This window comes from Panicum hallii, chromosome 8 (genome assembly GCF_002211085.1).
Source record: "Panicum hallii strain FIL2 chromosome 8, PHallii_v3.1, whole genome shotgun sequence".
Taxonomy (NCBI): domain Eukaryota; kingdom Viridiplantae; phylum Streptophyta; class Magnoliopsida; order Poales; family Poaceae; genus Panicum; species Panicum hallii.
Window position 1 is genome coordinate 4668927 of NC_038049.1, and position 70562 is coordinate 4739488.

The 70562-nt window shown below is 46.6% G+C and overlaps 4 protein-coding genes, 1 long non-coding RNA gene and 1 pseudogene across 10 annotated transcripts; 3 read left to right on the forward strand and 3 right to left on the reverse strand.

The window, feature by feature from the left end:
• Positions 1-1049: 1049 nt before the first annotated feature.
• Positions 1050-7028, reverse strand: LOC112902688 (TOM1-like protein 3). Its single transcript, XM_025971857.1, has 10 exons — positions 6748-7028; positions 6484-6636; positions 5535-5613; positions 5150-5248; positions 4951-5064; positions 4575-4744; positions 3621-3702; positions 2688-2773; positions 2371-2607; positions 1050-2155 (listed from the first exon to the last, which is right to left on the reverse strand). The coding sequence occupies exons 2-10, from the start codon at positions 6588-6590 to the stop codon at positions 1375-1377; spliced, it is 1755 nt and encodes a 584-aa protein (XP_025827642.1). The 5' UTR covers positions 6591-6636; positions 6748-7028; the 3' UTR covers positions 1050-1374.
• Positions 7029-29307: 22279 nt separating this feature from the next.
• LOC112902205 lies at positions 29308-33421 on the forward strand. Of its 3 annotated transcripts, XR_003230516.1 has the most exons (8): positions 29311-30013; positions 31181-31227; positions 31378-31443; positions 31551-31650; positions 31758-31986; positions 32119-32201; positions 32566-32826; positions 33160-33421. It is a non-coding gene; the product is annotated as an uncharacterized LOC112902205 (long non-coding RNA). The 3 variants fall into 3 exon arrangements; XR_003230517.1 differs by having other exon boundaries at positions 29308-30013; positions 31551-31986; positions 32147-32201; XR_003230515.1 differs by having other exon boundaries at positions 29310-30013; positions 31551-31986.
• A 1057-nt stretch (positions 33422-34478) lies between these two features.
• LOC112902203 (G-type lectin S-receptor-like serine/threonine-protein kinase SD2-5) lies at positions 34479-39128 on the reverse strand. Of its 4 annotated transcripts, none has more exons than XM_025971144.1 (5): positions 38876-39128; positions 37382-38770; positions 37208-37272; positions 35682-37124; positions 34479-35603 (listed from the first exon to the last, which is right to left on the reverse strand). In XM_025971144.1, exons 4-5 carry the CDS (start codon positions 36940-36942, stop codon positions 34564-34566), a joined length of 2301 nt encoding a protein of 766 aa, XP_025826929.1. In that variant the 5' UTR covers positions 36943-37124; positions 37208-37272; positions 37382-38770; positions 38876-39128; the 3' UTR covers positions 34479-34563. The 4 variants fall into 4 exon arrangements, with proteins under 4 accessions (XP_025826929.1, XP_025826926.1, XP_025826927.1 ...); XM_025971145.1 differs by having other exon boundaries at positions 34514-34737; positions 34846-37124; XM_025971141.1 differs by having other exon boundaries at positions 34479-37124.
• Positions 39129-39273: 145 nt separating this feature from the next.
• On the forward strand, positions 39274-44239 carry LOC112902204 (putative disease resistance protein RGA1). The gene is made up of 6 exons (XM_025971146.1): positions 39274-39413; positions 39506-40062; positions 40159-40240; positions 40710-41021; positions 41163-43250; positions 43580-44239. Exons 5-6 carry the CDS (start codon positions 41549-41551, stop codon positions 44089-44091), a joined length of 2214 nt encoding a protein of 737 aa, XP_025826931.1. The 5' UTR covers positions 39274-39413; positions 39506-40062; positions 40159-40240; positions 40710-41021; positions 41163-41548; the 3' UTR covers positions 44092-44239.
• On the forward strand, positions 44178-45840 carry LOC112903539 (annotated as a pseudogene).
• A 21228-nt stretch (positions 45841-67068) lies between these two features.
• On the reverse strand, positions 67069-70395 carry LOC112903214 (atherin-like). The gene is made up of 2 exons (XM_025972447.1): positions 69154-70395; positions 67069-67613 (listed from the first exon to the last, which is right to left on the reverse strand). The coding sequence occupies exons 1-2, from the start codon at positions 70053-70055 to the stop codon at positions 67547-67549; spliced, it is 969 nt and encodes a 322-aa protein (XP_025828232.1). The 5' UTR covers positions 70056-70395; the 3' UTR covers positions 67069-67546.
• Between the last annotated feature and the right edge of the window lie 167 nt (positions 70396-70562).

The window sequence follows — 70562 nt, forward strand, 5'->3', positions numbered from 1 at the left end:
CGTGACGGAGCTGGTCGGAAGCGAGCCTGCCACGCGGGCCCCGCCTACGTAACTACCCGCCCCTCGTCCGGTCGTCCCCTCCTCTGGCAGCCTGCCGCGCCGCCGCACGCACGTGCGCCCCGACGCGTGGCTCCTCGGCCGCGCCCCACGTGCCAGTCCCAAGGCTCCAACTCAGCTGATTTCTATACCATTAAATACATTGTCACGTAAAAAAAACTGAAATGTCAAGAGCCTTAATAAGGAGAGAAGGAAAAAAATATGAAAAAATCATATCTTATGAAAAAAACTATGTCTACGCGAGAACCAAAGACAAAACAAAAGAGAATAGGAGAAAAAAGAGAGAGAAAAGATATGATTGAATCGCAATTTATTTTGAAAAAATGATGCATTAGGAGTATAATTTATATGTAATATCCATGTGACATGGCAAGTATAGAAACTATTATTAGCGCTTTCGGTTGGGACTGCCCTCAAAGACCATCATAGTAAGAGCAATCTCAACCCGTAATATCTATAGGCAGTGTCTAGGTTGTCATATGATTAAGACATCATCTTTAAAAACTACACTTTATAGTCCATGATGTTTTAGTATGAATTCCGATTAAACTCATTCTATTTTTTCGCCTATTATATTTGTTCTTCGTTTACAATAAAGACACCATCTCACTCCCAATGCATAACCTATCGTGTCTTAACGTATTGGTTTACATGTTAATACTGAATTTTGCATAAAACTCAGTTTCTTCCTCTCTCTCCACTCTTTTATTTATTATGGTGCCACGTAAGCTGAACGTTCTATGCGGTGCTATAATTAATTCTATTGGAAACCATATTAAAGAGCAGTACACATTCCATCTGCACTTCTGCATAGACCCGGAGACAAACGAGCAAAGAAACAAAGCGGAAATTTAGCCACAGGGCCTCAATTCACTTGCCCAACTCGTTGAAAATTTAGCCGCAGAGAGCAGACTTGTGCACAGGTTTTCTGCTCCACTGAGAGGAGAAACAAGCGGAAATTTGACAAAAGGCGCCTAATTTACCTGACACTGGAAATGAAGTCTTTGACATCAAATTGCAAACTCAAACTATGAATATCACTGTCGAATCTGAGTGGCATATATATACACAGCTAAGTGAGAAAAAAAAAATGGAGGTGAAGCCAACAACAAGTGAAGTTTAAGAGCAGCTAACTACGAAACCGACACACCCTGGATTATGGCCAAGTATAGTATCTGAAATCCTCGACTCTAAATTCTCGAAAACGCAAAGGAATCTATCCAGTCTTCAAATGCTCTTATTTCACGGTATCGTCTGCCAAGCTGTGAGACCAGCAGCCGGGCAACTTGGTGTGCATGCACGTATCACCTGAGCTGCTCAGCGAGTCCTGCGGCTGTTGGCTGGTTTCGACGGCGATGACGGCTTGGTCCTCGCAAAGTCGACAAGGTCCTTGAAAAGGGAGTCCTCGGGTTTGGCCTGGCGGGCCGCCACCGCTGGACGTGACACACTGCTCTTCTCGTTTTGGCTGAGGGAGAGGTTCTCTGTCTCCATCACCAGTCCGTCGTAGCCGCCTCCATTGCTCCCGCCAGAATACACGTTCTGCTCAAAGTACTGCTGCCTCTGGCCATACCTTGCCGGAGGCGGGGGCAGGGATCCGGCAGCAGCCTGCGGTTCCCATGGAGCCTTCGGAATATCTTCCCTTGAATCTTCATAACCTTTGGGAGCTGGCGACGAGAAACCAGGAAGAGCAGTTGGGTTTATGAAGTCATCGTCAGGTAGGCTCTCCTGCTGCTTCGCGGATGAACGGGTTAGCTCCTCACTTTTAGTATGAGAAGGTGCAGAGAAGCTGGGTGCAGTTGGGTTTATAAAGTCATCAGACACACTGTCTGTCTTGCTACCGTAGCTTGGTGGTGGATATGCTTCCGTCTTGGAATGAGATGACGTAGATATATTTGCAGGGGCGGTTGGGTTGATGAAATCATCTGAAACTTTTTCTGACTTGTAGGAGTCCCCACTTAGGTAGTCAATATTGCTCGCCTCTCTGTAAACAGGCCTCTTAGATGCTGGCGGGGGAGGAAGAAGTGGGCTTGGGTATGGCCTTTCATTTCTCGGAGCAGAAGGCGGATTGCTCTGTGTCGCTGTGCCATCCCTTGCAGACCTAAGAAGCATTTACTGTACATCAGCTAATGAATGAATAAAAATTCCTCTCTGATATGCTTTAGTAACAGAACATTAACTGACGCCAAAAAAAAAAAAAACTTGAGGGCAGTCATCAATCCATAATATTGTAATTGCAGCAATCCTCCAAAATTGGAGTAACAGTAGCATGTATGCAAACAACATGTGTTAAATTGAGATGCTAAAATAGCTTGCCTGCGGGAAAGCACAGAGAACTCGTCTTCTGGCTCATCGTCCTCGTGTACATTTAAAAGTGGAGAAAATGAAACCCCAGTGGACCTAGGAGGAGCAGTCCGTTGGTTTATATTTGCAGAAGCAGGGGTAGTTGCTCCTGTGCCAGGAGGAACCCCCTTTGCTATGTCATCATGGCGCTGAACAACACGCTGTAATTCATCATTTAGTCCTAGAGCCTGAAATAAAAGGCTCTCATCACTGCAGACAGAACACAAGACATTGTGTCATCACAGTTGTGAAGTACAAGGGGCGGAAATAACAGCAGACAAAAATCTCACCCAGTACTGTTAACAAGATCCATGACACGAGATTGATATGATCGGCACTGCCCAACAAGGTCAACAATGACCTCCTCCCTCACACCCTACAGTATAAAGCACAATCCGATCAATCCACAGCAAAGAGCAATGGCATACTACTTAATGAAGCAAAGAGACAGGACTGTTTTGCAGAACAGATCAATGAATCAGGCCGTATAATAACTGGGCCAGAATTGTGTGAAAAGAATCCAAAAAAAAAGTTGAAAAGAATGATCATACAGAATTCAACTATCTTATGTGGAAAAAAGTTCAAATGCATACATATCTGTAAGATTCTCATTTTGTCATCAAATATTGAAAGCATCTCACAAGGTTCATTTGCTCCCATAACTAGGTCAAGTTCTAGAAAAGATTGCGCTGAAATCTCTACTAGTTATTCTTGCGTCATGGTTTATTGGTATTTGGTACCACAATGGAAATGTAAATAAGTAGCATACTCTTAGGAAATAAGCAACCAATTGGGGGTGCTAAGTACATTAAACTTAAAATTTTGAACAAGCATGAATGACCTCAAATGATCAAAAGCGGTGTTCTAGGCAAACATACAATTAAATTTAGAAATCAGGTAAAAGTTACTGCCATCCAGTATAAACTCGATTAGTAATGGTACAGTAACAATATTGACCTTTACAAAATGAATGGAGTAATACATGCTATCAACATGTCAAGCAAATAGATGTCACATCATAATTTCCATAGTATGGCACTAAGATCTCAGAAAAATCAAAAATGGTTTATGGCCATTTTTCCACAAACAAAGACAGGCGTAAGCATAGGAGAGCTGATATCACTAAATCATAATTTGTACTGAATTACAATAAAAAAATTGGGTTTGTGATCCTCAGAAATTGTACGACAACAATCTAAGATTCAAATCTTTAAGAGAGTCACCTCAGGATGTCTGTGGTCCAGAGCATTTAACATCTCATCTAGCACATCCACAATTCCACGAGCACTTTGAATCTCACTTAGACTGTACAAAACAATGGACAAGAAAAATAAAGTTAGACGTAACCAAAATTGCCCTGTGAAGATGCTGAAATGAACACAACTACGAACAATGGAATGTTCTCCGGAAACATAGAGTTGTTTGACATGGCTATAAAAATTCAGCTCTTATGAATTAATGAGTAAAATGCACCCATGATAAACTTTTCCCAAATTCTCACATAGGTCCATAAACTATCAAAGTAGTTCACATTAGGTCCAATTATGGACATAATTGGACATAATTCTAACATAGGAACCACTTAAAATGTTTAAGGACCCTGGGTGCACTTAAGTTATTAATAATCTGACTAAGAAGATTCAGAAAGGCAATAACCAAATGTGTCCTTTTTGTGTTGCCAGCAACAACATGTAACAACGGGGAGACAGCAAAATAATACAAATAATAATCAGGGTATTTTTCATATTGCTACTTGCTAGTATGGTTTGATGTTGATTAAGACCAATAAAGGGGAGCATAGAACAATGGACAGTAGATGCATTTGTTCCAAACTTCTGATACAGGCCTTATGATTCTTTATCATCGATCCATCTACCTAGAAATGATTGTTTGTTCAAAATGTCTAGTCCTATAAAATGGTTCTACTGAGGTATATTTTATGGATGCCATGAGTTTGCTTTTGTGTTATCTACTTATCTGATATAATCTTGTATCTATGGGAAGAATGAAAATTGTGACAAGTATTTAGATAGTATTGTTCAGACATTATAAAGCATTGTCTGCAACAGCAAGGAGAAAACACTCTGACATTAAACATAAACAAGAACTCAACAATACAAAAGGACCAAATTAGAAAGGTCAGAGATCAGAAATTAAATTTGCAAGCAAATAAATACCTAAGGGCAGGTACAGAAGGGGCAGACTGAAGAGAAGCTTCTATGGCAGCATCTTCATAGCTTTGACTTGGAGGTGGATATACATGTGGATGTCTCAATGGCTGAGTTTGAGGAGGTGTAAACAGTGGGACCGAATTTTCTTCACGAGGTGGAAAATCAATACCTGCAGCCTGCAAACAATGGCAGCAAGCTACCCTAATTACGGTTTGGCTAATTCATAACACTCTGCAGTCTAAGAATTCAAAGAAATGATGGAATAGAGCATTCTAAAGATTTTGAAAATGGGAAACAGTGTAACTAGAATTCTGAGACTTCATGATTGCATGCAGATAAATAAGAACAGGAAAAATAGTTCAGAAACATATGCTGACAGTACCCTGAGTTCTTGGTAAGCTGCATGATACTGGGGATATCTTCCAGAAGGACCTCCAAAAGCCACTTGCCATGTGTCAATCAAACTCAATATCTTCTCCCGGACATTTAAATCTGGCTGCAAACATTAAATAAAAATCAAATATAGAAGCACATGCAAATAGACTAATAGAACTCAACCATTAAATGAGTATTATTATCACCTTTTTCTTTACTATCTTAACCATTTCACTTAATATGTCGCGTTCAACAATCAGTTGGTGAACAACATCCCCACAATTTTTGCTTAGTGTCTCCAGCACCTGAAGAAGAAGCCTGAATATCAGCTCAAGAAAATAAACATGAACATCAGCAAAACAATGTATGATGTTCATACTTTTTTCAAAACTTAAAGATGCAGGTGCTAATGTAAAACCTAATTTCTAAACTGAAACAATGTGGGAACAGATTAAAAACTTTTCTTCATGATTTAGTAACTGGTTGTTACTAACCTTGTACTAGCCACGCATTGCTAAACGAATCCAGAAGGTGTAATAATTCTGATCTACATATCAAATAGTAAACAGGAAGAAGTCTAGAAGAACTTACATAAAGTGTCAGAATTTGCACTTTTGAATTCTTGCTTCCAAGACGTTTCTTTAGGAGCTTGAGTGTATCTTTTGCTTGTCTGCAGTTCAACAGATTTCTATCAGCATGTTATTATTAAGTATATAAACCGATAAAATAAAAGTGTCATATAAGAAAATGCAATTCCTATTAGTAACTGTGCAACATCAGCATTCAACGATCCAACAAAACTAATTTTCGATAAGCATCACTCGACCATGAAGTAAGTCGCATTTCATACCTTAAATACTATTAATATACATATTCATAAGTTGCCACAAAAACATTCCTCAAGGGAACAACCAAATTGAGAGCCTAGGTAATTCCAGAAAGAAATACATAAACTTCCAAGTTCATCTGCCATGACCAAACATGAGGTCACATCAAACCTGCACCTCAACAAATGCCACTGAAATAAGTGGCCATCCATGAGATTATGACTCAACTAACCAACCACAACAAACTATTCATCATTAATAGAATATCCCATCCTCCATGCTAACAACCACAAATCAAAGATTCCTAATCAAGTGCAATGAAAACATACAAGAAATCAAAACAAGGAAAGTACTCATTCGCAGCAACCAGTACCAAGAACAAATTGCAAGTGGAACAGATTCAAAGGACCATAGAAGCAATCAAAGCAGCAGAGCGTCGCTGCTCGGCAACTGTGTCCACATAATTGTTCTAAGACAATGGAAGTTCAACATGATGGAACAGATATAGCAACAAAATCAGAACTAAATCACCAGAAACAAATCAATGGGATAGAAAATGCCATCAGAACCCTGCTCAATCTCCCAGGGCGAATACCGTGGCAATTAGCAACACTTAAATAAACAGATTTGACAGCAAGGCCGATCCAGACATATATCAAAGAACTAACAAATCATAGGCAAGGTGGAAAGAGAGAAAGAGAGTTTGGTCAGACCCAGGATCCATGTTGATGATGTCGCAGAGCTCGATGTTGACCGCCCAGTCCGGGCCGATGAGCATGTCGTTGGTTGCCCTCTCCGCGCACGCCACGGCCGCCGACATCTCTCCCGGCGGCACAAACCCACTACCACCTCCAAAACCCTAAGTCCTGCGGCAAGAAACCCCCGAATTAGTCCCCAAGATCCCACCTTTCCACGATCCCGCGACGGAACACGCCCGGAGAACCCATCTTTGACCCCGCAAGAGCCCGAATCCTTACCAAATCTGAGCGAATCGCCGCTAGATTCGCCCGCCAGAACCGCCAAAGCGGCCTCCTTTCTCGATCCGGGAGCGCCGGGCAGCTGCCGATCGCGCACGACCCGGGCGGACGGTGCGGGCGGTGGGAGGTTTCGAGGCGGATTTGAGCTGAGAAGCTGGTGGGATTGGTTGGAGGATTTTGAGGGGGCGAAGAAAGGTAGCTGTAGCTGCAGGTCCAGACGAGTAGAGAGTAGACCCGGCCGGCGGCAGGAACGGGGGAGAAAGGAAGGAAAACGCGGGCGACTTTTTTTTTTTTGCTTTGGTCACACAGTGTGAATAAGAGGACCCGCAGCAATTTATTATATTTATTTTTATGTCGGGTTGGGGAATTTTTGGCAACTTTGGAGATCGTCTAGATTACGGTTGTTCGTATTTTTGGAATTTCATTAGGCTTTTGGCAACTCTAGTAGTTCTATTTACTTGTTTATTTGGTTGGTTTCGAGTTCTGAAAAGGTTTCGCCAGCATCTAATAATGGTAATGTTTTGTATTTTAGTACCTCGCTATTTGGATCGAGCTTTGATTTGGCTATTTTTGTTATTGTGTAATGTTGTTACCATCTAATGAAACCAAACGTTGGTTCTTCAGTGGTTGACTCGGAACGATGCTGCACGACAGGGTGAGGTCATTTTCAAGTGAAACATAGGATGGTGATATGGTTGCTTAGCTTGCAAGCAACTTGCATCCTTTTTGTTGGCTAGGTTGTTTTCCGCATAACTTAATGCCTAAATTGCACGAGATGGCTATAGGACATTAGTTAGAATGATTTTACCAAAAATGTTGAAAGAGAGTACTTGAACCGATAGAAACCTATGCATCAAAGAATTAAGCATAGCGAATTTACCTCTTTTATTTTGCAATGTCCAATATATTCTGGACACTGATGACCTCTAAGCTAAGTGTAAATTTGAGGACAACAATTTTTAGTATAATATAAGAATGATTATACCTGAATGGTTATCTCAGCAAATTGGTTCGTTTGTTTTTTTAGCAGAATTGGTACTTTTAAACTACTATAGAGTGTAGAATAAAATATATGGACTGTTCTTGAACTCATCTCGAAATGTTATCTAGATCTCCGAACTCTCAAAATACATTTTCGAGTCCCGAACTTATTTTTATTTTGATGTGCCATCCGAATCCCAAACTTCAAGCCGTACTACTACGAGATACATGTACGAAATTACAAACTGAAAAAGAAACACTCGAAACAGGAGTCAGCTATAGAACTACTAATAATGTCTAGAAAGGCGCCCGGATCAGAAGCTCTGAACAAACGCATCCAATGAAAACATCCCTTTCAGTTCTAGCAGGGGCTTTGATAAAAGTAGCTAGGCCATGCTATGCTATATATGCCGACTAATCATGCCAAGGTAATAGGAGGGAAAAAAGAAAGGAAGATGATGATAGCTAGAGTCTGCAGGAACGAGCCACGGATCCATCTGGCTGGTTCCGTTGGACGAGCTCGTCGGTTGGACCAGACCAGAGACGTCTCTGCCACCCACTGACGGTCATCCGGAGCAGAAAGCTATGCGTCTGACGACGATCAGCTGCGTGCGCATCTCACGGCCGCTCCAAGCCGGATTTGCTGTTGGCTACCCACTGTCCAGTAGTAAATCTGATGCTACTTGCAAGGTGCACTCGCCACCTCTGTTAGGAGGCGAGGAATTATCTATCGGCGATTTTGGAGAAAAATGCTGTCACCCTTTACAGAGTATTCTTTCAGACACATTCTTTACAAAGATTTTTCCAATCTGGCCGTGCCTGTGTGTAAAGAAATAGAGACGATGCTCTCTAGTCTCTACGGAAATAAACAAATTAAAAGCGGTTATTAAAAATTACAAGAACAGAAAATGATCAAGTCTTCCGGAGCTGGGCCGATTCGACCAGTGTGGGCCCGCCACTCGATCGTCTCCCGTACAACGGCTCTTTTCGGATGGGTCGAATTTTTGGCCCAGTGGCCCATCTTCATTCAAACAAACTTGTTACGAGTTACGACCATGCACTTCACGAGTTATCAACGGCTCTTTTCGGATTCGTCTCGCGAACTAGTTCTGAGGTTCTGCAATTAGTTTTATAATTAGACTTTATTTAATACTTCTAAATGATAAGATTCTCTTTGATGTGACGGGTCTAAACTTTAGACCCTAAGAAACGAACACACTCTAAATGATTGGTGATTTCTTTATCTTATCCGACACTGTCATGTTGTGCAGGTTCAGTATGAAAAGAATTTGAAAATAAAGTATGAAAAGGATCAGCAACTCATGATTTTTACCTCATCACCAGGACGAGTAGTACTAGCAGGAGCAACTTGCGTGCAATACGCTTTGAGATGTTTTGTCAGTGCTTTTCTCGGCGGCTGTAAGTCTGTCAAAGGCGCCTGGCCTGCAGCTGTCTCACCGCTTGGCAGCAGGCACCTGCTTTGGTTGGGGTGGAACGGCGGTCCGATCTCAGGATGTAGGGCTTACACGTCTTTTTTTTAACAAGAAAAATCCCGGCGAATATCTACAACAAATGGTCACAAGAACTTGAGTTCTTAGCCTTAAACCTCAAATGAGGATCTAAAAATACAATAAGAAAAACTCTAAAACAAAGAAAGAAATCATGAAGACTAAGCTTCAATCCTTCTATTCATTCACGTTTCATCCTTGCAAAACCTCTACGCAACACCAAACCACCACATCTCTCGTTTTCTTTGAAACTCGATGTCCGAACCGTTTGATGCTGCCACTGAGGTACCTAAGTCAGATCGAAGAATCTCCAAGACGACGCTCCAACAAGAAAACGACATTAAAGACGCTGTCGCCGCCTCATCGAGCAAGCCCAAATTAGATTTTTACCCGAAGATCCATCAATATTTGTAGATGCCACCACAATAACGCCTCATGATGCCCTACGAATCTGGATCGACGGCCTCCGGCGTGGCAGGAAAGAGGGTGGAGGGGAGCTTGGACGGCGGCGGCGGTAGGGTTCTAATCGTGTAACGATGTGCACATATGACCAGAGCAGCATCCACCGCTCACAGGGTCAAGAGAGGGGAATGGTCAAGTTGTTGGCTTGCTGCGATGCTATACTTCATTCTCTCTTTTACTGAAGAGACCTTTTTGACGGGGAGAAAGATGGATCGATATGGGCCGGATTCACTCACGGACGGGCTATATGAGCTCGAAATATTTCATATTAACCTGCCGTTAATTAATATGGAGGCGACGATTATTTATTTCCAGAAATCAGTGGCTGATCCTCTGCATGAGGCATATTTGCCTGGTTATTCAAAGTCAATCAGAGCCACACCACAACTAACTAAAAAAAATGCGGGGCGAGGATTCCATGAAATAGATGAAAATAGAGATTTGAAAATATCTATATTGTCACAATGAACGATGAATGATATACTCTATATAAATAAATAAATATATATGCATAAAATATTGTTACAATAAATGATGCGACATCCCTAGCATTAAGAATCCTCATGCTCCTGCAGGCGCTTCCCCCATCCCATATAAACCGAACATATATGTGCAGGCCGCGAGGTTAGCAGCAAAGATGTTTTGTGGGAGACTGGCCATTGCCATGTTGTTGGTGCTTGCAGTAAGTCCCCCCCCCCCCCCCCCCCACCTAGTGAGCAGTTTCTTTAGGCCACGGGTTGATTGTAGGTGGTCACGGAAGGACAATGTCCTCAACCACTGTCAAGATTTCGTTAAGGAGGAGGGGCCTCCCACGGATCTTATGCCCGTAGATGGCCCCTGTTGTGAGACGGTGAGAGAGGATCCCTGGAATTTCCGATTGTTTTCAAGATTTTATCGACTTTTAAGGCTAAACGAAAATGAAAATAATTATCGAAAAAACAAAAATAAAAATAGTAAAATAATATGAAAGTGAAAACAAAAAATGATTTGAGCATCCTCCGATTGTTTCCGAGAACTATTGTATGATTAGAGTTGTTTGACATATTTATTCTTTTCAAAATATTATTTTGATAGGTTTCGATCATTATCGATGTGTTCTCGATCGTATATTTTCGTTTATGAAATTACCGTAATACCGATGCCGTTTTCGTTTATGATAATATCTAATCGCTTTCGATGAAAAAAATATAAAAGTGAAAGTGATGGAGTCTTTCACGGATCGTTTCCGACCGTTTTCATCCCTAATAATATACTTGCAAGTGTTTATTTCTAAGACTTATAGTCAGTTTCCTGCCAGATTGTGGTGTAAGGGGATGACCGACTACCTCTATTGGAGTGCATGGCCGTACAACAGAGTTTAAGAGACGATCATTAATACGTGAGCTAGTCAATAAAATCAGTCAAATAAAGCATGGTCCTTGTGACATGTATCTGTCATATTAAAGAAAGTGCTTGATCAAGTTTCCAGAGCAATTCGTCTTGTACATGCATGTACTATGAATCTTGCAATTCCAATTTTGGCTTCTAGCACATGCTCGATGTAGAGGCCATATTTTTTTACTTCAATCTATACTAATGAAGCTAGCTTTCATTTACTTAAAAATTCGTGACTAATGTACAGAGAGATAAAACATAGAAACAAAGTAAGTTAGGTAGCAAGTTTCACATGGTGACAGCTATCATATAATACTCCTTTCCACAGTTCCAAACTGTAATTCATTTTAACTTTGTCCTAAGTCAAACTTCTCTAGTTTTGACTAACTTTATAAAAAAGTTCCAATTAAATACATATCTTGATGCTTGATATGCATTTATTTGATATCATAGATATTAATATATTTCTACATAATCATGATCAAAATTTAATAAGTTCCAATTAGGACAAAGCTAAAATGACATATGAACATGAGAACCTTATTCTTACTACAACACAAATATGCTAAAATATATACTAAAATGTGGTTAATTAGAAAACATGGCGGTTCGATGGGTTGGCACATACACACGTGCACACTTTACACTTAACCACTATGAATGCACTCATGCATTACCTTATAAACATATGCATGCACATCTTATGAGCACCGTGTTTCTAGCTACGGGTCGTTTCTATGCTAGATATATAGGGAAGCATGTGTATCGGAGTTGTCGACGGATCAGGCAGTTTGAGTCTTGTTCTTTAACCGAGTTTGATCTGTGCCTCTAGACAGATTTGCGACACGATGTTTTCTTGGAAATTGGCCATTTTGATCTTGCTTTTATGTTCAACAACCTCCCCCCACCTTGTGACTGGTAATAGAAAGCCGAAATGTACCTTGGAACAGAAGGAAAAGGTTCTTTTACATTGTATAGCTTTTACCGAGCGTGGAACTCCCCCTATTGCTGTACACCGAGATAGTGTCTGTTGCGAGGCGGTAAGAGCGGTTCCGAATAGGGAAATGCGCTGCATCGTGGAGCTGCTTACAGACGAAGAGAAGAAGAAGAAGCACGATGTGCATAGGATCTTGGCCCTTAAACTGATCAGCGAACAACGTTCTCCTCTCGCTCCTAAGCAGAATAAGGTAAAAACCATTAATTTTTGTTCTATTTCAACTACATACATAAATATATATACTCCCTCCATCATTGGAGGGTTCAAAATTTGTACCAAATGTAAGGCATCCTAGGGTGTTTTGGAAATTAATTATTTTCAGTCTGCCATAAAATCAGCAAAATGATAACCAAACAAGATATTAAATAGGGATACATACGTCATTTCCTCATCTTCTTAATTTGTCATAAAAATACTAGAATGCTCTGCATTACAGGACGGAGGGAGTATGTTGATAAGCTAAAAAGATTAATCCGATTTCCTTCCGGATCATGGTGTGAAGGGACGGTTGTCATCTCTAATGGAGCGTATTGTCATTATAAAAAGGATTTTGGATGAAGATGCATATGCTAGTTAATAAAACAGATCCTAGTGCCAACTTTTTGTGATATGTATCTATCATGTTAAAGAATAAAAGTGTTTGGTCAATGTCTCAAGCACAATTCATCTTTAGTATATTCATCATTGTTTCAAAGATGCAACAATAAAGTCTATGATAAAAAACACATTTTATAGAATATAGAAACATATACGTTTTAAATTTGAATCTATCGATAATTTGTTCATATAATATTAGATTATTGCTCTTATAAACCTGCTTGCCCATGCAGTCGCATGGATCGATGGATTAATTTCAATCTGATTAATTTATATACATACTAGCTAGATTGGCGTGCCATGCGTGCCTGTACCAAGGATGTTAACCCGAATTAATAGTGAAAACATGCCGTCTTCTTCTACTATGCTTAAAACAACATGGCATCAATGAATATAATAAAATAAAAACAAAATGAACCTAAATTCAAATTGATCACAACCAATATTAAATTCAAACAAAATTTTCTTCATCGTATTGATCTTTCAAGCATTGTGCTATATTTTTTGCTTTAGGAATTCACCGAATTAAAAAAATGCAACCTAAATGTCGGTGTTTTACCGACTGCCCACCGAAGGGTATACCCAAGGTGGTAAATTTAGGTGAGGAGACGCCGAGATCAGGAACTCGAAGGTGCAAAGAATACAAGATTTAGACAGATTCGGGCCGCGGTGTGCGTAATACCCTACGTCCTGTATGGTGGTTTGTATTCCCTTGGATGTTGATGTTGTATTTTGAAAGGGTCCCTGCCCCCCTATATATCCGAGAGGCCAGGGTTACATGGATGCTAGTCAATACTAGCTAAGGAATCGTACCCGGGTATAACTCGAGTAGTTTCCTTCTGTACCGACTAGCTTTATCTCGTACTCAAACGAGTAGAAAACAACATAAATAAGAGATAAGACAGGTTTTATCTCTTAATCCTGTTTAAACTACGTTATATACACAGCCCCGTAGCCCCGGGCTTGACAAGCCCCCAAGCTCTTCGTAGCTGAGTATTGCAGGCTTCTCGAATACTTTCGAAGCAGTCTTCGGCTTTTCTTGGAGCTCCGTCTTGAAATTTTTTCTTCGAGTACTTTCTTGGCTGCATCGAAGCTATGAGGTGCTCATGCCCCGAATTACTTCTTTGTATGGTGTACGATTGAAAAATCGTACTCTATATGGAGTAGCCCCCGAGCCTTAGGTTGAATCGGAGAATCAGGATGAGGGTCGCATTAGTCTTGAATCTTCATTACTTACTTTTCAAATAAATTCGAAAAAATAAGTAGTCGATGCCACATATCCCGTAGCCCCCGACCCTTGAATCCAAATCTCCCAGTTTTGGAAATAAGGATTCAAAAGTCGTGGCATGCAGTGAAAAAATATCCCCATGATAAATAACTGGTGCGATGGTACAAATGAACCCCTTTTTTCGGGACAATTAACTCTGAAAAAATGATTAATCGAATATTTTATCTAAACAATCCACCAAATGACCCCTCATCTTCCTAATATTCCCTGAAACGACTCTTCAACTTCAAAACAATAAAACTGTATCCAGCCGCTGGTTATTGAACCCCGCGGTAACGCCAAGTAAAAACTGCTCTTCCAATCTGCAATCCGCCAAGAACTTCCCAAATCCCCCGAATAGAGCCGTACTCTGCCTTCACCCTCTTGGAGAGCCCCAATCCAACCAAATCTCCCCGCCCCTTTCCCCGCAGCCCCCGAGCAACTCGTGCCGAGCGGATCTAGAAATGGCGCCCGAGAGATCTGAGAAGTATAGGAAGACGAAGGAGGCGCAGCCGCCGTCTGGGGAGTGGACCCACAGTAAGTGCTCCCTCAACGACCTCAATAAACTTGTTTCCGAGGGATTGCTCCAAGACAAGAATCTTGTCAACTGGCACCCCTCTTTTTGCGAACCTTTCCCCATGGAAAATGTAGACGAAATCGTCACATTTTACCATTTTGCCGAACGGGGTCTGGCCCTCCCCTCTTGCTCTTTTTTCCGTGGCCTTCTTTATTTCTACGGGCTTGAGCTCCATCATCTCAACCCGAATTCCATTTGCCATATCGCAATCTTCATCCATTTCTGTGAAGCCTTCCTCGGAATCGAACCCCATTGGGATCTTTTCCGATTTCTTTTCCGGGTGAAACCACAACCCACAACTAAAAATCTATCCGTTGTAGGGGGCGCCGGCATCCAACTTAGACAGCAAGCCGGCGATAGGTATCTTTCCTATAAATTCTCCTCCAGCATTCCTAGATGAAAGAACCACTGGTTCTACATCGAAAACCATACCCCCCAGCTTCCTGAAAAATCCGGCAAACCCCAGTCGTGAGGCCAGAGTGGAACACCGAGCTCCCAGAGTAGACCTGGACCAAGTCGATGAGTTGCTAGCCATCATAGCAGCTCACAAAGAAATAGGGGTGACTGGGGCATCCGTAATGTTCTCTTTCTTCAAGCGCTGGATCCAGCCACTCCAACAACTCCACACTTTAGGCTTTGAGTACATAGGCGCTGAAGATTCCTGTCAGATGTGCACAAAAGAACTGACTGATGACGCCGCACTCACCCGGGTCAAGCGAGTGCTGCTGGACGTGGATGCAGTTCCCTACGTCCTGCAGCTGTTTTCGGAACAAAATCCTCCAAAACCGGTAAGTATTCGACTACTTTTCGTTGAAAACAAGTTCTGCTGTTTTGCCACTGCTAACTGAAAATCTTCTGCAGGGACACACAGAGTTGTACCGGAGCTACCCTCCACAACCCGACATCCCTCGACCGGACCACCTTCTCCCCAGCGCCGCAGCCGAAGCGAAGAGGGCTCGAGTAGCCGAGGCTCTGCCCGGCAGCGAGTCCACTGAAGGCGGGAGCCCCCTGGCGGAAAAGGAAGCCGAAGGAGAGACGAGAAGGAACAACTTCCCCGGACCATCTGTGGAGTTGACCGAAACTCTACCTTTGGTCCCGCAGGGTCATCGGGTGGTGCGCAAACGGAAAGCGCATGTAGTCGAGTCTTCCAGGTATGAATTTACTGCCTTGTTGAATTGTCAAACATCGATATTGTTGCACGCTAACATTGTCCATTTGCAGTCCACCTGCTTCTCCTCCCGAGCCCGAGCGCGAAGAGGTGGGAACGGACCCATCAGCTTCTGCGACAGGAGCGGTTACCATTGCCGTGGCGGGCACCGCGCCACCAGCTGGTGTGACCCCACCGCCAGCAACGAGTATCGTGGTTGAGACGCCACGGGCTCTGAGAGTGAAGAAAGCTATCATGAAGAAGTCTTCGCTGTAAGTATACATCTTTTTTTTGCACAATAAGCATCCTGTTCTTCTCGACTTGTGTAATAACATAACTGATTCTTGCTTTATTAGGTCTCAAGCGACATGAAGCGCAAGCCAAAGCCTGCCGCAGCAACCCCAGCCCCCGAGCCACCAGCCTCAGAGGAGCCCACGCCCAAGGAACCAGCCCCCAAGGCGGACAGAACGCTACCCGACCTGCCACCCCCCGAGCCCCAACAAGCCGAAGCCAGGGCTGGTGGTGAGGAACAAGTCGAGGCCACTGAAGCCGCTCCTGTAGATGGAACAAGTAAGTGTCTAACCGCCCATGGCTAGCTGCTTAGACCATAAATATTATGTAATGAATTCATCTTACTTGCAGGTGCCCAACAACCATCCACTGAAGAAGCCGCAGGGATCTCAAGGAGCCCTGAAGATCTGCTAGTGACCGGATGCGGATACCAGAACGTCATCACCACAGATCTGGTGGATGATCCGATGCTGACGGACGACACCATAAGATACTTCAAGAAGATCTCCAAAGAGTTGTATAATTTTACCATGGTAAGACATGATTACTCTTCTGCCCGTATACGTTGTCGAGGTGCTTATCTTAATCTCCCCCTTATGCAGGATGTGATCAAGCACTCACAGAAAAAGACTGAGAAATTGAAAGCAGTCATGAGTGGCCACCAGGAGCTTGCTGCCAAGGACAAACGCATATCCGAAGAGTTGACGAAGAACATTTATCTCCAGAGAGAACTTGACAAGCTGAAGCAGGAGTGGACTCGAGAGACGTGGCTCCGCAAAAACGACCTCTGCAACCTTGAGAAGGCCAACTCCGAGCTCCAGGAGTAGCTCAAAGAACAAAAGAAGGCGCACCAAGGCAAGCCCTCTCTTCTCTCGAGTACTTTCACTTAACAACTTATCTTGGATTCTGAAAATATCTTCACCGCAGAGCTTAGAAAAATCTTAATATATAAAGAAGAGCTGCTTACTGACGTGAAGATTATGCCGTGTCGGCGTATAGATGACGTCGAGAAGCTGCAGAAAGTAATCACCGACACTAAATAACAGTTCGTCGATTGCCTTCAGCAGATCAAGACGCTGGGCGAGGAGAAGGAGCAGCGGCAAAAGGAGCTGGAGGACCTCAGAGGAGCCGCCAAGAAGCTTGTGGACATTGTGGACCCACAAGAAGACGGCGAAGCAGGCGGGCGGCCCTTGCTGGAGCGACTTCTCGGAGCGCCGCAGAAGGTCGTCAAGTTCCTCACTAAAGCTCCGGTCGCGTGTGTCAGCGACGCTCTCTCCTTTGTTAAATCCTTTTGGCCGGAGGCTCGACTAGAAGCATTTGCGCAGGGTGTGGCTGCGGAGTGTTCTGAAGAACAATTCAACAAGTACCTCCAAGAAGCCCAACCTGTAGCAGAACAAATAGTAAAAAGTGTACTGCAGGATTGAGATGTAAAAATAAGTACTCATTTCCTTGTATATAATTGTCTTTGATATCTCTACTTGTGTGTGCCATGACTGAATTGTCATCCAAGTTCGAAGGCTAAGTAGTAAACACTACTCCGGGTGCAGCGACCCTGGAGGTAGTCAAGGTAGCTAGGAACCCATCCAACCAATTAGACATAACCCGATCGAGCGGGTCTAACTAGTTAGGGAAGAACGCGAGCATCATCGCGAGACTGCCGTGCTTATGGCAAGAGGTCAAAACTGTCCTGAGTGCAACAACTCTGGTCATAGTCGAAATAGCTCCTCGTGTGAGCCCGTCCAATAAGTTAGGTGTAACCCGAACGAGCAGGTCTAACCTGTTAGAAAAGAACGCGAGCATCGTCGCGTGACTGCCGTGCTTATGGCAAGAAATTGAAACTACCCCGAGTGCAACGACTCTGAGCGTAGTCGAAATAGCTCCTCGTGTGAGCCCATCCAACAAGTTATTTATAAACCAATCGAGCGGATCGATCTTGTTGGAAAAAATGCAATCATCATCGCAAACGACCATCAAAGGTCATGGCGAAAGTCGATTCTTATAAAGCATGAATGTGGCTGTAGCCTCCATCAAAACTTATAACAAGAAGTTGATAAAACCTAAACGTGGCCGTAGCATCCGTCAAAACTTATGACAAGGAGTCGATTCATGTAAAATATGAATGTGGCCGTAGCCTCTGTCTATTAACAGAAAAACTTTACATTCCAAAATTTGTGATACATAGCCTCCAAATTAATTTGGAAGAAAAGGCCGCCTAGGCATCCGAAGAACAGCTATCCCCGCACACTTCCTCATGGGTAGAACTTACGCAGGTTCTGAATGTTTCAAGAATTCAGGACATCTTGGCCCTTGGGGTATTGTAGTTGATACGACCCCGGTCTTGTAACCTGCTTGACGACGAACGGACCTTCCCACCTTGAATTAAGCTTGTGTAAGCCGGACTCGTCTTGGATGTGGAGTAGGACCAGGTCGCCTATACTGAACGACCGTTCCCTCACGTTGCGATCGTGATATCGCCGAATCCCCTGCAAGTATCATGCTGACTGAACAAGAGCGGTGCAGCGAGCCTTTTCGACAGAGTCGAGCTCTAACTGCCTTGCTTCGTCCGGCTCGCCTTTATTGTACATTTCAACCCTTGGGGATTTTCACATGATGTCGGCCGGTAAGATAGCTTCGGAGCCGTAGACAAGGAAGAACGGTGTTTGTCCTCTGGCTTTGGACGGCTGAGTCCTGAGCCCCAGACGACATGTGGCAACTCATGTATCCACTTTCCTCCTTTCTTACTATTTTCATCATAGAGTCTTTTCTTGAGGCCATCAATTATCATGCCGTTCGCCCTCTCGACTTGACCATTGGCCCTTGGGTGTGCGATAGAGATATATTTGACCTCGATGCACGCATTTTTACAGAACTCCCAGAACTGGTTGGCCGTGAAGTTTGATCCCAGATCCATGATGATGGTATTCGGGAAGCCGAAGCGATGCAAGATATCGGAGATGAAATCAACAACTCGATCTGCTGTGAGCTTGGCTATCGGCTTGTACTCGATCCACTTGGTAAACTTGTCGATAGCCACCAATACATGGGTGAAACCGCCTGGCGCCGTTGTGAAGGGCCCAATCATATCAAGGTTCCAGCAAGCAAATGGTCAGGATGGCGGTATGGTGATGAGACTGTGAGCTGGGACGTGAGATTGCTTGCCAAAGAATTGGCAGTTTTGGCATCTCCGCACAAGGTCCTCAGCATCGGACACTACGGTAGGCCACCAGAAATTAGCTCTGTATGCTTTCCCCACCAGCGTTCATGAAGCTGCATGGTTGCCGCAAACGCCCTCATGTATCTCCCGCAGTATGTCGTAGCCATCTTCTTTCATGACGCACTTCATGAGGACACCTGATAGTGCGCCACGCCGGTAGAGCTTATTGTCGACTAGGACGAACCCCTTACTTCTACGCATGACACGAGCTGCCTCTGCGCTTCTTGCGTCCATCCCTACTGGTAGTCTTTGATCCCAGATGAAATCGATATAAGCCTCTCTCCAGTCCTCTCCAAGCATCATAACCTCCCGATCAGGCTGTTGAAGGCCCACATCGGTAGTTACCTGAGGTGAGGACTTGATGGATGGCTGCTTTAACTCCTGAATGAATACTCCCACTGGAACCTGTGCACGAGTAGACCCTAACTTGGATAGTATATCTGCGCCAATATTATACTCCCGTACCACATGATGAACCTCCAGACCAGAAAACTTGTTTTCCAGCTTGCACACTTCTTGTACATAAGCGTCCATCGTCTCCTTGTTGCAGTCCCACTCTTTGTTGACTTGCTGAACGAATAGAAGTGAATCACCATATACAAGAAGTCGCTTGATGCCTAGTGATATCGCCAAACGTAGCCCGTGAAGGAGTGTTTCATACTCAGCTTCATTGTTGGATACCTCCCAAAGGATCTGGAGGATATACTTCAATTGTTCACCTCTTAGAGAAATAAATAGAACTCCGGCACCGCCGCCATCGAGCTTAAGAGACCCATCAAAGTACATGGTCCAATGCTCTGGTTTGTCGACTGGAGTTGGAATTTGATTCTCCCTCCACTCAGCCATAAAATCGACTAGAGCTTGAGACTTGATTGCAGTGCGTGGCTTGAAGTCGATAGACAAAGCACCCAGTTCCACTACCCACTTTGATATACACCCCGTGGCATCTTGATTATGGAGAATATCCGCCAACGGAAAATCCGTAATCACAGTGATCTTGTAGTCGTCGAAGTAATGCGCAACTTTCTTGATGTAATCAGAATTGCATATAAAAGTTTCTGAACTGCCGGGTATCATACCTTAGATTCGGAGAGTACCTCGCTGATGAAATACACAGGCCTCTGCACCCCAAATGCATGGCCTCTTCCATCCACTGGAACTTGTCCCGTCAATGGTGCTGTAAGGACTGGAGGAGACTGAAGGTGATGCTTCAGGTCTTGCAAGGCTTGCTCGGCCTCCTCCATCCACTGGAACTTGTCTTGGTGCTTATGGAGCTTGAAGAAGGCTAGTCCTCTCTCCCCGAGCCGGGAGATGAACCTGTTTAGGGCTGCCATAGAGCCTGTCAGCTTCTACACATCTTTGATTGTGGCCGGAGCCCCCATATCAGTGATGGCCGAAATCTTCATAGGGTTGGCTTCAATTCCCTAGTTGCTGATGATGAACCAGAGCAATTTCCTTGATGGTACTCCGAAAACGCATTTAGTTGGGTTGAGCTTCCACCGAAACCTGCGTAGGCTGCTGAATGCCTCTTCCAAATCTGCAATCAAGTTGTCAGGATTCCTAGTCTTGATGACCAAGTCATCCACGTAGGGTTCAATGTTCCGATGCAGCTGATTAGCAAAGCACATTTGAATCGCGCGCTAATAGGTTGCTCCTGCATTTTTCAACCCGAAAGACATAGTTTTGTAAGCGTACGTCCTGAACGGGGTGATGAACGCGGTTTTGATTTGATCCTCCTCCTTGAGCGCAATCTGGTGATATCCTGAATAATAATCAAGGAAGCAGAGGAGTACACAACCTGCCATCGAGTCGATGACTTGATCAATGCGCGGTAGCCCGAAGTGATCCTTTGGGCAATGCTTGGTGAGATCGGTGTAATCAACGCACATTCTCCATTCATTATTTTTTTTCTTACAAGCACAGGATTAGCTACCCACTCTGGATGAATCACTTCTTTAATGAAGCCAGCCGCGAGAAGTTTAGCTATTTCCCGTTTAATTGCTTCACGCTTGTCGTGAGCAAATCTTCGAAGGCGTTGCTTTTTGGGCACAGCCTGTGGGTGTACATTCAGACTATGCCCGATTAGTTCTCTGGGCACCTCTGGCATATCCGCTGGTTTCCACGTGAATATGTCTCGGTTAGCCTGAAGAAAACTGACGAGCGCGAGTTCCTATTTCTCATCTAAACCCGCGCCGATGACAACGGTCTTAGATGAGTCACCCTCCTGGAGCTGGATCGACTTGAGGGCCACGTCACCAGTCGACTGGATGCTCGACTTGCTGGCCTTTCTTGAAGGGATCTCCAGCCCGGCTTGGGAGAGCTACTGCGTGACTGCGAGTAGTTCCCCTGAAGCATCTGGCACACGCGTAGTCGAAGCATCTTGGATCGCCTCCTGGTTGCAATCATATGACTTCTTCAAGTCGCCTCGGAGAGTGAGTACCCCACTTTGTCTTGGCATCTTAAGAAGCAGATAAACATAATGCGGCACTGCCATGAATTTGGCGAGTGCCGGACGGCCCAGTATGGCATGATAAGAAGATTCGAAGTTAGCAACTTCGAATTTAATGAACTCGGTGCGGTAGTTCTCCCTCATGCCGAAGGTGACTGGAAGAACCACCGTGCCAAGTGGGTGCGCCGCATTACCTGGACAATGCCATAAAAAGAAGACTTGCTTGGAACCAGCATGACCGTGAAGTCCAGACCCATCTTTCTCAAAGTGCTGGCGAAGATGAGGTTGAGACCACTCCCACCGTCGATGAGCACCTTGGTGAGCCTGACTTCTGCCACCACCGGGTCCAGGACCAGGGGGAACTTACTGGACTCCGAAAAGCTTGTCCACTGATCGTCACGGGAGAACGAGATGGGCACCTCTGACCAGCGGAGTGGTCATGGTGCCGACGGCTCGACGGACATGATCTCCCGGAGAAGCAGTTTTTGTTCCCGCCTGAAATCGAAGTCTCCATCTCCCCCGAAGATGATGTTAACGGTCTTTGAAGTGTCCTGGAACTTAAAATTGCTGAATGTCCTCCGGAGGTGGTAGCAATCGATTGCCGCGTGATTGGCACCTGGATGCCATGGGCATTTCTTCTGCAGGAGCTTCTCGAACTCATCCTGCGTTGTCGACTTCTTGCCTCACGAGGGATGATTCACAGCCGCGATGAGATCATCTGGCTTGTGCTTTTGGGATGGACCCGAATAGTCCCGCTGGCTCTTGTTGTTGTGGTTGTCGGTTGGACGTCTCAAGTTGCTATCATTGCGCCTCGAGAACCGCTCCCGCATCTTCTCTTTCTGCTCGGACCAGTCATGAATCATGTCACGAAGCCCCGCAACAGTTTTCGGCCTGTTCCGCCCGAAGTCTCTGTAGATGCCTAGGTCGGTGATACCTGGGTCGCAATGGTGGTGCGGACATCGAAGAAATGGCATGTATAAGACTGTAGGAGCTTGTTACGTTCCTGTTTACATTGAGCAAGATCGTGACAAGTACCTGCATGAGCCATCGCCCCCTGGAAGTTGTCGATGAAGACCTTCTTGAGCCGCTCCCAGGAGTCGATCGAGTTGTTGCTGAGGCTTTCCAACCACATGAGCGGCGCAGGGTCCAAAGCCATCGGGAAGTAGATGACTGTGGTGATGTTGGAGCCCCCTGCGATTTCAATGGCGGTGGAGTAGCAACGTAGCCATTGCTGAGGAGCTTGCTTGCCATCGTACTTGGTGATGCCGATCGGTTTGAAGCCCTCAGGGTACTTGTTAATGCTGAACCGTGCGGAGAAAACTGGAAAACGGTCGCTGCAATCAGTACCTTCTGTCTCGACTTCTTCGTGCACTTTGCGCCTGGAATCGATCACGGACTGCGCATCGCGGCCTTCATTGATTCGCTGGTGCAGGTCTTCTGAAGGAGGCCAATGATTGGCCTGTCGTGGGTTACCTCCTGGAGGTGGCTGCTGCCTCCCGCCAGGGGCCTGACTCCCGCGAGCGTTGTCGTTGTTGCTGCGCTGAGGTCAAGGACGGCCGCCTGCTGTTCGGCTGTGAGCCTGGCTTCGGCTTTCGCCCATGCTCTCCTCCCTAAGGGTAGACGCCGGATTTTGCTGATCAAGCTGAATCCAGGCCCTCTGCGCGTAACGAAGTGCTTGACGCACGTTCGAATCATTACTGCGCTCGAGTATGGCCGTAACCCTGGCGATGTTGGCCACCGGAGTCCTGAAGCCCCGCTCTCTTACGGCAGCGAATTCAGCGTCAAGCTCGCGATGCATAGATTGCATGCGCTCATTGACCCTCCTTCGGCTAGTTGCGCGAGCTTTGTTCCGGGTCCTCCGTGCCTCACGATCGGCGTCATTCTTATTGCCGGTATTGGCTGTGGCCTCATCTTCAGATACCGCATCAAATTCGACGATGGGCAAGTCGTTATCGTCCTCGCCTTCTTCCGCCATCAGCACCTGGTGTGAGATGAGCTCGTCAGAGCTCGCATCGACTAGCTCGGTTGACTCCTCCGCCACGGTGGCTAACGGCCTGCCCTCCTGAAAAGGCAAAGGCTCGAGGTGTGCCACAAGTCGTTCTTCAGCCTCGAGTAGATCAGAAAGTTTCATACCTTTCCAACGTACGAAACGTCTCTCCGGAGTGGAGGTGATCATCAGACCGTTGGCACCAAAAAACCCGAAGCCCCCCCCTCCCCCGACGTGCGGTGGCTTCGGGCTTTCCAAGTTGGAGTAGAGAGTCCAAGTTCTTCTCCAATGTGGAGAGGGACTCGGAGATATTGGCCTCCTGAAGGTCAGTGGCCAAATCGCGTAGACCGAGTCATGATCGGCTACGCGAGTCCTTAGATTGGAACGAGTCCAACCCAAGGAAGGTTGTTGCAGCGTAGGATGAAGTCGCGCCGGAAGCAGACTCCTCCTCGATCCTCGTAGCGGTCCCATGAATTGACAAATCATCGAGATCATCAACGAACTTGTCAAGGTCGCTATGAGGACCCGCCGGGGGGTTTTCGACTTCATGTCGACGAGGAATTGATGGAAACTGCCCGCACCATCTGCGACGCAGACCACGAGCCAAAAACAAACGTTGTACCCTGAGAAGGTACTGACCTGGTGAACTGGAAATATGTCATCAAGTTCGTTGGTGGATCTTCGATGCGCTCCCCTACCTGGCGCGCCAGCTGTCGGTGTTTTACCGGCTGCCCACCGAAGGGTATACCCGAGATGGTAAATTTAGGTGAGGAGATGCCGAGATCAGGAGCTCGAAGGTGCAAAGAACACAAGATTTAGACAGGTTCGGGCCGCGAGGTGCGTAATACCCTACGTCCTGTATGGTGGTTTGTATTCCCTTGGGTGTTGATGTTATGTTTTGAATGGGTTCCTGCCCCCCCCCTTATATATCCGGGAGGTCAGAGTTACATGGATCCTAGTCAATACTAGCTAAAGAATCGTACCCGGGTATAACTCGAATAGTTTCCTTTTGTACCGATTAGCTTTATCTCTTATTCAAACGAGTAGAAAACAACATAAATAAGAGATAAGATAGGCTTTATCTCTTAATCCTGTTTAAACTACGTTATGTACACAGCCCCGTAGCCCTGGGTCCGACACTAAAGTCAAATTGGTCACAATAATCTTAAATTCAAACAAAGATTTCTTTATTGTATTGATCATTCAAGTGTTGTGCAATTTTTTTCTGTTTTGGGAATTCGCTAATTTTTACTCATTCAGTGTATTTAGTTTATCGACGTAACTAACAGATTGATGTTCTATGCTACAATGGTTCATGGTTTCGATAAAAATAAATGACGAAATTGGTAATAAATAATTTGATTGTATTTTATGATTTTATAATTATTTGATTGAACAAAGTCGAAAAGTAGTTAGGATGACTTTATCTATTGTTTTCATATGTATTGAAAAATCAGATACATTACCCTAGGCCCTGCCGCAACACCACATGGGGCTACCTGAATTGTAACGTGGGCCCACATAAACAGTTCCGTGCACCACATGAACAGTAGCAGGATCCTTGAGACACATCAAAATCTTTAAGCTTTAGTATATGTAGTAGATTTTCAATCTATTGCAAAAATAATTATGTTCACTAGGTGTATTGTGAAGCAGTTGCAGGGTTAAGAGGATCACTTGACATGAATTAACATTTCAATGAAGTTGCAGGTTACTGAGGAGAAAAATGCAGAGGACAGGCAGCACCGACGTCGGTGGTTGTGAAGAAATGACCATATAAAAATTAAATCTTTTAAACACTAATGGATGTATTATTTTCATTATGGAAAATTGGCACCAGCTCACTACATGTTACATTTCACTCATTTCCATATGCTTCCTGGATGGAGACATTGATACCGTCAAAGACGGTTATTTAGACTTATTATGCATGTGTTTGATCCGTCAGCACATGAATTTTTTTACGCCTCTTTCATTTGTAGTCACAGACCATACAGTTGCAGTAACTATCGAACCACTTGCCGGTGCAGTAGGCATCGGTTATACGCTTGTTTGAATACTGAAGGTGGCAGCTCTCGTTACAACTCGAGCGTTTGCAGGCAGCCATCTTAATGCGGTGATATTCGCAGTGCTCTGTAAAAGAACACATAACTTCATCAGGAAATTAAAAAAATGTTGTTAGAAATTATTTTTTATGATTTCCGATGCAATGCAACCCCACTGACGTGAAAAATGAAATACAGACTACCGGAATATATAAAATTGCAGACTAGATAGAGTAATTAAATCGGAGTTCACAAATGTTGCGAGATTTTGTATTCCTCGCAACAAAAAAAAGGCAAATGAAAGGCTTGAAGTAGAAGTCGGAAACAAACAAGCACAATTTTATATCTAATATGTAGGGGATTCATCCTTTTTTCTATTTTAGAAAGAGAAGAGAGGGAGGGAGACAGAACGTACCTGCATGAGTACAGCTTCCAAGCAGTGCGAGCACTGCGAGAAAACAGAGTGTAGCGCTCCCGTCCATCTTTTTTCTTGCGTTCTTGTTGGTTTAGCCTCATGTGTTGATTGAGGTCACACATTTATCATGCAGGACACTGGATGCAGTTTCTCCGTGTCTGTCTGTCTGTCTGTCTGTCTATCTATCTATCTATCTATCTATCTAAAGGTGATTGACCCTATCTATCTAGCTAGCTTGAAAGCCTTGAATTATTGGCATAAGTAGTGATATCTACCTATATCTTTAAACCAAGTTTAGGTTGTTATGGGATGAGAGATAGCTGAGACTAGAGATTTTTTTTATAATCAAGATAGCCTAAAATTGCATTCCAAAAAGTTTAGGTTTTATTTGGAATTTAAAATCTTAAAAAATTGTATATATAATGTTGAAAGACATGTGCTTGGGACATGTGGGAGCTCGAGTGCAATCTGAATATTTTCTAGCATCAGGCCATTTCCAAGCATGCTTCTCCAGTTTGTGGTGCGCAATTTCGCTCACTTGTCCACTGCTCTTGCTGCTCCAATTATGCAAGAGCTCCAAGTCGTCTCCGGTAGTCCACGGGGCGTCAACTCCAGAAACGTGTTGTAGCTCTTCAGGCATCGTCCCATCTTGTCTTGTCTGTTCTCTCTCCCTCTCTCTCTCTCTCTCTCTGCGCGAATAGTACATGAAAGAGACAATGGAAGATCACAACTTTAGAGGAGGAACTACACGGTAGCTGCGATTGTTTTTCTTGCAGGAAGGTGTGTATGCAGAGATGATGTTTCCTTTACTTTTCTGATCGGAGCGGCATCCAATGGATCTATCATGATAGGTGTGCAGTAGTGATTGGCGGTGTTCATTGTCCACCACCACCGGCTAGAAAATGATTTGTCCCTACAGTAACTGCGACCATAGGTCTTTTCACGCATTTTTTTTAATAAAGGATAAACCGGCCTCTGTATCCATCTGATGGATATATATAGCTTGGATACATAGCTAATAGTTACAAGAGTTTTTAAGTCTAACCTCAAATGAGGATCTCAAATTATAAGAAAGAACACTCTAAAATAAAGAAAAGAAAACTAGAAGGCTAAACTTCAATTTTCTTCTTTGCTCCCGTTTCATCCTTGCAAAGTTTTTATGCAGCAAAAGACCATCACATCTATCGTCTTCTTACAAACTTGATATCTGAATCGCCCGATGCCGCTAAAGTAACAAAATCAGACCTAAGAACCTCCAAAGCAACGCTTCAAGAAGAGAACGACATTGAAGATGCTATCGCCGCCTCATCCGGCAAGCTGGAATTGAGTTTTCACCCAGAGATCCACCGATAGTTGCAAGCTTCACCATGACAACACCCCAGAGGGAAACGACGCCCAAAAATGCTGTCATTGTCGACACTGACACACTGCTGGGAAGAGCTTTCGCCTGGAACACCTGCTCAGCAGCACCATCATCCACTATCGGGGTTGATGGAAATGGTGGCCATGCTAGATCGTAGAGTGGGCCATTGGCCGTGGCGGCATGTACACCTCCAACGTATGTCTGAGAACCAGCACTACAGCCCATGGTGGCAGATCGGCAGAAGCGACCAAAACCAGCGGCCACGGCTTTGGAGAAGGCACGCCACCATACCACCAGAGGGGGAGATCTGAGGGAGGGGAAGCCGGATCTGGTGGAGGAACCTTAGTCCGCAGCCACCATGCGCCGGACCATCATGAATCATTTTCATATCGTGTTTTCGTGATTTTTACCCGTCATGATTAGGATTTGATAAACCTGATAGTGCTCCTTTTCCGTGGAGGTGGCTGGCCACCATGAAAAAGATACGTGACGATTGACCCCGCATGAAAACTCAATTTTCGTGGCGTTAGATTCATGAGGGTTATTGCGTGACTGGCAGCCGCCACGGAACAATTTTGTGGCGGGATTCATAGTTTTTGTGACGGTTTTTCACTCTCACGAAAATTTCGTTTTCTGGTAGTGGGCCTCCTAATGTGGTCTTAATTTTCTAGAGACATATGCTGTTTCGCTGCCTCGAAGAAGACTTTCTGGGCACCGATGGACTCTGTTCTTAGTACGTGGATGCACATGCTAATATGGCCGTCTGTCTTACTAATTCTATAATTCAGGTGGTTAACGACTTGACGTTCTCCTTGCTGTCTCAAGCAATCCAAATGGTGGCGTTTCTGTTCCTGGTCGGCGGCGGCCGGCCAGTGCGAAGAGCCGGAGAGCGACATCGGCGAGTGGATGGCTGCCAAGAGCGAGGGTCGTGTCAATCGAGCTGACCCGCTGATGCCTGTGCCTCTGGAAGTCCATGACCATGCCTGTCCGTCGCCATCCAGTATTCCAGATGATGGGGAAGCACTGAGCTGTAGCTACCAAAACACAAAACAGGGTCCTTCTGCCATCTAGCTAGCTAAGCTGCACCTCCTACCTCCTGCAACTCTGCATCCTGAATCACCAAATAAAACTCTGTGCAGTTCAACCCCTGGGTGTTCATCTCCCTCGCGGCTGCCATCATCCTGCTCGTCGCTACCCGGCCTACTGCAGACTGTCTACACCATCATTCCGTTCTACAACAATAGCTAATACTCTGAGGTCGGTCAACTGACGTGCGTGTACAATTTGTAACTGATTCTTGCACTTAAAACTAGCTAGGTGAGTGTCCATTTATCACAATAGGAAGTGAAAATTGAATTTGCATGAGATATTATTGGTGGTTGTGGGTGAAATGAGTCTGCAACTGTCTCGATAGTGTGTCATATTTTTCCCTGAAAGAAGTTTTTTGTTGCTTGGTTTAGTATGTGAACTATTGTACAGCTAGTCCACCAAGGCAACCCGTGCACCTGCACGAGACCTATTGGCTGTTTTGAGAGCAGATATGAAGAAATAGGCTGTGTGTACACGTATAATCTTGATTGAGTTTATGGAAAAAATGGGTAAAACCAAATAGCATCTTTTGTGGCTTATGGTTAGAAATTAAATGCAAATTTGTGAATACAGGAAACATACCTTGTCCACCAACAACTATATATATGTAGGTAATTCTTTTCAGTATTAGGTAGATGTATAAAAATGATAAAGTAGCGGCAGGACTTTTAAATATCACAGCTACATACATAAATAGAATGGTTTGCAATGAGATGAACGTCGGTTTTTATACCAATAATGATATAATTTCAGTTTAAGATAATGTCGCGCTGCCTTAGTGGTTCAGCGAACTATGCTGCTTATTACAACCTCCCTCGAAACGCAATGCGTCCTCCCCTCCCATGTGTTGCTCCTTCGTGCACCCCTGTTTCTCTGTCGGAGCTGCTTTGCTTCTTGCATTGCTTGACGGCACCTGCAGTCGGCAATGGCGTCCACCGCCGGCTCGACGCAATGCCCAAAACGGCATGCGCACGGAAACTGATGCTACAGTATCTAGGCAGATTGCAGAGAGAGAGAGAGAGAGAGAGAATGCACCGATGCAACTGCATTCTGGCCTATACTTGTTTCTGACATGGGCCTGATATTTAAGTAGCCCAGTCAACTTATTTCTGACACAATCTGGCCCAGCTTAACATTTGCTTCCTCGTCAGGTCTCAGGCTCTCAGGCACCCCGGCGCGTACAATGGCGGCCTCCTGATCCCGGCGTCGGTGTCCACACGCGAAAGGAGCGCCGATGCACCCGACGAGTATGGCGTGCCGAAAAGTCGAGAGGTCTCTTCTCTCTTCCGCAGATGTTCCTTCGCATCTGGTATTGTACTCTCTGCACCTGCTGGCAGCAATCCTCCGTGGCGCCACACCACCTGTTCGACGGAATGCCCACAAATGACAAGCGAGGATTGCGTCGGCACGCTTTTCTCCCAGTCCATGCTGCTCGGAGGATTGCTCTGATCCAGCACAACTGTCATACTACCGTTGTTGCTGCTCCGGCGGCCTTCCAGAGAGGTAACATGTGATCGAAGTTATTCTTACAGGCCTTCAACTATCATCATTACAGTAGTTTCACAAGAAAGAGATATCACCATATTTATCTGTTTCCGAGTATACGAAGTATAACCTATGGAAACCTCGTTTGAGTTTGTAGTTTTCTGGTCTTTTATCATACTATTTGGTTCCTGAGTTGACAACTATTGTTGCAACTTTTGTGCTGCCGCCCAATTAGTTTTTCCTTTCTACAACTCAGGGTGTGTTCGTTTCCTACCCTCTAAATTTTAGACCCATCACATCAAACAGAATCTTGTCATTTAGAAGTATTAAATAAAGTCTAATTACAAAACTTTTTGCACAGATGGATGCTAATTCGCGAGACAAATTTAATGAGCCTAATTAATCCATAATTTGCCACAGTGATGCTACAGTAGTCATCCGCTAATCATGGACTAATATACCTCATTAGATTCGTCTCGTGAATTAGCCCTAGGGTTCTGCAATTAGTTTTGTAATTAGATTTTATTTAATACTTCTAAATGACAAGATTCTCTTTGATGTGATCCCTCTAAACTTTAGACCCTAGGAAACGAACACACCCTCGGTACAATGATTTGTTTCGCCATTTCATGAACATTCGGCAACATGCTTTTTGAAGTACGAACAGGATGCAAAGTTGGTTTAGCGTTTGAGCTGTTGAAGATTGCAGGTGACTAGCTAGGTTTACTGATAGAGTGAGTTTGCTGCCATAACAGGTGTGCAAAATGATCTAATTTATCCGGCATGTAGATTATGATTTTCAACATCGGTTTTCAGAAACAAATCGTCTGGTAAACAAAAGCCAGCTAAAATGGAGATTGATCGTTAAGTAAATGCAAGCTTATCGTTGGAACAAATTAAATAAGTAAATTGTCGTCATCATCCACTACCCTTTTTTCCTATTGCAACCAGAAAAAAAGGAGTGCTCTAGTCGTGGAGGCAACCATCAGGCCTGGGAGGTATATTAGAGCATGTACAAACAGAAGATAGTTCCTTCTGATGGCTTGTTTTTCAATTTTGTTTAGTTAGGAAGTTTCGCCGTGCCTTCATTTGCCATTATTTTAAACTGGAGTCTGTAGGATTTGATGCATGTCTCTTTCTTACTAACATTATTGTAGGCAACGTAGCTTTCCATTGCAATTGTAGATTTCTATTCCAGTTCCACAAATTTATCGAACACCCTATGTGCGGAGGTAATTGTTCCATGCCAGATTGTTTGCTTAACTCCAGGACCGTGATGAGGATTGAACTCCTTTTTCCTCATATTTCCAGAGACATCATGTACTCACTCTTTCCATTTCGTGTCTATTTAAGTCATTCCGGTTGTTGATCTGCTGGGCCAGCACTACTTAGCTAGCATGGAATGCACTAACACAGGTAGCTCGTTCAGTGTTCACGCATTTGGATCGGTCAGTGAGAACTTTCTGCCCGCTTTGCATTGCCATTCAGTTCTCTAATTGCAAATTGCACGCCACGAATTTATTCGGCTAATTAAGTTTTCAATTGTCTTTGACAGGGAAATCCCACTTGTTCTATGGTAGTTGCTGATGTCAACAATTTGTGGCATTTCTATTTGCAGCTCCTTGACTTTTGTTGTTTGCCAGGGAAGTTTCCTGGTACATTGGTTTGTGCCATTTCTTTCTTTATTGGTTTGTGCCATTTCTTTCTTTATTCTACTCAATAAGCATAGTTGCTGACTGGATGGCACTTGCTAATTTAATAGAGAAACAATAGCTGTGATGCGGGCATTAAGAGATAAGCATTGGTACGGAGCTACCAAAAGCAGCAGTGATCGCGCTGCCATCTAGCTAAGCTGCAGCGCATTCCTTAGTTAGATCTGCGGCTGTGCATCCTGCGCTGCCCCCTAAACCTCACTGATTTGGACGAGAGCCAGAACCACATTAGGTGATGGAGTAGGTGGAGGAAGCAGCTGATCCTAGCTGCAACTCGAGGTAATTGCTCAGTTGCTCGGCCTGATCCAAGTGCAACTCAATGTCTACTAGTTAGTTATGCATATCCCTCCCTTCCTCTCTGATCTTCTGGTTAACTTTGAGTTCTGTTCTGACTTTGCACCTCACATACAGATAAACTGATCAAGCCCTTCCTTAGCAGGCAATCGTTCACAAGTTCCAGACTGCCGTTGTTGCTGCTCTACACTTCTGAAGAGGTAATTGGTATGCTAGTTAGTCATCCATTCTTTTAATAAACCGCCATCCATTTAGTAGATCTGTTTTGCTGAATCCTCTCAGATGCATGCTCCATGTGATTCATAATACAAGGGGGCAACACAGCAAACCTAAGACAAACTTTTCATTTTGTTTTTCCCTTACCGCATATGATGAATGCTCCCCCAAAAAAGTATAATCAGCATTTATCTGTTCATTTTGAATATACAAAAAACAGGTATCGAAATCAGGAGTTAAGTTTACTGTCCACTATCGTTAAATTATTAAGAATAATTATTGTAACATTAGTGTTGGCTTATAAAACTCAAAAAAGAAACATTTGTTCATTTGCAATTTCATTCACAGGGATTCAGCATGATAGTCTTTCAAATATGAGTGGAATGGAGGCTGCTTTAGCATCTGGACTGTTGAAGGTTGCAGGAGACAAGCTAGTTTCACTAATAAAGAGTGAGTTTGCTTCCATAACTGGTGTGAAAAAAGATCTGTCTGACCTCCAGGACATACATGGAGAGATTACAAGCTGGCTGTCTCTAGTTCATATAAATGATAAAGGAGATTCAGAGCCCAGGAGGGATACACGGACAAGGCAGCAGCATTCACACCTTGGTACGTTCCATTTTTTTTTGTTACAAATTTTGCTAAATGTTCTAGGTCCATGTTTCCTTTTATTTATGTGTGCGTGTGCCGATGTTTACGTAGAGTTCTAGTGGAAGGAGATGATGGTTTACGACTTGCTATTTAACACAGTTCTTTTGCATGCTTATATTCTCACACCGAGAAAGTTCATCTTCATGCACTTAGGAAATATAACATTTCGAACAAGTTCTCGTGCAGTAATGGCAGTTTGTCTTAATCCCAGTGTCATCTGCCAATCAACTGAAAAAACCCCAGTAATATCAGAGCAGCCGACTGACCACTCTTTCTCATGCTTGTACACAGGTTCCAATTTTGACAAGTAAAGATGGATTGGTGCTGCTGGTTGTCCACATTTTCTTGATTATTCAGAACTTAATTGCTTTGCTTGGCAGCGATGTGGTACTCTCGTGCCATGTACTGCTCGTCTGAACTTTTGTGTTTGTACCACTCGTACTCGTGTGGTTCCAGTGTGCCCAGTGACCACTGAGGAAGCATACGTGTGCATTTGCCTGCTGTATTCTTGCTCTTGCTGTTCATGGAAGCAGTGTTCAAATTGTTTTAGATGCATTTCATGTTTTGATCAAATTGTTGGAGCATGAAACTCATTAGTTCTCAAGCTCATTGAGATCCTCCGCTTCAGCATGCTTGCATTCAAAAGGCCATGATATGTCGTAAAGGCATTGAACACCATGTAGAGTTGGTGTTCGCATGAGTGTCTTTTGATGTCACATGATATTTCCTTTAGAAGAAAAGGACCAAGAAATATATAGGAACACTGAAGTCACTTCAGTCGGCCAAGATGCAGTTTTTATCTTGCATTGATTTAGGTTTGCAAGGATTGTGCCTGCATGAGCTTCTTTCTGTGTGCGACAATGTTGATTTGCAATAGATATGGTAACAGGATTGAACAGATCACGCACTCGAAGCAATGGCTCTGCCAGTCTGCCTTTGTGGCCAGTTTGGTCCCGTCCCGTACTAGATGACGTCACGGTTCACGTTAACTACCAGATAAGGGGCTCAGTGAATTGTGGCGCGTAGCAGGCTGAACTTGGGGTTTTCAGAGAAAAATGTGTTGTTCTTTGATCCAGTCTAGTTAGAACCGTCTCCCTTGTCTGAAGGCAGATTCACTGGGCCCTTCTTGATTTCCGTGAATTTGGTCACGGACCTGGGATATTGTTCGTCAATGTTTGGATGAGTATAGGAACAGTTTATTACTGAACAGATCGTTCGTACCAAGCCACTAACCGGATTCACTACTGGAGTTGCATAGAGTAGGCTATGAGCGAGCAGAGCACTCGGCAAGAAAGCTCCAGGCAGCAAGAGGTCTTTTCTCCAGTTCGCTGAAGGCCCACTGGGATGCAAGTTATATATATTTTAGGTTATTAGATCAACCTAAAAAATTAATAAAATAAATTAGAATGGCATTCTGCGTAAATAATTTAGGAGAAGAAATGAACTAGAGTGACGTGATATCGTAATTAATTAGCTGATAAAAAATACTATTGGTACCCACCCACCGCACCGCCCTTGCGGGGATCACGAAGGTCCATCTCTGATGAACTGGTAAGCCTGTGGAGGCCTAGTGCTGTGACCTTAACACTCTGAAGCTCAAGTCAGACATGAAAACACCTTGTTGCAAACGTGAAAATAGGGGATATCAGTTAAGATTTGGCTCGTCATTCCGACGTAGCCAACACAGTTATTGTATCACCTAGGCCCTGATAAATGTGACTCAGATGGAACATAAGAAGAACCTGATCCCACGGTATTGTTTGATGCAAAACTAAGGACCAAAGTGCAGTCAGGTATAGCCTCCATGCTCATCACACCTTCCAACACCTTGGCGATTGTTGACATCAGGGGTCGTCTGCTGCTATCAACCTGCAAGCACCACATTGCAAGCTTCATCAATTCCACGACCTCTTGCATATGTAACCTCATGTCATTGCTGCTACAGTCCACCAAATCAGACAACCGGCCAATCCTTGCCTTCTCCTGAAGCAGGCTTATCAAATGGATGCTATCCTCGGGTTGCGATTCATCCAAATTTTCTCGACCGCAGATGATCTCCATCATCACAATCCCAAAGCTGTAGATGTCAGCCTTCTCTGTGATTTTTGAGCCCAGCCATTCAGGTGCAAGGTATCCACGCGTTCCTCGCATTCGAGTCATGACTTTGCTTTGATCCCTGTTCATCATTTTCGAGAGTCCAAAGTCCGAGACCTTAGCACTGAATTTGTCATCCAAGAGAATATTCTGTGGCTTGATATCTAAATGAGCAATCTTTTGCTCGCATTCTTCATGGAGGTAAGACAAACCCCTAGCAATGCCCAAGATGATATCACGTCTAGTTTTCCAAGAGAGGGTGAAGACTGTACTTTTGGGAAAGATCCATTTGTCTAATGAGCCATTGGACAAGTATTCGTAGACAAGAAGCTTATGTGATTTCTCTGCACAGAAGCCTACTAACCTTATGAGATTAAAGTGATGGATTCTGCCAATTGTCTTGACCTCTGCTAAGAACTCTTCCATTCCTTGCTCGAGACCCTCCAAGCGTTTGACAGCAATAGTTTGCTTGCCTATCTTGCCTTTGAATACGGACCCAAAGCCACCACCTCCAAGCTTTATGGAGAAGTGGCCAGTAGCAACTTCTAACTCATCCAACGAGAAACGCTTTGGTATTCCAGGTATGACATCAAAGGGTGGTTCCTCGTCTTTCTTGTACTTCTTCCATACAACCACGCAAACTAAGATCGATATTAGAAAAACTCCAGAAATTGAACTAGCAACAATAATACTTATTCTCCTTTTTTCTGAGTGATTACCTTGTATCTTTACAAATACTGAAAAGTGATCTGATGAATTCTCTGCAAATGAAATTGCCATGTTCTCCGATACCAACAAGCAGTAACCACCATCAATACCATAAATGTTCTTTTCGAAAACCACTGCTTTGCAACTGCAATCAATTAAGCATGACTTCTTGCAAACATTTTCAGAAGTTGAAGCGGCAAATAACGTGAATACGCTCTTACTGAAGTAAGAAACATTGTTGACTTGTACTAACTGGTGGTATTGCTGCGCTTGGTTGCAGGTAGGGCTACTTAAGGGTTTGCATCCAGCATTTGGTAGCCGTTCAATTTGGAACTTAAAGTTGCTCAAACTAGGACAAGAACATTGTCCCTTACTGCAGACACCATAATCTCCGCAGGCCATTGGATAATCGCAGAAGTTCATCTTTGTGCTTAATACATCAAATACCATCAGACTGCCCTGGCCATCTCCTTGCATCTCGTAGAGCCTTAAATGCCCATCAGGCTCCAATCTCATAAATTGTAATGATCTTGCCAAGGGTAGGGAGAACATTTTTTCTAGTAACCCAAAGCTACCATTGCGAAAGTCAGAACAAGGTGACACTGTATCAGTTTCAAACAACCTTGTATATCCTGCTGGTTCGAAACTGTATAACAACCCATTCCACCATGCAGAAAGATAAACCCTGCCAGATGGCCATTTTGTGTCTGAGGTCATGACACTGAGGTTCATTCCCGTGCAAAGTGACTGCCCCATTACCAATGTATCAGTTGGGTGGTCAAACGACTGCCAAACAGAGGAGTTATCTGTATTGGTAAGCACAAGGTTCCCGGAAACATCGAGGCGCATACCAGCGACGACGGATTTGCTCTTTGTGGCCGTGGACCACACCATGGCACCATTACCATCCTGGAGGAGCAAATCCCCTTCCCTGGTGAAGCTTAAGGTTGCGTCATGGTTTACAGGATTGTCAGGGTTGGCAGACCAAATGACTGGAGCTTGGGTGCCAAAAATCACAATAGAGAGAACAAATGAATGGCCATCATCTATGGTGTAGAAGCCAAAATAAGTTGTGTACGACATGATTCTATGGCCAAGAATGGGAAGGATACTAGATCCGTTGTCCATGTTTATAATGCGCTGCAGCTGCATATTTGAAACTTTCCAAGAGCTTGGGGGAGGCACAGCAGAGGGCTGAGTAACAACAACATTGAGGTGGATAAAGAAGCCAAACAATAAAAGGACGGCCATCAGCGCGTAAAAATGTTGCATGGTAGCCTTCTTATACTTATGAACAAACTTTGGAATCTGGTGGTGAGAAGATTTATGGATGGCAAACCTTCAGAACTTTGAGGACCTATAATAATGGAGCACTGTTCTGTCCCCTCCCTGTTTCTCAGAATTACTTAAGAGAACCACAGTCCAGGCACCATCATCCCTACCGTATGGGATAACTGAATGAAAGGTAGAAGAGAAATCACGATTGGGATACAAACTTTATTAGGAAACTAAGAAGGCCAAGAAACAGCATCAGTACCATTTTGAAGAATGAAGATCGATACTTCTCTCGTCCTGCTACTCCTCAAAGAAGGATTGGTTCTTCTGGAGAATGAATTCATGCGAAGGGTATAGTGGTTAGGCAGTCCATTATAAATGGGCCATGCTTTGAAGACCAACTGAAAGGAAATAATACAGATCATACGATTAGTACCTGCACCAAAGAAAAATCCATGTGCAGTCGATCTCTTGGGCATTTCTTTCTCCTTTGGCATCCTTTCAGTAACAATAAACTACAATATGGAGTGGACGGAGCTGATACTCAATATATGCTTTGGAATTTTGTGGTGGCCCTTTTTCAACACACATCAACGGTCCAACCTGTCGGCTCTTCAGTCTTGAAGACTTTTCCGCAGATGAACAACAGAAATGCCACTGCATGCATCTAATAGTGGTGTTCGAGTTCAATTAGTAATATAACGTTTGGCCAGTAGCACAAAGCATTATTTCCATTGATTCTCATAAGCTTGAGCACTTTGGTGGCATGGATTTGAACGATCTTACTGAAATCTTCAGCTAACTTGAGCAACAGCATATAGGCAACTGGGGTTGGTATTTCAAAAATTTCAGAATTTGGGTTCCAATACGAGCGCCTTTCAGGATTTGGGTTCCAATTCGCGTGCCTTTCAGAATTTGACACCCATCTCGCGAATTGATTCAGTTTAGGTGTTTTCCATCTATTTTCTCAATTTTGCCTCTTTTCCCTTTTCTTTTTCTTTCCCAGCCCACCAGAAATTCCAATATTATCCCTCCAGGCTTCAGTCCACATCAACTTTGCACCTTTCGCCTCAACCATGGCAAGAACACCAAGAATCTTGCACCTGCTCGTCGCTCTGTGTTCCATCTGCAGCAGCAGCATCGCCGTCGCCTCACCTTCCTGCGGCGGCGATGCGTTCCTCATCTGCCTCGCCGCCGCGCCTCCTCCGGACCGCGGCGTCCCCATCCTACGACACGCTCTTGCGCTCCCCGCGGATGGCCCAGAAGAGGTCCTCCCCCATGGTGGTCCGGATTAGGAACCTCCTGTCGGCGTCCGCGAGGACGGCGTCGAGGACGTTGTCGGCCGTACCGGCGCATCAGCATGCCGAACCCGCCGCCGCTGAGGTACCCGGCGATGCCGACGGTGGGGCAGACCCCCGCGGGGAACGCGGCGAGGTCAAGCACTGCGAAGCGCTCGTGGGGGTCGAGGGACGCGTAGGAGAGGCCCTCGTAGTCGTGCCCGCCGCTGCGGGCGCGGATGCGGACACCGTGGCGGCGGCCTGCGCGTGGGCAGTCGCAGGCAATCTCGCGGCTGCGAATGCCTGCGACATGCCAAAAAACGGAAAGGGGGGTGGGGGGGGGGGGGCGAGAGGTGCAGCGTGAGGTGCGATACGGGAGAGAGGGTCGCCGGCGTCGGATGGGAGCGGCGGCGGCGGCCGGGATGAGCGCCGTCGTTAGGCGAGAAAGACCGAGAGAGAAGCCAACTAAGAGATGCAGAAGCTCTGATTCAATCGCGAGAAGGATCAGCTGTTAAAGGGTCAGGGGCAAGATTGGAATTTCAAGTGGGCTGGGTGAGAAAAGGAAAAAGGAAAAGAGGTAAACTTGAGAAAATAGATGGAAAATATGTAAACTGAAACCATTTGCAAGATGGATGTCAGATTCTGAAACGCACCTGAATTCGAATCGAAATCCTGAAAGGCGCTCGTATTAGAATCCAAATTCTAAAATTTCTCGTTGGCATTTATAGGCCAAACACTTGAACTTCTGGTTTGCCCAACGATGACACTGTAATGTTGTATACCTCTCTCAAAGAACAGCATCTGCATTTCCCCGTCTTGTATTATACGGTATCTGCATCTTGATCCGATGTGTATACTCACTAGTAGAAAAACACTCATCTGTATTGGCACGTGCCGACCGAGGCTGTATCCTTTACCTTCTCCGCTGCCGGCGGCGGTTGGGGCGAGGAGTCGCGAGGCGGTGAGCTTCCACCACCTCCGTTCTCTCGAACGCTCAGGCCCTCATTGCCTCAAGATCAGGGAAACGGCTCCGGCGGCGGCGCCAGGACAGCATCATCTCCCTGCCGGGCCGGCCTCCTCCTGCAGGTGCGGCGGGTGATGCTGCCGCGAGCCGGTGTGCTGTGTCGCCGCGCTGGCGCTGCCTCTGGGCTCTAGAAGCAGTGCCCCCTTCTAGCCCGCGCATCCAAAGTGGTGAGCCGTACGATGCTCTTCTCTTCCTCCACCGCTTGCGCTTGCTGCCATTGTAATTGTAACTCCAGTTATTGCTGTCGATTGTTTCGTAGGGGATCTGGCACCTGCGGCTGTGGATGAACTCTGTACTCCGCTTTCTGCTTTCTATCTGGATCCAGCTCATCTTTGCTTTCTTCTCCAACCAGATGGCTTTCCTTTGTTCACTGAGCTCCATTGGATATCCATGTTCTTCCGGATCTGAAAGTTCAGGCCCATCTCATTCATCCAGTAACGAGGTAATGGATTCACAATTTGTCTTTCAGGACAGTTCGCTTGGTTGTTTTTCCTTTCCAGAGCTTGCAAAAGTTTTGCTTCCAGCTAGACGCTTCCTGTGGTTTCTATTGGCAACAAGTACCGAGTACCGACAAACGGAGTTCTTTAATAGCGGAGGTGGCAGGATTCTTTTTTTTCGACAAGGAAGTTTCCCTGAGCCTTCGTTTTCCATTAGTTTGACTTCAAGATAGTCCAAGTCGTCGCTAACGTCTTTATTGCTAACATTATTGGAGCTACCAAACGAACAGATGGTCTATCTGCTACCTAAGCTGAGCTGCACAGTGGAATTCAGTGCTATGGAGTAGGAGAAAGGAGCTGATCTCAGCAGGATTTCAAGGTAACCTGCCTGATCCTGCGCACTGTAATAAGTTTCCTTTCTTGTTTTATCATGTTTGCTGGTTCCTTATGCATGTGTTTCTGGTTTCTCGTCTAGTTCATCCGCTAACCAAGTCAAAGTTCTGTTCTGATTTCTGAATCTTCTCAATGAGCACCACACATACTCAGGAACTTATCTGGTAAGTAGCACAAGTGTCATACTGCCGCCGTCCATTCACTAGTCTTTTTTTTCTTCTCGAAAACATAGGAGAGCTGCATTTCATTTCATTAATAAGAGAGAATAAAAATTACAAAGAAGGGTCACAAGTATCCCTTCGAAAAACAAATCAACACCCACAGACACTCGTATAATGCAGTTACATTCGTGCCACTCACTAAAAATTTAAATTACTAGTCTCTTTTACTACATCTTCTCAACCAAATGAGCCTGCAAACTACGTTCTCTCTACTAAGCCTACTGTGTGTGTACTTTAGCTGCTGTTGGTTCCAAGAAAAAGTTGTAGCCTTGCAGCTAGTATAAAGTGGATAGCTTTGAGGGCACTCAGCCAATCATTTTCACATATGTGTACTATGTGGTCCCTAAGCTTGTCAGCTTTGCAAGCATGTGAGCCTTAATTTTCTAGCTAAGCTACATCACACCTTCTACAGTTCGTCTTGAAATCGTGGAGCCCAAAGGAAGCTCCTCTGATTTTGAGAACAGAGTGAAACTTGGTGCCATGTCTGGGGGTGGAACATAGAAAGGGGCTTGATCCAAGTTGGAACTCCAGGTACTGTCTGATAAGTTTTCAGTTCTTGCTTTATCAAGCTCGCCAGGTCCCTTCCCTGCTTTCTTCCCAGATTAATTTCTTCTGTCACCAAGTCACGCCAAACCCAACCCACCCCCCCCCCCCCCCCCCCCGGTCGGACTAATCAGAAGAAGTGGCATACTACTGCTCTGTCAGTTTTGGAGCCTTTGGGATGGTAATTTCTCTTTAGCCTTTTCAATCGCATACTTTGCTTTTCAGACGAGATCTCTTTCCCTGCAATTTCTCAGTTGCATGCCATGGTTGACGAGAAATGTTGCCACATAATATAATTGTTCCTTTTTATTTTCAACCACAGGGTGTCAACTAGAGTCTTTGAAATATGACCGGACTGGAGGCTGCTTTAGCAACTGCACTGTTGAAGCTTGCTGGTAACAAGCTAGTTCCACTTATTACTAGCGATTTGCTTCCATAGCAGGTGTGACAAAAGATCTCTCTGAGCTCCAAGATATACTTGGAGAGATTACAAGGTGTCTTTCAGCAATTCGTGATAGAGACATAGACAGTTGCCCATCATTTCTCTGGGTGAAAAAATTGAAAGATGTAGCTTATGATATTGTTGATTTACTAGATGATGTTCATCTAGATGCTGAGAAATACAAAACCGGCAGTGATTATGATGGCAACCATGGTATAGGTCATTACTTCTGTTCAAAACCAAAGTCATTTCTGTTCCGATGCAAGATGGCATATAAAGTCAAGGGAATTAAGGTGAGGTTTGCTGCAATTGTGAAACAAAGAAGCGACATCAATACTATACTTCATAATTTACCATTGGATTATTATGTTATGAGCAGAAACAGGGGAACTGCAGAGTTGTCTTTGTTGAGTAGTGTCGAAGAATCAAAAATACCCAGAAGGGATAAAGAGAAAGATGAGATTATATGTAAGATTGTAGAATGCAGCGCAGGAGATAATGGTTGGATAGTTTCTATTGTTGGGCTAGGTGGGTCTGGCAAGACTACTTTGGCCAAACACATCTGCCATGACAACAAGGTAAAGCAGCACTTTAACGATACAATATTTCGGATCCACGTATCTCAAGAATTTCACATGGAAAAGCTTATCAGCAAGCTATTTGAAGCTATCACTAAACAAAAGTCAGACAATCATGCACGGCAGCACATGGTCGAAAAAATTTCAAAGAAGTTGAGTGGTAAGAAGTTTCTTCTTGTCCTTGATGATGCATGGCATGAGGACAAGGATGACTGGGAACAATTCATGCTACATATAAACAGCGGTGCACCTGGAAGCAAGATTTTGCTAACTACTCGTAATCAAAAGGTTGCAAGTGCAGTTAAATCAACACATATATTCCACTTGACGTTCTTATCAGATTCTGAGAGCTGGAACTTGTTCCTTCAATGTTCTGGGTGGGCAGAGGAAGATTTGGGATCTGAGTTCATATGGGTCGGTAAAGAGATTGTGAAGAGATGTGGTGGGGTACCTCTAGCAATCAAAACTCTTGGCAGTGTCCTCCATGACAAGAAGGATATAAATACTTGGAAGGCTATAAAAGAGAGCAATTTATGGAATGTTGAGAGTATAAATGAAAGAGTGTTTGCATCCTTGAAATTGAGCTACTTTCACTTGGCAGATAATCTGAAGCAATGCTTTACATTCTGCTCTATATTCCCAAAAGGCTATAAAATCATAAAAAGTCATTTGATTGCCCAATGGATAGCCCACGGCTTTATCAATCTGATGAATAAAGGCGATCCAGAAGATATAGGAAGTGACTACTTTGATTCTCTTGTGAAAGTGGGCTTTCTTCAAGATTCTTTCCAGATTTGGTACAATGATCAATTAGTATACAAGATGCATGACCTTATTCATGATCTTACCCAACTAGTTTTACAGGATGAATTAGTGACATCTGTACCGAACACTATTACCACAAACTGTACTCCTAGATGCAGATATTTATCTTTGACGTCATCTGCCGAGAAGGTTAACAAGAGCTTATTTGACAAGGTCCGTGCTCTTTATGTATATGGTGGTGACACATCGTTTGACAAATCTATTAAGAGTAGTTTCTACATCTGCAGTGTTATTCTGCAGTCAACAGTTGTTGGTCAATTTTCCATATTGAAATCGGAGTATCTTGGTTATCTTGAAATTTGTCACATTAGTTTCACAGAATTTCCAGAAGCTATCTCAGGCTGTTGGAACTTGCAGGCGCTTCATGTTATGTATTGTGGAGGTCTCATGAGGTTGCCTGAGTCTATTGGCAAGCTTAAGAGGCTGAGAACTCTGGAGTTATTGATATGCAATGACTTTGAGAGCTTGCCTCAGTCTATTGGTGATTGTCGAGAACTTCAAAGCTTGCAACTATATTTCTGTGCAAATCTCAGAGAGATACCAAACTCCATATGTAGACTTGAAAATCTTGTTAGATTCTTCAACTTAGGATCACTTCTGTTCTGCTAAGAACAGGAGAGAGACATGAGAGGAGTGTCTTTGTGGAGTGAAGCTAACAATGTATATTTCTATATTACATAAGCTTGGATACATATGAGGGGTACATGTCCTTTTATAGGAATTTTAGGTCGGTGCTACAGTACCGCTACAGTAACCGATATTATGTCAGCTAAAGTAAAATCCAAATTTACTACTACTAGCAGCTGTCAACAGCTGCCTATAACTTAATGGCTAAGCAAAGTATATCTGACCCTACTGGTCAAAACAAAACAAAACTTATGGATTATCTCACAAATCTTAAGGTGCTGCATATTGCTGCATCTCCAGCTGTGCAGCAACTTCCATCAAAACTGGTTGGTGAACTTAGCAACTTACAGACACTAAATTTATCTGGTTGTTCAAATCTTAAAGACCTGCCAAGCGCATTTGCTTGTTGTAGACTATGTAACTTGGTGCTGTCTAATACTAACATTACTGTACTTCCTCAATGGATCACTTTGATTGGTACTCTAGAGTGTATAGAGCTTGAGTACTGCACAGAACTTGCTGAGTTGCCTACAGATATAGGGAACTTGGAAAAGCTGGAAGTTCTGAATATACAGGGTTGCTGGAGACTCTGTGGCATGCCATTAGGGTTTGGACAACTGATCCGTTTAAGGAGTCTTGGCTTGTTTGTTGTCAGATGTGGTGAAAATGATGCTAGCATCTTGGAGCTTGAAAATCTTGATATGTTATGTGGTCACTTGGAAATTACGAACCTTAGATATTTGAGGGATCCAAGATATACGGGGAGAAGGCTTGCTTGAAGCAAAAAAAAAAAACTTAAAATGTTTGAAATTGACATGGCGGTCTTCAAGTGGAATGGAAGAAGAATTAGTATTAGACATGGAACATGATCTGGGTGTGCTGTGTGCTCTTGAACCACCACCAGAAATTACAATATTGGAACGCCGACGACATTTTGTTTGGGATTTCCCAGGCCACAAACTGTGTTTGTGGATGGAATCCTGGTAAAGCTTCTTGTTCCTCATCAGCGGTAGAAGGGAAAGGCAGATGAGTGTGAGGGAGGCTCCTTTCCTAAAGCAATGAAACAAATGTCATTCCAAATAGTGGTTATCGGGGTCCCAGTTTGCCCTGTTGGATGATCAAGCAATGTGATTCGTCTTATTTGGAAGGTATTTTCAATAAAACCAGTCCACCTCGCTTCCATTATCTAACTCAGTTGATGCTGGAACAATTACCCAATTTGAAGCATATGCAAGTACTTGTGGAGTTCCCTTCGCTTAATCTGCAGGGAATGCCTAGTTTGGAAGAGCTGTGGACCACGACAAGTGGATTAGAAATTGGGGAGGAAGAAGAGGGAGTGCAATACTGTTTCCCTGTCCTATCAACTCTGTTCATAGGGAACTGCCCGAAATTGAATGTGAAGCCCAACTTCCCGCAATCTTTGGAGCAATTGCGATTGGTAAAAAGCAATGAGCAGCTGATTTCACCAGATGGCTCCTCCTCCCATCAGTTTCATCCTAATGTCGATGAATCCTCATCTTCCTGCGGCACACTTGCAGAGATTCACCTGAAGAAACTGAAACTGGAAGAAATGACAGCATCATCAACTGGTTGGGAATTACTGCCGTAGCTAAGTAAACTGGAGACCTTGGAAATTCGCCTCTGCAATGACCTAAGAGAGTTACCGGAGAGCATGCGCAGCCTCAAATTCCTGCAGCGGCTGCATATCGATGCATGTTCCACCCTTGATGTGCTACCCGAGTGGCTTGGCGAACTGCGCTCTTTACGAGAGTTGAGTATTGTCAGGACCCCAATGATTGCCAGCCTCCCTCAATCGACCAAGAACCTTACGTCCCTTGTCGAGTTAAAAGTTGTTGGCTGGGTAAATTTGAGCCAATTGCCTGATGCGATTCAGCACCTCAGCTCCCTCCAAGTTCTCAGTTTGGAAGGATGTGGTGCACTGAGCATGCTGCCGGACTGGATTGGACAACTCTCTGCACTTCGATTGCTTCGTATCAACCGTTGCACTGCCCTTCAATCCCTCCCCCATTCCATAAATGTCTTACTGATCTTCGGAGTCTGTCGATTACTGGCTGCCCTGGTTTAGCTCAACGTTACAAGAAAGAAGTTGGAGACGACTGGCACCTTGTCTCCCATATTCCACATGTGATGTGCTATTAGTCAGGGGAGTTGAAGGACAGCACCTGTCTCCCAGGACAAATGAATATTGAAGGACCCAATTGGTCATACACTCTATCTGTAACAATTTTGCTAGCATCTTGCTTTCCAAATGATCTGCAAACCGTGATGTGGGGGGCGCCTGATAAAATCCTGATTTACCAGAAGTCTTGATTGAATAAATCTGGCGAATGAGAGTTGCTTTAACGTGTACTGCTATGGTTTTTTCCTTTCCATGTTTCTTTATTTTCATTTTTTTCTAGCCATGTTGGTACTTGGGACTCCAATTTATCTTTGATCTTTTCCTATTTGATTGTTTTCATTTGTGTTAGAAGTTTCATCCATCTAGCAAGGAGGTAATGGTTTTCAAATCTGCCTTTCAAGACAATTTGCTTCATTGCTTTTGTTTTCAACAGTGTTATTAGATGACAATTGCATCAAACAAACACATCCTCATCCGCTTTCTAAATAAATTTCTGTTTTACTCCCATAGTGAAGTACTTCAGCACCATGAACTCATGCAGGGATGAAATAGTCACTTGTCACCTTCAGATTCACAAAATGGTCAATATATATAATTGGCCCACAATATTAGCCAATATTCATTTTGATCAAGTTCAGTTTTGCTCCATCTGGATTCTATTATAATGGTTTCTGTATCTTGAAGTGCCATTAATATCACTGGCACCTCAAAGTAATATATATGACGGGATAATGAGATGTCTTTGAATTGGCAGCTTTGGTTTTCTGGATTTAAGTTTTCCTCAACAATATGTATAGGGGATCTCTACGATTATATATATTCCTAGGACAGAGCTTACAACTTCTATTTGTGTTTCCTGTATGCTCCAGTGAGGTTGAAAAATGCACATTTCCTGGTTTTCTTTTTGTGTGCACAAACAAGAAGTTAGGATCGAGATCACTTCATGTTTGTTGAGTTTTTGTTTTATAAAATTTGCTAGTATCTTTACCACATTTTAGATCCTGATTCAACATCCATGAATTTAAGGCTGCAAAAGCATGAAAAAAATTATGAGATTAAGTGTTGTGGACTCCTTTGTTGGGCGCACCTATAGGCGTCGAGCCAAACAGGCACAGGTACCGCCAGTTAGTTGAGTCAGGAAATCAGCAAAGAGGTTAGCACTAGTTGGAGTCAATCTTATCAAGTCAGGTCTGTTAAGAGTTTGTTAGTAGCTGGCAGTATATAAGCCGGGTAAGTCTTGAAGTCTGTAACAAGGAATTAATCTCTAAGTTCAGAGCCTATCTGGAGAGAGAACAAGGAGATTGTTATGAATATCACTTGTATTCAATATGAGGGCTCTAGGTCCAAATATATACATGTACAGGTATTAGCAAATATGCACAAAACCCCTTATACAATGGACAAACTACAAAAGGTACATATACATCTAATATCCCCCTCAAACTCAAGGTGGATCAATGACACTGAGTTTGGAGAGATAGAACATGTGCTGAACTCTTGTTTGTGCCTTAGTGAAGAAGTCTGCCAACTGAAGCTCTGAAGGTACATACCAAAGAGTAATAACATCATCATGTACCTATGCTCGTGTATATGAAGTATCAACACCAATATGCTTAGTGAGCTCATGTTTCACCGGATCACGAGCAATGCTAATAGCACCAGTACTATCAGACAAAAGAGGAATCGGACTAGAAACAGAAACACCAAAATCCTCAAGCAACCATCGTAGCCAAGTAACTTCTGCCGTCACAAGAGCCATAGCTCACAACCCAGCCTCTGCACTCGAACGAGAAACTGCTACCTGCTTCTTAGTCTTCCAAGCAATGAGAGAACCACCAAGAAAAACACAATAAGCAGAAAGAGATTGACGATCATAGGAATCACTAGCCCAAGTAGCATCAGAATATGCATGGAGCTGTAAAGAGCTAGAGCGAGGAAAGAACAAGCGACGAGATATAGTCCCATGAAGATAACGCAAACACGAAGAAGATGACTATAGTGTATCTGAGTGGGAGCCGAAACAAACTGACTTAGGATATGCACAAAATATGATATGTTAGGACGAGTGACGCCAAGATAAACAAGGCTCCCAACAATGTGGCGATAATGAGTGGGATCTGCAAGCGGCTCCCCATAAGTGGCACGAAGATGAACATTAAGTTCCATGGTAGTCTCTACAGCACGGTGGTTAGAGAGAGAAGCATGATCAACAAGATCCTGAATGTACTTTCCTTGAGACGGATAGAAGCCTTGAGGTGTGGAAGAAACCTCAATCCTAAGAAAGTAACGAAGAGGACCTAGATCAGACATAAGAAACTGCTCACTAAGACATGCCTTCATAAAGGCAATATACTGGGCGTCATCTCCAGTGATGATCATGTCATCAACATAAAGAAGGAGAAGAGTCCGACCACGAGAGGAAGTGTGAACGAAGAGCGCAGGACCATGAGTACTAGCAGAAAAGCCAGCAACAGTGACCACAGAAGCAAAACGCTGGAACCAAGCACGAGGAGCTTGCTTGAGGCCATAAAGCAAGCGGCGAAAATGACATACCATACCCTCAGGGACCGAATACCCAGGTGGTGGCTGCATATACACTTCCTCACGGAGTTCCCCGTTAAGAAAGGCATTCTTCACATCAAGCTGGTCATATGAGCCACATGTGCAAATGTCTCATCATAGTTCCGACCATGCTCCTGCTGAAAACCACGCGCTACAAGACGAGCTTTGTAGCGCTCAAGAGAACTATCAGAGCAGGTTTTAACATTATAAACCCACTTACAAGTGATAGGACGAACATGTGCGGGAATAGGTACAAGGTCTCATGTGCCAGTGCGCTCAAGAGCAGCAACCTCCGCTGCCATAGCATGCTGCCACTCCTGATGATGAATGGCATCACGGTAAGAAGTCAGTTCAGAAAGAATAGTACCAGCAAAACCAAGCTGATCTGGAGGCCGAATCGACCGTCAATCACGAAGAGCATATCGTGGAGAACAAGCATCAGAAGCTGTCTCATCAAGAGGAGAAGGTGCATCAAAAGAGGATGGCTCATCAAGAGGAGAAGGCGCATCAGAAGATGGCTCCGCAACCCGCCGAGCATGTGTGTAGACACGTGTGACAAGCGGTTTACTATCATAAGCATTCACCTGTGGAATGGCCTTCGAAAAAGAAGGGATCACAGGTGAAGGGGCCATAGAAGAAGGTTCCACATGTGAAGGACCACAGGCAACTCAACAGGAGCCTCAGAAGAAGGCACTAGGTGTGGAGAAAACATAGGGCATTAGGAGTATTAGAAAAAAGTAGGAAAGAAAGTGGCTCAATGACAGATGCATGAGAAGCATAAGGAGAAGTACGAGGATAGAATGGACGAGACTCATCAAAAGTAACATCCCATGAAATCCTCATCCGACAGCCAACAGGATCCCAACAACGATATCCCTTATGCTCAACACTATATCCCAGGAAAACACACTCAACAGATTGAGCGGTCAGCTTAGTGCGCTCACGAGGTGCAAGAAGCATGTAGCACACACATCCAAAGAGGCGAAGGCTAGAATAGTCAGGCAGCTTGCCACAAAGACGCTCATATGGAATCCCACCCTGAAGAGAGAATGAGGGCTGAATATTAATCAGATAGGTGGCAGTAGAAACAGCTTCAGCCCAAAAATGTGGTGGAATAGAAGAAGCAATCATAAGGGCACGAGCAGTCTCAAGCAAATGATGATGCTTACGCTCAGCGATAGGATTCTGAGCATGAGCACCAGGACAAGAGAATTGAGCAAGAGTGCCTTGCTCAGAAAGGAAATGACGAAGAGCTCCAGATAAACTCCCCTGCAGAATCAGCACGAAAAACCCTAACAGAAGTATCAAACTGAGTACAAATTATGGTGGCAAAGTTTTTATAAATAGACAAAACCTCACTACGATTTTCCATAAAATAAATCCATGTGTGGCGAGAAAAATCATCTATAAAAATGAAATAATATCGATGGCCTCCTTTCGAAACGAATGGAGTTGGACCCCATACATCAGAATGAACAAGATCAAAAGGATGTTTCGACACCGACTCACTAGGATAATAAGGAAGCTAGAGCTGTTTTCCTAGTCGACAACTCTGACACTGATCTAGAGATACATCACCAGAGACTGATCCTAAAAGACCACAACGAACTAGCGTAGACAAGCGCGAGCCACAGAGATGTCCCAGACGATGATGCTACTGAGCAAGAGATGATGTGGATAACGTAGACGCAACAGAACCCACAAGACTAGCAGAAACAGCGGAAGGAAGATGAAGCCAGTCAAGCTCCCAAAGACGTTGAGAATCACGTTGACGAGGGCCAATACCAACCAGAAGACCTGTGATGCGATCTTGGATACAACAAGAGTCAGAATCGAGAATCACACGACAACCATGATCAGTGAGCTGGCCAGCTAAGATAAGCTGCATGGTTAGTTTGAGAACATAAGAAACAACAGGAACATGAAAAGAGGGAGACAAAAGAGTTCCATGCCCTACAACAAAGAGAGATGATCCATTTGCAGTTTGAACACCGATAGGAATAGGTGGTGGACTAATGGAAGAAAGACGGATTCGATCAGGAGTCATATGGAAAGAAGCACCAGAATCTAAAATCTATGGAAAAGTACCTGAAGAGAAAGACTGAGAAGCAGCAGCATCTGAATGTGCAGAGACCTGAGTATCAGAACCAGTAAAACTCCGCTAAGAGCCTCAGTATCAGAACCACCAGCACCACCTGTACCCTGTGAAGGACGACCACTACTACCTCGGCGATACTGAGCCTTCTTCTTGTAGCAATATGCCTCCACATGAGTCTTCTTACCACGATAGTCACAATGAAGACGACCACCCCCTCCTCCCTCAGAAGAAGGCGCTGCTGAAAGAGGTGCCACAGGTGGAGGGGCGAGTGCTGTAGACGAAGAAGAATGAGCAACCAATACGGAAGAAGAAGAAGAAGACTGTAATAGGCATTATGAAGACGCAGCTTCTCATTACGAATAGCAGCAAGAGCCTCCATCAGAGAAGCACAGGGCTCGCGAGAATACCAGCTGAGCGCGAAGCTGCTCAAACTCATCACAAAGACGGGTCAAGAAGTAGTGAGTGCGCCTAGTCTCCATAGCAACCTTCTGAGCCTTACACGACCAATGGAAGCAATCTGATGCCACACTGCAGACATCCGAGCATAGAAATCCTTAACCGTAGAAAACCCTGGCGCAATAGCTGTTCTTGACGTTAAGCAGCAATATAGGTAGACTGACCAATGGGCTCATAACGCTCACGAAGAAAAGCTCACATCTGATATGCATGATCAAAATTAACAATATCTGCAGAAAGACACTCCTCCGTACTAGCAGAACGTACGGCACCAGCACGAGCATTCTTATCCATACTCATCAAGCAGCTTTATATTCAGTGTCAACAGCGTTGTCAGGAATAGTAGGCCTAACAGGAGCAACAGGAGGAAGTGGGCAAAGTATATCACAAGTAAGAAACTCCCAAAGATGAAGACCACTCATGTGCCAGCGTAAACGAGGAATCCGGTCGTGATAGTTGGTACTATTAAAAAGCACCGGACATCATGTAATCTGCACCCGAGCGGATAACAGAATGGAAAGAGACGCCATCCCAACCAGCAACATGCGACGGCGAGAGCGCAAAGGAAAGGCGGCGGGCGACGGCGAGAGCACTAGCGTTTGTTTTTTTTGCCTTACGTACTGCTGAACTCTGGAGACCGATGTGTGCACTGCAAAGAGGAGCAGCGCACGAGTAGAGGCCTAAAACAGAGAGAACAGAGCAGTCGCAGGTTTTTTTTTCTCTTTTTTTTTACACGTTCCCTGGCCTTATTATCTCTTCTTGTTAGCAGTTTACGGGATTGACATTCCCGCGTGCGTGATTCCAGGGCAGCCATCCAGGATTCTTTCCATAAGCTCAGGGCTGGCTGCCTATATCTGTAACGCTGCTGTGTCAATGTGCAATCAATCTAGTGATTTCCCAAATACTTACGCTTTCATGGTATCAATAGGTTCTTTCCTCACCTTCCGCTAACCCGTCGCCATGGCCGGCGCCGAGTCCGCCACCCCTGTGGACGCCACAGCCGCTGCCTCCGAACTCCGCGCTGTAGAGGCTCGTCGCCATGCGCAGGAGGAAGCCGACGCCGCACGACCCCGCGATGCCGCCGCCGCCGCCGCCCGTCAGGCAACACGGGATGCGGCCGTCACCGCGGCCGCTGCTCGACGTCAGCTCCAGGACGATGTTGCTCGTCATGAGCGCGCCCTGGCCGAGGCGCAGCGCCGTCTCCAGAAGGCTGCCGCTGCCGAAGGCACCGCCGACGACACCAACGACGACGCTGGTGCAGACGACGCCGGCCCCGACGACGCCGCCGCCAGCGTGTCCGCGCTGCACGCGCAGGCACTCGCCATCCTCAACGTGCGCGCCTTGGTGCCGATCACGCTCGACCTCGCCACGCCGTCCTTCAGCAAATGGCGCCGCCTCCTTCTCCTGGCTCTCGGCAAGTTCGCCCTCGCCGACCACGTCATGTGCGACGCGGCATTTCGTACCTTGATGCAGGGCACCCTTGTTGGTAACTAGCCTGGATCAGCACAATTGCATACACTTTGATATGGTGGAAGAATAGAGCACAAGAACGAGAGAAGCTGTTTCAGATGACAGAGCTATATTTCTCTGATTGATTGGAGTGTTTTAAATATGAACTAAGTTACAACTGAATGCTACTTATACTAGCAGCTAAAACAGAATTATGGACTCACGATCCACAAAAGAAGGAAACAAACTCATGCACACCGCATGTTATTTTTACCCACACACTCACGCACGCTCGGCGCGCTCGCCGCATCCACTTCCTGCATGAGCTCCTGAAGACGCGCTCCTGCTGACTCCATGTGCCGATATCCGGGCCAACGGGTCACACCTGGTTTAGTTCCAACATACTCCCCCCTAATCCTGGTGTGACCCAAGATCACGAACACCTAACTGATGCCGCATGATTGCCAACTTCGCTGCAGGCAATGCTTTTGTTAGAGCATCTGCTCGTTGTTCTTCAGTGCAAACGAACTGAACTACAATCTGTCCTTCATCAATGCACTCGCGAATAAAATGATACTTAGTATCAATGTGCTTGCTTCTCCCATGAAAAACAGGATTCTTCATTAGCGCAATGGCTGATTTGTTGTCAACATACAGCTTCACCACTCCCGGCTCCCCTCCTGTCAGTTCACTCAGCACACTTCTAAGCCAAAGTGCCTGACATGCTGCTGCTGTTGCTGCCATGAACTCAGCCTCACAAGATGAAAGAGCCACCGTTTTCTGCTTCTGAGAACACCAGGACACAAGGCTTCCATTGATGTAGAAAGCCATCCCACTTGTGCTTTTTCTATCATCCATATCTCCGGCCAAATCACTATCAGTGAAACCAGTGATCACCTCTTCTGCTCCTCCTCGAGAGTACACTAGCCCAAAATGAATTGTGCCTTTTAGATACCGGAGAATTTGTTTCACAGCCTTGTAATGCATCACTGTGGGCTTCTCCATGAACCTGCTTGCTACTCCAACAGCAAAAGAAAGATCTGGACGAGTATGCAGCAAATACCTGAGGCAACCGATCACACGCCGGTATTCAGTGGCATCCACCAGTTGACCATCAGGATCTTTGTGCAGCTGTGCTCTCTGCTCCATGGGGTATTTAGTGGGATTGCAATCCATCATCCCAAACTGTGTTAAGACCTTCACTGCATATCCAGTTTGCTTGAGCGTGAGACAGCGTTCCTGCTGAGACACCTCAATGCCGAGGTAGTACGACAACAGCCCCAAATTACTCATTTCAAACTGCTTTGTCATCTGTTGCTTGAAAGCCTGAATCTGCTTTGGATCATCTCCTGTAACAATGAGATCATCAACATATACCCCAATTAGAACTGCAGCTCTACCTTCTCCTCTTGTGTACACTGCCTGCTCCTGCACACATCTTCTGAACCCGAGATTTTTCAGACTTTTATCCAGCCTGATATTCCAAGCCCGTGGCGCCTGCCGAAGGCCATAGAGAGCTTTGCTCAATCTTAGAACAAGATGCTCCTTGTTTTTCACAGTATACCCTTCCGGCTGTGACACATATACCTCCTCTTCAAGCTCTCCATTCAGAAAGGCTGACTTAACATCTAAATGATGAACTTCCCAGCCACGATTTGCAGCAACAGCAAGAATCAGCCTCACAGTATCCAACCTGGCTACAGGTGCAAAGACTTCTTCAAAATCAATGCCTTGCTTCTGCACATACCCTTTTGCCACCAACCTGGCCTTGTGCTTGATCACTTCTCCTTCTGAATTTTTCTTCAGTTTGTATACCCACTTAAGTCCAATGGGCTTGTGTCCAGCAGGCAACGTGGTCAGGGTCCACGTTCTATTCTTCTCAATTGACTCGATCTCCCGGTTCATGGCTTCCTCCCACTCTGGCTTCCCTGCTGCATCACGATAACAAGATGGCTCCTCCATCTCTACAAGTAGGGCCTCTCCATCAGAATCATAGCTGAGCTCTACCTGACATGTGTTTTGGTAGAGGTCTTCCAGGGAACGGTAACGGATCGGTCCCTCTTGCGGACTCCCAGAACCAGGTGTCCCTAGAGCACTCTGCTCCAGAGAAGGCTCAACTGCCGGAGTTCCTGGTGATGCCGATGCACCAGGCACAGCTTCCGGCACTGCTGCCGCTGATGCATCACTAGGCGTGCTCACAATAGCAGGTGGCGGTGACCCCGGCGCTCCTGCCGGAGCACCTGCTGCTGCCCATGCAGAGGGGCTCACCCAATCTTCAGCATCAACAGTGAACTCTGCTGGTTTGCTGCCACCTGCACCTGCACACCAGTTCCACTCCAAATTTTCTTCAAAAATCACATCACGACTTACAACAATTTTTCCATGATATGGATCAAATAGCCTGTGTGCCTTGCACCCGTCGTCGACGCCGAAGTAGACCATTTGCTTGCTTCGGTCATCAAGCTTCTTCGTGTGCGGCGTCGCGGGCTTTACGTGTGCCATGCATCCAAACACACGTAGGTGCCCCAGGTGCGGTTTCCTCCCATTCCAAGCCTCAAATGGGGTGCGCTCCCCCATTGCTTTCGTCGGCAGACGGTTCAGCAAGTAGACAGCATGCCTCACTGCCTCCCCCCAGTACTTGCCCGGGACATTCATGCTCTTCAACAGTGACCGCGCCATTTCCATCACTGTCCTGTTCCTGCGCTCCACTACACCATTTTGCTGTGGTGAGTAGGGCGCAGTAAGATGCCTCTTGATGCCTGCCTGTTCGCACACATCCGCGAACACGGACGCCAGGAACTCCCCACCGCGGTCGGAGCGCAGTGTCTTGATGCAATGTCCAGACATGTTCTCGACCTCAGCCTTGAACTTGATGAACGCACCACAGGCTTGATCCTTGCTCTTCAGTACATACACACACATCCACCTGGAGAAATCATCAACAAGCAGCATGAAATATTTGTTACCCGCTGCTGTCGATGGAGTGATGGGCCCACACAAGTCTACATGCACCAGTCCGAGCGGTTCCTCCGCCCGGTATCGCGCCACTCGTGGGAATGCCAAGCGCGTCTGCTTCGCCGCCAGACACCCATGGCACAGCTGATCCGGGTGTGAGATTGGCGGCACTCCCGCCGCCATATTCTTGTCAACGAGCATCTTCACCGCCTGGAAATTGACATGGCCTAGGCGAGCGTGCCAGAGCCACGCCGGATCCTCCAAACTAGTCAACAGGCAGGTCGGGCTGGCCTCCTTCAACTCAATCCGGTACAGGCGATTTTGGGAACGCTGCACCTTCATGATCAGCTTCAGGGACATTTTGTCGAACACCTCGAGTTCAGCCCCGTCCATGAACACCTTGTACCCAATCTCCGTGAGTTGGCCAAGGCTCACGAGATTGCTGCACAGCCTGGGGATGTAATACACCTCCTGCAACAACCAGTGCTCCCCATGCTTGCAATCGAATAGGATTGAACCCTTACCCATGATCTGAACTGTGGATCCATCCCCGAATCTCACCTTCCCGGTGACTGCTTCATCCAGCTCGCGAAACTTCTTCTTGTCTCCAGTCATGTGATTACTGGCCCCATTGTCTAGGTACCAGATATCACGATTGAGCTCTCCACCATCAGCCAGGAGCAGGTCCGGCCGCACATGCTCCTCGTTGAGGAAGACCATGGCTTGGTGCTCCCCTTGCCCTTGCTCGAGCAGCGTCAGCTCCTCTGACACCGCGAGCAGGAGCGCCGGCTCGACGTCCTCGGCGCGCGCGTGATGTGCCTCTCCCTCCTTGGGCTGCTTGCACTGGTTGGCGTAGTGGCCGTACTTGCCACAGTTAAAGCACTCGATGTGGCTTTTATCACGGGTACCTCCCGAAGCGACACCAGCGCTCTCCTTACCTTGCGTGTTTCCGCGCCCGCCGCGGCCACGACCTCTGCCGCGGCCACGGCCACCCCGGCCGCGGCCACCGCTCGTCGGCGTCTTGCCTCTCGCCGAGGACTCGCCCGCCTCCTTCTTCTGTTGCGCCTCCCGCTCAGCCCGAGCGAGGAGGAGCTGGCCATCTGCCGTTGCGCCGCTGGGTGCGCGACGCGTGCGTTCCTCGAACGCCTTGAGGCGGCCCACCGCCTCCTCGAACGCCAAGGTGTTCAAGTCAAAGAACTGCTCGATGCCGGCGATGAGGTTAATGAAGCGTTCCGGCACGGTGTCGAACAGCTTCTTCACCAAAGCAGCATCGTTGAGAGTGCCGCCCAGGTTTGCGTACCTGACCGCCATGCCGGTGAGCTTGCCGGCGTACTGGTCCAGGGACTCGTCCTCCTTCATGCGCAGGGCGTCGAAGTCACTCTTCAACGTCTGCAATCGCGCCGCCTTGACGCGATCTGCGCCGACGAACCTTGTCTTGAGGCACTCCCACACTTCCTTTGCCGTCCTCTTGTTCGCCACCTGCATCAAGAGATCTTCTGGGAGTACTTGAAGAAGATGCGCCCTCGCCTTCCTGCACTTCTTCGTTCAACGGCCGTACCGGTCGCCGGCTCCACCGCCTCCCAGACCTCTTGATCTTCCATAATCGCCTGCACCCTGATCACCCAACTGGTGTAGTTCGTCGCCGTCAACTGCGGGTAGACGAACGGCCCGCCGCCGCTCGCCCGTGATGCCTCGCCTTGAGTGACGATCGACATCGGATTGAATTGAGGGTACTTGGGCATGCAATTTGCGACCTAGCTCTGATGCCAGATGTTGGTAACTAGCCTGGATCAGCACAATTGCATACACTTTGATATGGTGGAAGAATAGAGCACAAGAACGAGAGAAGCTGTTTCAGATGACAGAACTATATTTCTCTGATTGATTGGAGTGTTTTAAATATGAACTAAGTTACAACTGAATGCTACTTATACTAGCAGCTAAAATAGAATTATGGACTCACGATCCACAAAAGAAGGAAACAAACTCATGCACACCGCATGTTATTTTTACCCACACACTCACGCACGCTCGGCGCGCTCGCCGCATCCACTTCCTGCATGAGCTCCTGAAGACGCGCTCCTGCTGACTCCATGTGCCGATATCCGGGCCAACGGGTCACACCTGGTTTAGTTCCAACAACCCTCAACGTCACGGATTACTGCCGCCGGATGAAGACACTCGCCGACTCCCTCGTCGAACTTGGCGAACCAATCTCCGACTGTCTGCTCGTCATCAACGTACACCGCGGCTTGAACGAGCGCTTCGCTCACCTCCGCCCCTACCTCAAGCGCCAGCGACCACTGCCCTCCTTCGCCGAGGTCCGCTCCGAGCTCCAGCTTGAGGAACTCTCCATGGACGCCCCTTACAGCGCCACACCGCCCATCGTCCCACTTCTGTCCGCCCCGGCGGCCCTCGTCGCGCAGCACGGCTCCACCCCCTCTGCACCCTCGGGCTCCGACGGGACCGGGAACCGTCACCGCAAGAAGAAGGGCGGCAACGGGGGCGGCGCCGGGAGCAGCTCCACACTAGGGGCACCAGCGCCCCTACCCCCACCGCCGGCGGCTCCACCTGGCCGAGTTTCTACAACCCCTGGACCGGCACGATCCAGATGTGGCCGACCCAGGGGGGCCGCCCTCCATACGCCACGGGCGCCCGACCGCACGCCCTCCTGGGCGGTCCTGCGCCGCCTGCTGCCACCGCTCCGTCGCCCTGGAACCTGCCGTGGCCCTCCCCGTCCGGCGCTTCTCCTGCTGGCTTTGCGCCCTAGGCCGAGGTGCCCTTTTCCTCGCCCACCGGAGAGCCCTGGACAGCGAGTTTTTTTAAAAAAAAGGTTAAAAAATTAAAATTCGAAAAAGGGTGCTTTCTTGGAATATTTCGAAAAATAGGTGCCTTCCGCCCGTTGATCGGGCGGGAGGGGACATCCCGCCCAACCAGAGAGCGGGATGTTCCAAAAAGTTTTTTGCAGGCCCCTCCCGAGGGCCCCTTCGCGAATAAGAAAGTTTTTTATTCGCGAAGAGGTCACTGAGGCAGGGATCCCGCCCGGCCAGAGGGCGGGATGCCAGTGGGCGGGATGTTGACTGTCTATTTTTTTTGTTATTTTCTGTTGGAATTTATGATTTACAATCTATTTGAAATTCAGACTATTTTCAAATACAATATTGATTCGCCATACTCTTTTGTATACATTTAAAATTTTAATTCAATTTTACGAGGAAGATTGCTCTATCTAAAACTCGTATGAATATGGTTAAACGATAACGTTTTGCAACGTAGAATCCAAATATTATGATACTACGATATATCAATCAATTAAAAAGAAAATAGTATCATATAAAAACAGTTTAAATATAAAAAGTCGACCGAATCAGGAGTATCTACCCCGTATGTCCCGGACCTCGTGCTCTCTTGGTCCTCCCCCCCTAGTCCTAGCCCGTCGGCGTATGTGATCCTCCGAGTATGTAAATGCATCTGGAGCACGGTGAGGACGAGGCGGAGGGGGTGCAGGCGTGAAGGGGTCATCCTGGGACTGTGCACCTGGAGCGTCATACGTCTGGGATGGACCAATGATGTCAGGCTCGGCGCCGCCGCCCACCAGCTCTGACCAAGTGGCGGAGCCGCCCTCCCAGTTGTCCCAGTCTGGCACACCGAATGGAGCACCGTACGCAGAAGCTCCCGCCGACCATGCATGCTGAGCGTAGCCCTGAGAGTACGGTGCAGCTGGTGCAGCTGGCATCGAACCTGACGGGAGAGACGTTCCTGGAGCATACGCGCCAAACGTCTGAGGCTCCATTCTTGCAGGAGGAGGTCCCATTGCCGTCGAGTGCATGACTATAAAAAGAAACGAAATTAGTCATGTAAATCAAAGGTGATCGAAATGGCAATTATAAAAGACTTACAGCTTGAACTAGCGGCAGTACCGCTGGACGCTGCATGCGGTGCTGCAGAGGTCGACGGGCCAGCTGTGTACACATGGGCCGACGCATGAGATGAACTAGAGGCCCCCACGTCATCTCTGCCGCGACACGTCAGTGCACGTAACACTCGCGTCAAGTTGTCTTGAATCTTACGCAAGGTGTCCTTGTACTGTGACTCCGGTACACGTACTCCACGTTCAAGCAACGTGATCTGAGATGTAGCTTCGACCTCCGCGTAGTTCATCAGATCAATCTGCATACGTAATGTGATGTAGAGTAATATTGTTATCGATCTTTTATAAAAAAAAGATTAAATAATTCAAGTTGCAAAAGACGTACCGCGCCACAGTGCTCCTGATCACGGTACGAGAGATACGTGTCCGAGATGGTCGGCTGGTGCTGATGCTCCGCGTCATCAATGCGTGAAAGAGTGATGTACGGACACGTGCGAAGGAGGTACCAGCGGAGGTATGCGGCGTATGACGCCTCCGTGTGTGGCTGCCCCTCGTCCCACACATCCTCACGTGCGTCAAGCCACCCTTCTACGTACTCCTGCATCTTGACGACCCAGTTGACCTCGTTGGCATGATATCCCCTGCGCCAATGTCTGTTGCAAACATTTCAAAAACAATATTGCTTTATGATAACAAATATATAATTAATACAAAACGAGTTATCACAAACTTACTCGTGAACGTTGCGCGGCACGGCCTGGAACGCTCGAGGTAGGAGAGGAAAGTGCTGTCGTTGCTCGAGGTACGTTCACAACAAGTGGCGGGTTCGCTGGAGCAAACCGCTCCTGCAGCTCCGCCCTCCAGAAAGGTGGCACGGCAACTGGGCCAACAGCTTCACCCGCAATGGGAAGCCCGAGCAGGTACGACACGTCCTGCAACGTGGGGGCCATCTCCCCGCACGGCAAGTGGAACGTGTGCATCTCCGGACGCCACCGGTCTGCCAACGCTGCAAGTAGAGAGCGGTCCAGCTGCATCCGCTTCTTGGCGCCACCGTCTTGGCCGTCGCCAGCCTGAAGCATACGTGCGAGTGGCAGCAAACCAGCCTCACGTAACCTGTATATTTTGCATTGTGGTTACAATTATCGTACAAGCTATACATTAGTTTCGTAAAAAAAATATAAAGTATCACATGTCAAGCCAGCGGTCGTCCAGGTGCAACAACTCCTTTGCTACACGAGGGCGCAACTCGTGAAGCTCCTGCCCCTCCACAACTGCCAGGTACGACCTGTGCCGTTTGTCGATGTGCGTGTCAAAGAGCTCTGGTGTCTGCGCCATATCTGCATGAAAAATATAAGTACCGTAAGACATATTCCTACAAATAATTAAAAATACTAAAAACTATTTATAATAGAACTAACCTAACAAATATTTCTAAAAGCTATTCAAAATACTGAAACCTATTCAAAATATAACTACCCTAAAAAATATGTATAAAAACTACTGCAATTATAAAAACTATTCAAAATATAACTACCCTAAGAAATATATCTAAAAACAATTGAAAATACTAAAAACTATTTATAACAAAACTACCCTAAGAAATATTTCTAAAATCTATTCAAAATACTGAAATCTATTCGAAATATAACTACCCTAAAAAATATGTCTAAAAACTACTGCAATTATAAAAACTATTCAAAATATAACTACCCTAAAAAATATATCTAAAAACAATTAAAAATACTAAAAACTATTTATAACAGAACTACTCTAAGAAATATTTCTAAAAGCTATTCAAAATACTGAAACCTATTCGAAATATAACTACCCTAAAAAATATATCTAAAAACTACTGCAATTATAAAAACTATTCAAAATATAACTATCCTAAGAAATATATCTAAAAACTATTAAAAATACTCAAAACTATTTAAAATAGAACTATCCTAACAAATATTTCTAAAAGCTATTGAAAATACTGAATTCTACGTGTAGCTACCCTAACAAATATTCGTAAAAATAATTAATAATTATACGATTATAATACCTCCAAACCGACGTGTGGACAGAGCTTCGCCGCTTCCTCTCCTCTCATTCTCTCCTTTCCTCTCCTCCTTTTCTTTTTTGTTGATTTTTGATGAATTTTATGAGAATTAGGGGTGGGTGGGGGCTTAAATAGTGGGGGGGGGGAGACATCCCGCCCGTTGGAAGGGCGGGTTGCCCCTCGCGGGGACCTCCCGATGCCCCTCGGCGGAACGTCCCGCCCTCCCAACGGGCGGGAGGCCCCTCGGAAGACACCCCGCCCGTTGGAACGGCGGGATGTTGCGTAACTTTCACGAAGAGGCCCCTGCGAAAAAGTTTTCCTCCCCCGCCGACCCCCCGCCCGTTGGATGGGCGGGATGCGTCATCCCGCCCTTTCATTGGGCGGGAGGCACCTATTTTTCGAAATATTCCAAGCCGGCACCCTTTTTCGAATTTTAATTTTTCTTTAACCCTTTTTCAAAAAAAACTCCCTGGACCGCCACCGCTCCCTGGGCCGGCGCACCTGGCGGGCCGTCGCAAGCTGACGCTCCCTAGGCCGGTCCGCCTGTTGCGTCCCTGCAGGCCGGCGCTCTCTGGGCCGGTGCGACTGGTGGGCCCTCGCCAACAGATGCCTCCATGCAGCCTGGCGCCTCTCTGCAGCATGCTTCGCTCAGCCCCTTTGGTCCCTGGGATCAGCAGGCGCTAGCAGGGGCATTTCACACCATGTCCCTTACCCCTCCGGCGCAGGGTGAGTGGTACATGGACTCAGGTGCTACAGCTCATATGGCTTCTACCCCTCATATACTCTCAGTCTCACCCACCCTCCCACTCCACGCCCACCTCCATCATCATGCGTGACGGCTCTGCACTTCCCGTCGTGTCCACCGGTTCCACGCACATCGGTCTCTTGCACCTAGACAAAGTTCTTGTTTCTCCACAGATTATCAAAAGCCATGTCTCTGTTCGTCAATTTACAACCGATAACCATTGCTCTGTCGAATTTGATCCATTTGGTTTTTCTGTGAAGGACCTCAGGACCCGGAGCGTGATCACCAGGTGCAATAGTTCTGATCCGCTCTACCCGCTCCTTCCTTCGGCCTCCACCACTCCATCTGGCGCCTTACTCGCAAGCACCTCTTCCCAGCTGTGGCACCGCTGCCTTGGTCACCTCGGTCATGAAGCCCTCTCCAACCTCGCGAGCTCATCCGCTATTCCTTGTAATAATACGCAACCTGACGACCTCTGTCATGCTTGTCAGCTTGGCCGTCACGTTCGCCTCCCTTTTTCCACTTCACAAACTCATGCCTTGCATAATTTTGCCCTTATTCACTGTAACCTTTGGACTTATCCAATTCCTAGTGTCTCCGGGTTCAAATATTATCTTGCTGTTCTTGACGATCACTCTCACTATTTGTGGACTTTTCCTCTTCGTCTCAAATCCGACACGTTCTCCACCCTTGCCCACTTCTTCTCCTTCGTCGCCACAAAGTTTGGCACCACCATAAAAGTGTGCAATGCGATAATGGTTGTGAATTTGACAACGCCACCTCCCGCCTTTTCTTCCTCACGCATGGTGTTGAACTTCGCATGTCATGCCCCTACACCTCCCAACAGAATGGGAAAGCTGAGCATGTCCTGCGCACGGTCAACAACATCATTCGTTCTCTTCTTTTTCAATCCCATCTTCCCCCTCCCTATTGGGTGGAAGGACTTGAAACCGCCACCCATCTTTTCAACTGCCACCCCACCAAAATCTTGCAGTTTCTAACCCCCTTTCATGCTCTCTATGGGCGACCTCCATCCTACTCCCACCTTCGTGTGTTTGGCTGCAAGTGCTACCCTAACATTTCTGCCACTGCCGCCCACAAACTTGCCCCTCGCTCCATTCTTTGTGTCTTTCTCGGCTTCTCATCCGATCATAAAGGCTATAGATGCTTGGACATCTCCACCAACCGCATCATCATCTCACGCTATGTGACCTTCGACGAGTCCTCTTTCCCTTTTGCCGAGACACCACCGCACCCCACCAACTCTAACCTTGATTTTCTGGATAGCTTTCCCTCTCCAGACTTTGTGCAGGTTGTTTTCCTGCGATGCACAGCTAGCCGGCTTCCTAGCACGTCGAGCCGCCAGCCCTCTACGCAGGCTGGCTCTACAAGCGGTTTTCCACTCCCAGCCAGCAGTCGGCTGGCTGCTTCAGGCAAGGCTGCCCTTGTCGATGGGCTAGGCGTCGTTGGCTCCGCACGCGGGATGCTAGCGCTATCTGCTTCGGCGGGCGGGCTTACTGTGACACCTTCACCAGCCGGACCGTCTACAGGCGTCGCTGGGCCGCCACCTGGCTTCCCGAGCAGGCCACCCGCGACTCAGGCTGGGCCTGCGCTCCCTGCTGCGGGCGTCCCTGCACCAGGGGCTCCTGCCCTGCAGCCTGGGACCTCGCGTGCCACCGCCCAGACTACTGGGCCCTCCTCAACGGCCAGCGCATCCGCCCCGGCCACCCTGCCGTGGCGCTGGGGACAGCTACCTGTGCCCGGACAGCGCACAGCGCGCGTCCCTCGCGCAGCACCGGCACCTGTGACGCTCCCTGCCGGCGCCGTACCCACGGCGCCCATCGTCAACAATCATTCAATGCACACTCGTGCTAAGAGTGGTTTCGCTCAGCCACGACTTCTGCAGGCCACAGCCATCTCCCCGGTACCTTCCACGTACCGTCGCGCCCTCAACGACCCGCACTGGCGCGCGGCAATGGACGAGGAGTTCCAGGCTCTTGTCCAGAATAATACCTGGACCCTTGTCCCTCGGCCGCCCAATGCAAACCTCGTCACCGGCAAATGGATATTCAAGCACAAGCTCCTGTCTGATGGTACGCTGGATCGGTACAGGGCTCGCTGGGTCCTCCGAGGCTTCACCCAGCGTCCCGACGTCGATTTCGACGAGACTTTCAGTCCAATCGTCAATCCCGCCACCATCCGTACTGTTCTGAGCTTGGCTCTCTCCAGAGATTGGCCCGTCTATCAGCTCGACGTCAAGAATGCTTTTCTACATGGCACTCTCTCCAAGACGGTCTACTGCACTCAGCCCTCCGGCTTTGTTAATCCGGCTCACCCTGACCACGTTTGCCGGCTCAACAAGTCACTCTAGGGTCTCAAGCAGGCCCCCCGGGCCTGGTATAGCTGCTTCGCCACACATCTACAGTCCTTGGGCTTCGTGGAGGCCCAGTCGCATACCTCCTTGTTCGTGCTTCGCCGAGGTTCCGACACTGCCTTCCTGCTGCTGTACGTCGACGACATTGTGCTCACAGCCTCCACTGCAGCGCTGCTTCACCGGATCGTTGCCGCTCTCCAGGGTTCTTTTCCGATGAAGGACCTTGGACCGCTGCAGCACTTCCTCGGCATCGCTGTCACTCGCTCTGCAGCTGGGATGCTTCTGTCGTAGCGTCAGTACATCCTCGACATCCTACAGCGCGCCGGCATGACTGAGTGTAAGCCCTGCAGCACTCCGGTGGACACACAGGCTAAGCTCTCCTCGGAGGGCTCCCCCGATCCGGACGCGACCTTCTACCGCAGCTTGGCTGGGGCGCTTCAGTACCTTACCTTCACGCGCCCTGACATCACCTATGGAGTTCAGCAGGCGTGCCTCTACATGCACGACCCACGGGAACCGTACCTCCTCGCCGTCAAGCGCATCCTTCGCTACCTGTGCGGCACCGTCGACCTTGGACTCTTCCTCGGCCGCTCATCTTCACCGAGCACATTGATAGTCTACACCGATGCGGACTGGGCCGGCTGTCCCGACACACGTCGCTCCACATTAGGGTATGACGTGTTTCTTGGTGACTGCCTCGTCTCCTGGTCCAGCAAGCGCCAGCAGACCGTCTCTCGCTCCAGTGCAGAGGCCGAGTAGCGCGCTGTTGCAAATGGCGTGGCCGAGGCGACGTGGCTTCGCCAACTTCTCCAGGAACTCCACCAGCCCCTTCAGCGTGCTACAGTCATCTACTGCGACAACGTGAGTGCCGTCTACCTCTCGACGAACCTGGTCCAACACCAGCGGACAAAACACGTCGAGATTGACCTTCACTTCGTCCAGGAGCGTGTCGCGGCGGGCGTCATCCGTGTTCTCCACGTTCCAACATCATCGCAGTTCGCCGACATCTTCACCAAGGGCCTGCCGTCTTCCGTGTCTTCATGGAGTTTCGGTCCAGCATGACTGCGGGGGTGTTAGCAGTTTACGGGATTGACATCCCCGCGTGCGTGATTCCATGGCAGCCATCCAGGATTGTTTCCATAAGCTCGGGGCTGGCTGCCTATATCTGTAACGCTGCTGTGTCAATGTGCAATCAATCTAGTGATTTCCCAAATACTTACCCTTTCACTTCTGCGCGGGCAGAGAGGACCCCGTGCGTCCGTGCGGGAGGCACGGATTTGACGGGCGGGCGGCGGCACGTCCAGGCGGCGGATTCGGCGGCGACGAGTCCCGGCGACGGCGCGTCCTGGCGGACGTGTCCCGGCGGCGGCGGCGGCTGTCCGAGCGGAGAAGCTCCTGTTCCTCGCGCTGCTCGTCGTCCTACCGGCCGCGCCGCCCGCCAGGGGGCCCGCCTCGCTCCTACGCGCGGCCGTCGCGGTGCACCCGTCGCCGACCACCTCGCCCTCTCCCTGCGCCGCCTCCGCGTCTCGCTAGCCTCACTCGAGGCCGGCAACGTCCCCGCCGCGTTCCACCTCGCCTCTGGCTCGCTCCAGTGCCAGTACGACTGCTTCCACCTCCTCTAGCTCCCCGCCTTCCGCTCCCAACCCCTCACGTCCTGCTTCCTCAACTCCCTTACCCAGCGAAGTCTAACCGCTGCCCCTAAACTTTTCTACGCAGCCTCTGCTCCCGCATTCCCGGAGGAGGATCGCCGGACGGCGCCGCTCAATATTTGACGTACATTTTTTTTTTGCCTAGGCGGCGGCGGCGGCCCGCCTGCCAACGTGCCCAGGGGAAGCGGCGGGCAGCCCTGGTGGGCCAACCGTGAGGAGAAAAAAAGGCAGAAGGGCAAAAGGGTCAATTGACATGCGAAATACATGAAAAAGAAAAGGAAAAAGATAGGAAATACACCCCATGCCGGTAGAATCAAGAGGCATACGTTTGGAGTCCCAATTTTACGATATCGATGTCACTAATGGCAAAACTGCGAAGTGCTATATTTGGAGTCCCAAATTTGCAATTTTCTCTTCAATACAAGGGTTCTAGGCTCAAATATATACATGTATAAGTATTAGAAAATATGCACAAAACCCCTTGTACAATGGGAAAACTACAAAAGGTACATATACATCTAACAGAGATATCCTTGGTAAATCAATCAATAAAGCTTTCCGCTGAGCCCATATCATTAAGGGGCCGTTTGGATCCTCTCATTTTTTAAATTAAAATCTACTTCATAGATTAGGCTATTTGGTTTAGAATTTAACATCCCACTACTTTCAAACCACTTTCCAAAATTTAGATATAAACCTATTCTAAATCCATAGGATAGGAAATGAAAATTGATTCTATATACCACCAAGCTATGTTTCTATTCCGTAACCTATAGCACGTTATTTGGCTCACTCCTCTATAGTATAAATATAGCATATAAATATCTTACTCGTATGACCAATAATAGTGTACAAATATATTCCGTATATAATCATATTAGTTTAATAAATTTATGTCTAAATTGATCAAGTTCTAATCCAATGTTATCTTCACCAGCTTGACAAGAAAAATGGAATTCAATTCCAAGGTTGCAAACAGGACCTAAGATTCTTTGGTCGAGTGGCTTCAAATAACATAATCTTGCTTGATCATCTGGACTAATTAGAAACCTAAATGCCCGATTCCTTGGCTGTGGCTCCACGCACTACCCAAAAGTCTGACACGCAAAGCACCATGAGCTGTTGAGCTGTTCGGTTCTTTCCGTTGCATTCCATTTCAACAAATGATGAAGTCTAAAAAGGTCGCCTTATTTTGCCCTACTACATTGTTATAGGTAACAGGTATCATGCAACGCAAAACAATAATATAAGCCATAAGATCCAAACATTGACCGAAAAATGGATATTTGTAGATCTCTTGAGATCTTGTCGTTGATCATTTGGTAAACAGTAAACACAAACTTGTAGAAAAAAAAATGGTTCGTCAAGAAAGACAAGCTCCCCAAAGGAGGACACTAAACAAACGCCCTGATGTGTCATCATCCACAACCTCTGTTTTCTATTCACAAGTACTAACAACAAGTGTACTTTAGTCTCTGAAGCCAAAGGTGCCATAGGGCATGTACAAATAGAAGATAGTACAAGAGAGAGATGTGACTGTGTCAAGAAAATACAGAAGACTGCGCGAGTATACATTGGTGCCACTATGATGTGTCCACATCGATCTCTATGAATCTATGATGTGTGAACCAGTCATAGACCCTAAATTATTTGTCCTTTTTGTTTACACCATGGAGATCACATGCCATGGAGAAAGGAAAAGGCTGACAACGCCAAGATGCCACTATCTGTGTATAAAATCAGCCATTACTGCATGACCTTTGCATCGGTTCAGGTGTGGAGATTTGTTGCCTGCTTGAGCTTTCTCGAGCTGCGTGACAATGCTGATGGTTTCCATGGACGGCTCACCAGAGAGACTCATTTTCGTTTTCATGGTGGCCTTGTCATCATTCTAGTCTTGGCCTACTCCATTTTTGCTCTTGTTTGCCCTGAAGAAAGCATAGCACCCAGTTCGCTTTCTGCGCGAAAGTAAACAAACAAGAGCTGATTAGATGAGCGATGATTAGATTGGGTCTGGTCATGAACTGAATTACATATGTCCAGTGGTTGTTAGTGGAAATGTCATGATTTGGTTAGCAATTGCAGAATGAGACATAAAGCACAGATGCAATGATTAAGCTTCAGGTGACAATAAAGCCAGTCTTCAGCTTTTCATGAGAGAAAGGACGAAAATAGGCAACATGAACAGATATACTACATATGTTACTAGGTCCCAAAATAGATGAATTTGGATCCAATCCAACTGCCACTTACTCAATTCATGCTACAAAGATGCAGTGCCATATTAAAAAACAAAAGGATAGCAACATGTTATCTGATTATCAAATTTCAAGGGGTAACGGCTAACAGTCACGTTTGCGATTAGTACTGTAAACCATGGAATTCGAAATCTAAGTAACCAATGCATAAAAGACCCTATCATGCAACAGCAGGATTTTAAGAATTAACAGACATGTGCAAAATTCTCTGAACTCTCAAGAAATTCTGGAACTAAAAGGAGAAGAAAACTTTAGAAATCAGGGTCATGTGAAGTCATGCCCCCTTTTGGGTTTTGCCAAGAAGAAAAAAGCTCGGCAGCAGGAACTGATTGCAAAGTTGGGTTGTGATGCAACAAGAATTGACTTCAAGCGATGACTCTGCCGTGTTGACCGGTTTGTCTCCGTTCCATACCCGATGACTTCACATTAGCTTCCAGAAAGGGGCTCAGTGAGTTGAAACGATTTTAAGCAACCTGAACCGTGCGATTTTTAATATGTGACGCATTTGCTGACAAAATGGGTGTGCTTTGATCCAGTCTACTGCCATCTACAACCTTAGATTTTTGTAAGTGGTTCTGTGTGTACATAAGACTTCAGTTTCAGTAGTTGGTATTTTCCAAAAGTGTGTTCTTTTAATTTTTGAAACAAATCTAGAAATTATGTTCTAGAAGACTAGAAGTGTAGAACAGCTGTGTCTCCTCCATGTGTTGAAAAAGTTTATTTGCTCATTTTTTAAAAAAAAGGAGATCTTCTAGAATAGGAATTTGTCTCTTCCGCCTGTTGAGAAAGTTCATTTATTTTGTCTCGTTCTTTAATGCCAAAGCCAAAATTTTCTCTCCTTTTTCTTCCTCTAAAGGAAACTTGTACAATATGGATATTGAAATGTGCTAGTTTGAATTCCAATATTTAATTGACATTTTTTACACATTCACTCATTTCAGGAACTCTTTAACAGTAATCAACAAGCTTCAAAAGATAATCCAATCTAGAACTGAAGAAGTTCCATCAACTTTAATTTGCACTGCAATTCCCCAACCCAAGAACTAACCCAGAAACGTCCAAACAAATTTGTATCTTTTCAATAAAAAGGAGGATGATTTCTAACAAATAACTAAAAATCTCCCAAACCACCTGCTTTTACTGCTAAAAATCGTCCAATTCATCGCCCTCAAAAAAATATCGACCATTTCATCAAACTGAACTAAATCAAGAACAAATTGTAGAAAGGCAGAGAAATTACCTGCTCCAACTCCTTGCCGGAGCTCTTGGATTGACGCTGCCATTGGCATGCCCATTCCTGATGCTGCCGGTGCTGCTGTTGCTGCTGCTGCCGGTGCTGCTCGTCCGGCTGCTGCCGCCGGCCTCGCTGAACTCGCTCTTGGTCCACCACTCCTCCTCCTGCGCCGGCACCGGCGCCTCCGGCTGCTTCTTCTTCTTCTTCTTCTTCTTCTCGTTGTCCTTCTTCTTGCCGTCCTTGGCGGCGTCCGGCCGGGGCGATACCTTCTTCTTGCCGCCGATGGAGAGCGGGAGGAAGAGCTTGATGAGCAGGCCGGTGTCCAGGCTGACGCTCCGCTCCAGGCTCCGGCTCCTCTGCTTCCGCATCGTCCTCTGCTTCCTCCCCTGCTTCTTGCTGGAGCCGCTCTGCTTCTTGCCGTCCTGGACTTGCGCGTCCACCGCCGCGGCGTCCTTGGTGGTGCCGGCGGGCTCGTCGCTCGCCTGCGCGGACGCGGCGGAGGCGTTCGGCGGTTGCGGCAGGGGTTCGGGAGGCGGGGGTGGCGAGGAGGACGCCGGGTGCTCGACGATGTCGCGGAGCGACAGCTCGTAGGCGGACTCGGGAAGGCCGCGGACGAGGTCGAGCATCTCGCGGCGGTACCCCGCGATGGCCTGCGCCCGCGACGGCGAGCTCCCCGCGGAGGCCGGGTACGGCCGGTGGAGGTCGGGCTGGTACGCCCACAGCTGCGGCGACGGCGTGCCCGACCCGCCGCCGGAGCTGTAGTCCGGCGAGGCCTGGCGCGACGCCTGCAGCCACCGGACCTCCTCCTCCCCGTACCGCGGCGCCATCGCGTTCCCCGGCGGCGGCGCCCGAGGCGGCAGCCCCCGCGCCGGCGAGCCCGGGAAGCTGAACTCCGCCCGCCGCTGCATCGCTAGCTACCCAAGAAGGCGACGACCTCTGTCCAGACCAGTACGAGAGAGAGAGAGAGAGAGAGAGAGAGATCAGAGGTGTGGTGTCCCGCGCGTGGGGAAGGTGGAGGGGGGACGGAGGTGGCTGGGTAATAACGGCGTCGTCGAGCCGCAACCAGGGGAGGGAGGCCAGGAGGGTGATGAGGTGAGCGGAAAGCGATGGCGGGTGCGGGGCGCGGAGTCGTCGCGGCGATTTAAGATCCCCACTATTTCCCGGCGGCGTTAAATTCGCGTGCCAGATCTCATCGGAGTGGAGTGGCGAGGTGAATCGCGCGGCGACGGTGGGAGCGGTGCGTGCCCGGGACGGACGCTATCGGCGCGGCACGGCATGGCGGCTTTTATTCTCCAGCGAGTAGATGAGGACAGGGCGCCGTTCACACTTCACGCCGTGGTGAAGGAGGTGGTTTTTTGAGGGGCTCTTGTTGGGGAAAAAAAAATTAGCGTACCTTCTGCTAGGGTGTCCAGCTC

What these genes read in the sequence shown, in the direction of transcription:
- LOC112902688 (XM_025971857.1), bottom strand. Translation starts at nt 6,590, where the DNA reads ATGTCGGCGGCCGTGGCGTGCGCGGAGAGGGCAACCAACGACATGCTC. An exon ending in ATCATCAACATGGATCCTGG is followed by an intron (nt 5,614 to 6,483) that starts GTCTGACCAAAC and finishes GTTGAACTGCAG; the next exon opens with ACAAGCAAAAGATACACTCA. An exon ending in TTCTCTGTGCTTTCCCGCAG is followed by an intron (nt 2,156 to 2,370) that starts GCAAGCTATTTT and finishes AATGCTTCTTAG; the next exon opens with GTCTGCAAGGGATGGCACAG.
- LOC112902203 (XM_025971141.1), bottom strand. Translation starts at nt 36,942, where the DNA reads ATGCAACATTTTTACGCGCTGATGGCCGTCCTTTTATTGTTTGGCTTC.
- LOC112902204 (XM_025971146.1), top strand. Translation starts at nt 41,549, where the DNA reads ATGGCATATAAAGTCAAGGGAATTAAGGTGAGGTTTGCTGCAATTGTG. An exon ending in CTCCATATGTAGACTTGAAA is followed by an intron (nt 43,251 to 43,579) that starts ATCTTGTTAGAT and finishes ATTATCTCACAA; the next exon opens with ATCTTAAGGTGCTGCATATT.
- LOC112903214 (XM_025972447.1), bottom strand. Translation starts at nt 70,055, where the DNA reads ATGCAGCGGCGGGCGGAGTTCAGCTTCCCGGGCTCGCCGGCGCGGGGG. An exon ending in CCGGCAAGGAGTTGGAGCAG is followed by an intron (nt 67,614 to 69,153) that starts GTAATTTCTCTG and finishes ACTTTCGCGCAG; the next exon opens with AAAGCGAACTGGGTGCTATG.